The 72,089-nt window shown below is 42.8% G+C and overlaps 1 protein-coding gene across 9 annotated transcripts; it reads right to left on the bottom strand.

The window, feature by feature from the left end:
• Window positions 1–4,494: 4,494 nt before the first annotated feature.
• On the bottom strand, window positions 4,495–46,209 carry LOC111156630 (ectonucleoside triphosphate diphosphohydrolase 6 (putative)). 9 transcript variants are annotated; one of them, XM_022517630.1, is made up of 15 exons: window positions 42,946–43,000; window positions 33,264–33,351; window positions 32,132–32,455; window positions 30,438–30,514; window positions 28,082–28,225; window positions 25,759–25,834; window positions 25,060–25,095; window positions 24,051–24,139; window positions 23,264–23,343; window positions 22,573–22,637; window positions 11,416–11,517; window positions 8,789–8,929; window positions 7,052–7,108; window positions 5,780–5,892; window positions 4,495–5,667 (listed from the first exon to the last, which is right to left on the bottom strand). In XM_022517630.1, exons 3-15 carry the CDS (start codon window positions 32,421–32,423, stop codon window positions 5,569–5,571), a joined length of 1,371 nt encoding a protein of 456 aa, XP_022373338.1. In that variant the 5' UTR covers window positions 32,424–32,455; window positions 33,264–33,351; window positions 42,946–43,000; the 3' UTR covers window positions 4,495–5,568. The 9 variants fall into 9 exon arrangements, with proteins under 9 accessions (XP_022373338.1, XP_022373344.1, XP_022373342.1 ...); XM_022517636.1 differs by lacking the exons at window positions 33,264–33,351; window positions 42,946–43,000 and adding an exon at window positions 46,123–46,209; XM_022517634.1 differs by lacking the exon at window positions 33,264–33,351 and having other exon boundaries at window positions 8,789–8,926; window positions 42,946–43,008.
• Between the last annotated feature and the right edge of the window lie 25,880 nt (window positions 46,210–72,089).

Here is a 72,089-nt window from a genome sequence, read left to right on the forward strand (position 1 = left end):
TAAATATTACAAAACAAATTATTACCATGATAATTGATTCTTTAGCAGGGAGACCTGCTTTTGATAAACAGCTTTGTGCAAGGCCTGATGTGAGGAGGAAGAATTCCTCTTTTAACACCTTTGACTTTGCATGCAATATGGCACACTGGTTTGGAAGCCTCCAGATCTGGGTCTGAGTGGCGCCATTCACTCCTCACTAACCTTGAGCTCCTTGGGGCCCCCTGATCAGTACCTGCTCATGGGTGCCACAACGATGCAATCACTCATACCTGACACACAGTAAAGCACTCCACAACAAAGGCCACTGTCATTATCTCAATTCAAATTCAGGGACATTACATGCAAGTACGCTTACCTGGTCATGATGTTCAAGATCATTTTCTAGGCGAATCCAAAGATCTTGGGTATGAAGAGGCCTTGCTGGTGCCTGATTCCGACCTCTTATCTGGGCAGGAATCCCTTTTTGAGCACCCTTGTGTGCTGACAGGGCAGTGATGCACACGGCTAAGACCCTGTCTTTTAGGACATCTTTCCTTGTTAGACAGAAATCTGAAAACAGTTCCCTGTAACTTGTGCCCACGTGTCTGAGCTCTGGCCTCTGCAGCAACACAGGCAAGGCCAGGATCTCACAATCCTCATAGTAATGAAGATGCCGTCAGGGTCCCATCCACCCTAAAGCCTCTCTTTCCAGGACTGCACACGTGATTTGTAACAGGAAAACAGATTTGGCCTTCATTCCTGCTCCTAGCTCACAGCTCCCCAAACCCTTGGGGTTAAGCGTTAAGAGTAATGGGAGCATCTTTGTTGTAATACTTGGGTCTTTTGTCCCAGGTTCCATTCAACACAGCTCATTCAACCATATCTGAATTTATGTTAATGAGGTGATTTATGGAGAGCCTCTGGGGAACAAAGTGCCGGGGGACAGTTGCCAAGGGGAAGAAACCATGTAATCAGAAGGTTGGCACTTTCAGGGGCGCCTGGGTGTCTCAGTCAGCTGAGTGTCCAACTCTTGGTTTCAGCTCAGATCACGATCTCATGGGTTGTGAGATCAAGCCCAGTGTCCAGCTCCATGCTCAGTGGGGAGTCTGCCTCCCTCACGCCATACACACTCTCTCTCTAAAATAAATAAATATATCTTAACAACAACAACAACAAAAAGAAGGATGGAATTTTCAGCCTCTCCTATCCCTGACTTCTGGGAGGAAAGAAGGGCTGGAGATTGGCCTTATCACCAACAGCCAATTATTTAATCAAGCCCACATAATAAAACCTCTATAAAAATCCCAAGTAGGGGTTTGGAGAGCTTCTGGTTTTTGTTCTAAGATTTTAAGTAACCCCTACACCCAATGGGGGGCTGGAATTTACAACCCTGAGATTACTAGTTGCATGCTCTTCCAGCGGGGCAGGGCCTGCCAGGCTCCCTAATTCTGGTTTAATTAACACATATAGGTGCTAGGAGGGTGTCATGCCCAAAGAGGACATGGAAGCTCCAGACTCCTGCCTCCATGACCTGCCCTGTGTCTCTTCCAGTGAACTGTTCATTTGTATCCACTGTAGTGAATCAACAATAGTAAGTAAATTTTTCTTCTGAATTCTGTGAGCCTCTTTAGCAACTATGGAATCTGAGAAAGGGGTCATGGAAACCATGGACTTAGAGCCAGCTGGTCAGAAGCACAGGTGGCAAGCTGGATTTGTGCCTAGAGCCTGAAGTGGGGGTGGGGGTACCTGTGTGGTCTACACCAACTGCAGGTAGACAGGGTCAGGCCACCCAGTTGGTGTCACGGCCCTGCTGCGCCTGGGGTAGACCCTGAATAACTAGTGTCAGAGGGAGGTATGGAGCACACAGGACTGAGTGGGCAGCAGAGGAGGAGGGGGTTTTTCCTCCATGAGCATGAACTGACTGTCCCAGGGGCTTCAGTCATTCCTCATGCTTCATGCTCTCCAAACAAGTCATGAAAACAACCTTACTATGCTGCACGTGCAGTGTGGCTCCCTGGGGAGACTGTTCCTGACACTGCTAGGATTCCGCACACTTCTGAAAGAGCCTCAGTACTTTATATCCAGACTTGATTTTATCCAAAAATGGTATTATCCCAGTTTGAATATCACATTTGCTTTCCAGTGACCCTGAAATGGTTCTAAAAATCAAATCTACCTTGAAACAATGAGTTGCTGTGCCTGAGGGTGTTCATAAGCATGCACTGGAAGTTCTTAAGGTAATAAAAAAAACCCCACTACAACACTGTTTTGTTGACTTTTACAACTATCTCAGTGGAGAAGCCTTTCTAATTATGACACAAAACCTGGAAGTCATTGTAATAAAGTTGTATAAAAATATAAATACATAAAAATAGTAAAAATGTGCATTGAAGAAAACACCATATAGTAAAAAAATAATAACAAAATGAGGAAAAATTTGCAACACTTCTATCAGAATGGTTAATTTCCTTAATGTATAAAAATCTAAAACTAGTAAGAGAATGACCACAGTGTCTCAGAAAAATTGGTATGGGACAGTGGGACGGATGTTTCATTGAAAAGGAAATGCTCTTGGACATACAAACAAGATGAATTATGGGTGGCTCAGTCAGTTAAACATCTGCCTTCAGTTCAGGTCATGATCCCAGGGTGTTGGGATTGAGTCCCACATCAGGCTCCTTGTGCAGTGGGGAGCCTGCTTCTCCCTCTGCCTGCCTCTCTCTCTCTCTCTGCTCCCTTCTCTCTGACAAATAAGCAAAATCTTAGAAAAAATGAATTAGGTCAGTGCACAGTAAAATTACCAGTTATTTTCTACCCTCCAGTAAGGTAGAGTTAACAGTGTTGGCTGTAGCTTTATTGGTGAGGGCTCAGGAAGCTGGCACAGAAGCTGCCAGTGGAACTGAAGGGAAAACTGACAACACAGCCATAATTTAAAACACTTCAGCCCTTGGATCTGGCAATGTCAGAAGGGCTCATGCACAGGGATGTGGGACTGGAAACCACCTGATGCCATGGGGTCTTGTCAGCCAGATGTAGGACTGCCACTAACCACTGCAAGACAGAGGCAACTCAGTGTGCACTGATAATGCAGCTGTTCTGAGAACAGGAAGGTGCAGGACATGTGGGCAGGAGGTAGTGTGTGTGGTGTGCCAGGAAGATCTGAGCACACAGATGCACATGTTTTCTGTGAGGTGGGGCACAGCAGAGGTGATGACATGACATCCTTACTGTACCCCTAGTTTGCATGCTTTATATGCTCGGATATGCGTTATATAGCTACTTTTTAAAAAAAACAAGAGCCTACCTTATAATCACAAAAGACAGAGCAAAATGACTTGCATACTTTGCTGGGCCTAAAAATATTCCAGGACTTATTTGGTGATCTTTTGAGAGACTTCCAGTTGTTTCAATTTTTTCAGATGTGAGATCACTAACCTAGAAATGGACCAAATAAATTTTCACTTTTACCTTCATGCATATTTGATTCCCGGCCTCTGGAGTTCTTTAAATATTTAAAACTGTTAGATATTATGGAAGGAAAAGGCTGGGGAGACCCAGGCACGGGTGATGAGGTGCTGGAGGCTGGATTTTCCTGCCCTTGTCAAGGGAAGGATTTGTAGCCCAAAGGTGGCTTTTTATTTAGGGGAAGCACCTTTCCTGCTTTGTTTTCTTCTGCTCCTGTCACATGTACACCTCTGGACCTCTGCCCCAGGGTTTAAGTTTTGGGGAAACCACTGGGCAGAGGGTGGTTAGCCTTATTTTTTCAGTGGTTTTTGTCCAGGGTTGGGGGGGTGTTTCTCTCCAGTCTTCTGGAATTGGGGCAGTGATGATCAGACCACCAGATTAGGACCCTCAGAAAAGGGGAGAACTGCTCCCCTGGCATGTCCTGTGGGCACAGCACTTCCTCAACATCAAAGAAGGTTTTAGGCTTGGACTCCTCCCCGCCTCTGCCTGTGGGGACTGGGAACAAAGGGCTTTTAGAGGTGAGGAGTTAAACCAACCTTCTGCAGCATTCTGCAGAACCCTTTTCCCAACGAGCCTCCACTTGTGGGCTCATTCGGCAGTCACGTCCATCATGGTCCTGCTGTGGCCCTGGGTGGTCAAGGGGCCAGACCCTGTGCTCCTGCCCAGTCTTTTCCTGGCATGCGACCCCTTTCCAGCTGTCCCAGATTAGAGCCAGGTTTGCATTGAACACACCATGTAGCAGGTGCTGCAGGTCGCAGGCCCAGGGAGGAGGGGAGCTCTGTTGGGAAAACAAGCAGCTCCCCTGGAACAGCCTGGGCCTCCACAGAGCCTGCCACCACGGGGACACAGGAGTGCCTGAGAGTGGCCGCCATGTGTCTTGTGGTTGTCTCCTCAAAAGGCACACTGAGGAGACCTAATGTGCCACCTGTCACCCAGCCTGGGCAGTTCTTTGTTCCAGCTACAGTAAACAGGGACCTCAGGGGCTTTCCCATCAGTGCTGGGGTAGATGAACACTGCCGACACTCACTGAGAGGAGTCGCCAGGCCAGAAACCCTTGTAAACCCTTTATTTTGAGTGAAACACATAATGTTTAGCTTATTCCACATACCATACATGTACCACAGGAACGACTGTGATCCAGGGGACCAGATCTCACAGATCTTGCACCCCAATGTAGAGTCTGGGCCAGTGCCCTGTGGAGCTCCCAGTGTCCTGTGGATGGACATGGCCCCACACCCCAGCACAGCCAGAAGGCAGCTCCAGGAACGGCAGCTCCAGGGACTGCAGCCTGCCTGACCCACAGGGGACTGGTATGTGTCTTCAACACTGCTCAGCTGCAAATGGCTCACGGTAGCGATACATCCACTGGGGCTCAGAACACAACTGCTACACAAACACTCAGCACCACACGATGGAGACATCACTCACACAGCACAGCCATAGATATTGCAAGCAGTTCACGCTCACAATCAAACCTCCTCTGTAGGGCTGGGGTACACGAGAGTTATTTCCCCCAGCCCCTCTTCCCATTCACAGGGCCAACTCTTATCAGCTCCAAGCCATCCAAGAACCTGAAAAAACAGACCTCTGGATGACCTCACACATCTACATCCAAGGAGGAGGCAAACACATTCAAGTCTGACAGAACCCCTGTCCCAGAGGGCATGGTGGCTGCCACCCAGCCCTCCCTGAGAGCAGCCAGGCAGCCTGTACAAACTCCCCACCGAGTCTCTGGGGAGAAGGTGAAGGTCTGTCCTGGGCATGGGGGGAGGGACCAGACAGGGGCAGGGAGATAAAACAAGACTCTTATCACAGAAACACGTTACAACCACTCCATCCTGCAGAGAGGGACAGGTCGGGGATGGTGTGGCTGCATCACCCTGGCCTTGGCATGTGTCCTTTGCCCTATCTGGTTCACTGTCCACCTGGAGCCAAGGCAAGAGACATTGGGCCTGGGTCACACTACAGCCCTCTGCCCGTCCAGGGGCAACTCTGCAAGGCCAAAGGGAGAGTAGCAGCTTCTTCCCAACATGTCAAGGGGTTCCACAAAGGTCTATTCTCATGAAGGTCTGTTCTCATGGAGACGGAGCCACTTCTGTGAGGTTGGCCAGGGCGGCTTGGCTGCTATAAGGCTGGACTCTTCTGTCTGCTCAGGGAGTCGATGTAATGAAAAATGGCCCCCAGAGCCCAGCTGGTCTCAACATTGTTGATTTTCCGAGTCAGCTTGAAAACACAAAGGGAGGGGCAGAGTGGGCATGGTTGGGAGGCTGGAAGCAGTACCCCCAGCCCTTCAGGCCATAAAGGGCAAAAGGGGTAATCTAGAGACAGTCCTTACCTTCAGCACTTTGTTCTCTGGGAAGCCAAACTCTTGGAGCAGCAGGCTGATGTAGGTGAGGTCCATGCACAGAAAGGGGTTGCCCTGCAGCCGGGTCTCTGCCGTCCGGCACACTGGGGGTGAGAGAGCCCTTTCCCAGATTCCAGGTGGGGGCAGAGGGGGCAGGGCTTGGGCAGACTGGCTCTACACACTTCCAGGTGCCCACCCTATGCTAGGCTCTGTGCTGGCCCCAGGTCCTCACTGGTTTAGACAAGACTACAGCCTATAGCAAGAAGGTGATTCACCAAGAGTACACCAAAAGGTAGGATATCAAGGCGAACCAGCCTCCACTGGGCCTGGCCTCCAAGACCAAGAAGGACTTGTATGTCTTGTTTTAGCGTCAGGAGCTGAAGGCCACAGTCTCACAGGGCATAGCCCTGCGCCTGTGACTCTGGACACTTTTTCCAGGTGTGAATCTGGGCTTTCTGGGGAATGTAAACACAAACAAAACTGTCTCAGAACATTCTATTCTTATTCTTGAAGCCGATGAACAAACCCACCAACAGATTTCCCAAAATTCCACTCAGAACCTTTTCCTGTTGAAGAGTCATGGATACCAGGTGTCCATGGGATAAACCCATAAGTGATAAGAAAGCTTAAAAAAAAAGCCACTTGGGGGGAGTTGGGGAGAAAGGACTTTCTATAGAGAAACAAATGAAGTTTAACTCTTTTGATCTGTAATTGGGAACAGCACTGAAGAGCAGAATATTTATAGCCAGCCTTCATTTCATACCCCATCCGGCTGGATTGTGATGGACAAAGGAGAGGAAGGGGGTCAGCCACCTGTAAATTCAAGGGGAAGAGCTCTTCACCCCCCACAAGCTGAGTCTGCTGTGACAATTGTGAATTTGCTGGGACACTTTCAGGGGAGATCCCTGTGACAATCACCTGAGCTACAGTGAAGAGGTCAGAAAAAGTGAAATCCAGGGAGCCCATTCCTAACAACCCTAGAACTAGAACTATGCACTTTCAAAGTGAAGGACACTGAGGCTCCCCCTTCCTCTGCTGTGGTCACATAGGATGAGGCAGACCATGGTCTGGGCCCACAGGACAGTGACCCCCCCAAGTACCCTCTCATACCTCTGAACACACATTAGGCTGGCTCAATCGGGAACCAAACCTGGAACTTCCAGTACTGCCTCACAAGTACCAAGCTGCACCTGCCACATGGTGGGGCAGGGTTCCTGCCTCCCACCCTGGCCCTTCTCAGCCGGCAGGGAAACTGCTACTCACCATACTTGGCCGCGATATCAAAGTCTCCTACGACGAGGCTGCCACCCTTTTCTGCATCTGTTAGACAAGAACAAGCACCTGGTCTGCACCAGCATCCCTGAACCAGAGATGCCACCAAGGCCCTGAGGCTGGCACCCGTGAGAGGATGACATGGGGTGGAGAGTCCAGGCTGGCTGCAAGCCTGGGTATAAGCAGGGCAGCAGCCCCACAATGCACTGGTCATGTGTCTGAGGTGATGTGGCTGGGGGCTGGGCAACTGTTCCGTGCAAGACCACAAGGGGATGATTAGCAGTCACGGGTCTTCGAGGGTCCCTCACAGGAAGGTCACCAGGAGCCCTGGGCCCCACAGACTGAGAAATCTCTTCATTTTAAGTTAAAAAAACAAAAGCACAGAATCAGAGATGTTTCCATGAACTGTGGCCGTGAGTTCAGCAACGGTATTCTGGGTATCAATTTTCTGAATGTGGGGAAAAAAGTGCTATAAAAAAAAGCCAAGAAGTGGTTTGTCAGGTCTTAGATCAAATGGGCAGAGCCTTTACAGGGCTCTCAAGAAGAGAGTGGCCCTAGGCCTCTGTGACATTCCCAGGGAAGCAGGCATGAAAGCTGTGTCCCCCCAAATCTTACAAATGGCCACTGTTTCTTCAATGCACATGAAAACCTCTACATTTGATAGAGGGTTCTCGAGCTGTCCCACACATTTACGTTTTGTATGAGGCAACTTCTCAGTGAGCTGACTTTTCCTTGACTTTAGGCATTTCCTCAGTCAGCAAATATCATCACTGAAGATGGATTCCATTTCTTAAAACAGACCCAAGCAGCTCCTTCAGAGCCATGTGTGACCACAAAAGGGAGTTGGAAGAGCTTTCTGAACAGCCCAGTTCCTCCTGAGGTCACTCTGGGATAGTGTCAGTCCCTTAATGGAAGGGCAATCTAAAGGCAAGGTGAGGGGCCCCAAATTGATGAGGTGATACTGCAGAGGGGTCCTTTTGAGCTAGCCTGAAAGGGTGGAGCCCCAATACACTGCAGGCCAGGTTTGCATGTAGTAGACCCTGAGCATTGTGATGTCCATAGCTGGTGGCACAACCAGGAGAGTACAGATCAACGAACTGCTGCTCCAGTTATGGGAAGCCCACAGGGGCCCTCAGGCCCAAGAGACCAAGTAGCTACAGGACCAGCTACTGGGAGGCACCCCAGGGACCTTGCTCTGTGCCAGAGAGACCCGGGCCCAAGCAAGGCGTGACAAGGTCACCTTCTACCTGGACTACCCACTCCTGGCTGGATGCGTTGCACACTGGGCCCGAGCAGCAGGTGGCTCAGTGAGCCTTGAGATACCACAGGGCCCATAAGCTCCTAAGGGTGGTCTGTGGAATGCGCTGACCCCTCCCCATGCCAGCCTGGGTGCTATATGGAAAAGATGGCCATGTGACCATGTCACAAAGGGCTCCCTCAGCCAGAAACCTGGGGCCAGGCAGGAACGACAAGGGTCAGTTACATAAGTAGGTCAGTTCTGCCTTAGAACAGAACAACTTGACAGCAATTAACTGTTCCTGTACTGACAATGTAACTTTACTAAGTGGCTCAAAGACCTGATTTATTTATAAAATGGGAGCTTACTACTTCCTATATGGATGACAAGACACTCCTCTATTTCTCTTACTGTGAGAGTGACTGATAACATGATTACTCTTTGCTGTGGGCCCTCTATCCAGAGAATCTACACCTCAGCCCTACCCTTACCTATGAGGCCTACATTTGCAGCAAGGTCGTAATAGTAGGAAAAAGCATAAAAATCCACATCCTTCACTTCTTCCGTTCTGTGCACTTTGTTTCGAAGGATTTCCGATACTCTGCTGGCACATAGCTCATGGAGGTTCACTGCTGGGGCGAAAGAAAAGCACAAAGACAATGGTTAGGGGGCTCAGCGCCTGGGCCACACAACCCCCGAGGCCCTTCCCAATGACTTGAGACCTGGACCTGGAGGGTGAAGCGGGACAAGAAGCCTGCATGGCACCTGGGTCTGGGTGCTCATCAACACCACCCATGCCAACAGGAACCTTACAGGAGCCATGGCACTGCAGGCTCAGATCAAGGGAGAGAAACCCAAAGTATGAAGGTCGCTAGAGATAGCATGGCCCTCAAGCCTGGAGGACACCAGCCTCCAGCTGGGCACAGGTAGCTGTCCTGACATTAGCCCAGTGGGTTCAGGTTCACACCGTTTATTTTCCGCTGGCCCTTGCTGAGCTCTAAACATGCAGGGCCTTACTCTGTCCCATCAGTCACTTTGGAGGTGCGGCCTACAACCTCCTTATGTCAAAGATGAGGAAATCAGAGCCCTAACAGACAGCTTGTCAATCACATAGCTGAGATCATTGAACCCGATTGGAAGAAGGACAACAGAGAGCCCCAGAGGTAAACAGATGTCAGTATCCCACTACCCACCCCTAGAATCAGCTTCCCATCTCCACCAGCAGACCTGCCCAAAGCCTCAAGGCAGCTCCAGCCAGTTCTCCGCATGCCCTTGCCTGCTGGGCCTTATTTCTCTCCACTCTCCCGTATCAGGACAGCCATACAACCTCCCCCTTTCCTTAAATACAGCAGCCACTCCAGGGCCTTTGCACACGCTGCTCCTCTGGTCTGGAAAAGTACTGCTTTAGATCCATGTGGCCCATTCCCCAGCTCCTCATGTTTTGGCTCAAATACCACCCATGTAGCCTTCCCTGGTCATCATATTTAAAACTGCAATCTTCTCTTCAGCCCTCCTCCCTTTTTTCCTACAAGTTACTTCCTCACGTGTTTTAATAACTCCTCACACTGGAGTATCAGCTGGGTGCCAGGGGCTGCTGCAGGACCTGATGCTATCACGTGCATGAGTGGCTGGCTGAGTCAGAGTGAACTCCATGGTCACTAGATAATAAGAAACAAATATCTGGTCTTTGTTCCTGGTTCTGGATACAGAGCTTTCAAAACCCTTGGAATTTCCTGCGTGATGGGGATGAGATGAGCCTCTTCCATTATCCACTATGAACCTCTTTTTCAAGTATACCTGAGTTTATGTGAATGAGTGGACACTTGTTGGTGGGTCCCAGGTGGCTTCAGGATGGATGCTAGCTGTCAGAGGAACCAACCATGTGATTAGAAGGTTGGAACTTTCAGCCCCACCCCCAAAACCTCCAGGGAGGGTAGGGGGTTGGCAATTGAGGTAAACCAGCAGCCAGTGATTTAATTAACATCTGTGTAGTGAAGCTTCCCAGAACCCTAAAGGATGGGTTCCATGAGCCTCCTGGGTAGCGAACACATGGAGGAGCTGGGAAGTAGCGCTCCTAGAGAGCATGTGGAGGTTCCGCACCCCTTCCCCAACATCTTGCTCTATGCATCTCTTCCATTTGGATGTTCCAGAGTTGTATCTTTTATAATAAAATAGTGATAATAAGTAAAGTGCCTTCCTGAGTTCTGTGAGCTATTCTGGCAAATTATCTGGGGGGTTGTAGGAACCCCCAATTTGTAGTTGGCTGATCAGAAATACAGGAGGCCTAGGACTTGCGATTTGCATTTGAAGTGGAGGGTGCGTAGGGGGAGCCTTGGTGAGACTGAGCCCTTAACCTCTGTGGTCTGCATTAACTCCAGGGAAAGTGGGAATAGAATTATTCATGGATGGAGAATTGGCTGGTTTGGGGAAAACTCACACACATTTGGTGCCAGAAATGTGGGTGGAAATAGCTCTGTCACCAAAGGCAGACTAAATTCTTGCCCAATGTGTCCAGCTTGGAAACAGTATTTGAATGTTTCTATTAGCACCACTAAAGGAGCACAGGGCAACAAGGACCACCCACATGGGGCGAGAGGGGCCAAGCTGGTGGGACAGCACACCTACTGTCACAGGCCGTGGGCTACACAGCTTGGAGCAGCCTCTCCTATGCTCACCAGGCAGTCCGAGGTGACCGGTGATTTTGCTGAAGGAGAAGCTGTTTCTCCCTCAATTCAGAGATGAGCTCATGTTGCCACTGGGCCAACAGCCCCAACTTGACCATTTGTCTTAGAGCGGCAGAATGCTCAGGTCCTTCCTCACTGGAGGCTTGTTAGGAAATGCAGTCTTTTGAAAGAAAGCATGTGGCAACAGAGAAGGGAGCGTTGTGCAGAGAGACCCTTTGCCAGCGGTTTCCAGTGTGTTCTGGCAAGGGCCTCCTGCAACCCTGACGGTTCACAGAGCTACTTCCATTTCCTGGACAAGTATGGGCTTGTCTGTGAATGAGGTCATCTGACAACAGCCTCCCTGGTTCTCAGAGGTATCTGGAAGGTATGGGATAGAGGACAGTCTGTCATTCTTAACCCTTACACACCAATGACAAATGAGAACTCCACTTTACCTGCCTTCTGTCCTGAAATTCTGTATGTTATTTCAGCATGTTCCCACTCTCCTGTGAAACCTGGAGACAAACAAGGGCTGACCAATTCCTTTCCATCCTCAGCTGAAATAAACAGATAAAGAAGAAAGGCACATTACCACAGGAAGACTGGGATGTGGATTCTGCTGGAAGGAGGTCTATATTCTAGTGAAGGGGAGGTTTTTACTTCTCCCTTAACTACCTTAAAGAATTTAAGTAGGGGATCTGGCCCAGAAAGAGAAGTATTACTAGAGATAAATTTTTATCTAAATGACCACTGTATGGAAAGGCAAACATCTAATGACCAAATATCTGTTCTTCTTTTGTTCTGTGAATCACCCGCCTTCCTTTAAAGCCCCCGGCCCCTAGCCTACTCATTAGCTCCAGATGACCCACAGCTTCAATTGCCCAACTTGTCCTTGGGTGTCATTTTCTTCTGGGGCTCCCATACATATGTAAACTTGCTTTTCTCCTATTAATCTGCCTTATGTCAATTTAATTAATAGACTAGCCAAAAGAACTAGAAGGAGAAAAATCTTTCCTCCCCCGTAGTTGGTGAGCTAGCCAGGAGAAACTTCACTGGCTGCATATTGCCTATTCAAGGGCTGTGGCAGCAGGGAGAGCCTGGGACCTCTGACAGGTGCAGCAGAAGGTAAGAATTCTTATTACCACGTCAGGCTCCTGAATCTCTGCCTGCAGGATCTAGCTGAAGCAAGTGGTGAGAATCTTTTCCACCCAGTTTCTAAGTTTAGATTAGCAGGAGAAAATATCTTGGAACCAGTTCCTTGGTATAGTAACCAGTAAAGATTTATTATGAGTATTCTTAACGTTTTTTTCATGTGTTTCTTCCTGGAGATGGTAACTGCTTTTTTTTTTTTTTTTGCTCTTGTCTGTTGTGTCATTTGTCAGAATGAAAACCACGAGGTAAGATGCAGGCCTGGGCCCTATAAGCCTGCTGTACAGGCTGGACTCACAGACTGGTAACTTCACAGTTCTCACCAGGCCAGTATAGACAAATGTTGCTGTGGGTCAATGTGCACACAAGGTGAAGGCAGTTACTAACGAAGAGCTTGGAAACCAAAGTTGCAAAACTAGTGGGCATGGGTTGAGAACTTAAAAGCTGTTAGAGCACTCCCTGCCTAACCCAAAGACTCCTGTGTTAGGGTGAGTTAGTCACACTGCTGGCTAGGTTGATGCCAGTCAAACTCAAGAAAATTTCCATGCAAGGAACTCTGTAAAATACCTCACAATTTCCAACCCAGCAGCACATCCCTCTTTGGAACAATTTGGCTCTGAGACACCAAAGGTTCAGCTCAAGCTGTTAATGTGCCTATGAGGGGTTTTCCTTTCATCCTGTTCATGTCCTGAGAGCTTGTCCTTATGACCAGTGAGAATGTTCTCTCTGCATGTATCACATGCACCTTAGTGGCCAGTTGAGTAGCCTGGGGTTCTGCAACTTTAAGTCACAAGCAGTACTTTCTGTCAGACTGTGAGAGCTCTCAGGAGAGTTTGTTACAGGGGTCCTGGTCCATAAGGGGTTTCTGCCATCTCATTCTCACTGCTTTTTGTTAGTGCTGGAAAGGTCCCATTCTAGTAGTACCTGCCTGGTGTCACAGATTAACAGGTCTATGAGTAGAGGTGCCTCATGTTCTCACAGGAAACTGGAGACAGTGTTTTCACTACACCATTCTTACTGCCTGTAACAACAAAGGGCTTTACTATCTTAGACTCTTTCTGGGAGTAAACTTTCTGGATCTTATAAGGGCTGCATTTTTTGGTACCGTCTTTTGGGACACCTCTTATATTCATGGTTAAGCCATAAAAAGGCTTATTGGTTTGTGTCACTAGAGAATAATATAAGATCCTGCTTACCAATGGCAATGGCTAGACAATGGGTATTTTGAATTGACAATATTTGAGAGAAAGAAAAATACTTTTGAGAGCCCTTGTCCTAAATAATTATCTTATTGGTACCTATGGAAAAACCAAGTTAAAAAAAATAGACACAAAGAGATGTAATAGCTAAGCTTTAGGGACTCAATAAGATGGAGGAGGAGAGAAGAGAAATTAGACTTAGAACAAAAATTAAAGTCCCTGTCTAACATAAATTTCCCTTCTTAAAATCTGGCCCTGTCTCCTCAGCAAATTCTAACTCCCAAACTCTCCTACCTTCCCCAGAAAATCCCTTAAACACCCAGCTACTTATTTTAGCCTCCCTTTTCCTATAAGATGTACAGAGAGCATTCTGGCTTGATCTCTAAGCCCAGGGAATACAGGTAATTCATGTAAATACTAAAAGCCAGAGAACAAATTTAACAGAAGCACCCAAGGTAGATAATAGATAATAAGCTTTATACAGAAGGCTCATTTTGCAGGGCTCTATAGTCAGGCTCTGCCAGCTTCAAGCCTTCCGTGCAAGGTCCTTTGCAGCTATATCCCAGGCCCCCATCCAAATAATTCATGTCCCCAAGACAAAAGCATATTTTTAAAATTATAAAGCCCTTAAAAGCCTTGACTTTTAAGGACCCTACCAAATTAAATTTTAAGTTGAATTAAACTTAATTGATTGATTGATATCCATCACAACCCCACTCAAAGGGACCTTGTTTGGCTGCAAAGGGGTGTTCTTCCCACCCATGAGATTATGATTATATTGTAGTTATCAGACAAGCCGGATGGTCCCCTGGAACCAACACCACCTCCCTTGAGGAAACAGATGACTAGCATTTCTCCTTGGCCTTCCTACAAAGGATCAGCTGAAGGCTCATGTGAGGGGTTAATATAGAGGCTTTTCATTCTAAGGTAAAGGTCTAAGGTTGAAATGTGCACTCAGAAAGGAGGCCTTTGTTAAAATGCTTTATATGGACTTTACAAAGGCATACTCCATTAATCCCCGAAAACATCTGCTGTTTGTCCCAACTGAAAAATGACAAGATATTTGAAAGAGTTGTTTAAATAGCTCTGTGGTTGGAGATTGGCCAGACTAGAAGCTGATATTCAGAGCCTGATAAGATTTTTTAGGTCTCCCCTCCAAGCTAAAATGAAACTATGTACCCAGAAGGAAAGAAAAACCTCCTAAAGCCTCTGTAAAAAGATTTACTAAAACATTCCAAAGCTCTCTGATACAAAAAAAATACTGAGGACAATGTGGTTGGATGGGTAGATCAATCTGTGATGCCATTTAGGCTGCAACCCTATTCTTTATAGGAATTGAGAGCAATTGTGCTCATCTTACAAATCTCTGCAAAACTAAATATATAGCTCTAGAGGCAGCTCAAAGTTCACCTGTTCCAATACTCCCCCCGACCACGATTTATCTTAAAAAACCTGTAATGTGCATTTTTCCTTGTGCCTCTGAAACATAAAAGTTAAAGTACAAAATTCAGGGAGGTAATTTTTTTTTTTTTAATTAACATATAGGGCAGGTAATTCTTTTTTTTTTTTAAATTTTTATTTAATTTCTTTTCAGTGTTCCAGAATTCATTGTTTATGTACCACACCCAGTGTTCCATGCACTACATGCCTTCCATAATACCTACCACCAGGCTCGCCCAACCTCAAGGAGATAATTCTTACCAGCAGAAAAACAAAAGAGGGAATTATCATTTGGAACTTGGGCTCATGGGAAATTTTAAGTGTATGGAAGCTGTAAAGTCTCAGTTTGCATGTGTCTGTATGTTTATGTATTCTATACATACGTACTGAAGTTGGGTGTAATCTTCCATGTCAACAAAATTAATTCGTAAAAAAGCTCTACTTAATTGATTTGAAGAAATTAAGTGCCTTATATTAATTGAATTCTCAGGAATATAATAGAAACTAGGGACCTCTGGCAGGTTCACCTGGTAGAGCCTGTAACTCTTTTTTTTTTTTTTTAAAGATTTTATTTATTTATTTGACAGACAGAGATCACAAGTAGGCAGAGCGGCAGGCAGAGAGAGGGGGGGAAGCAGGCTCCCTGCTGAACAGAGAGCCTGATATGGGGCTCAATCCCAGGACCTTGGGATCATGACCCAAGCCAAAGGCACAGGCTTTAACCCACTGAGTCACCCAGGCGCCCCAAGAGCCTGTAACTCTTGATCTTGGGTTCATGGGTTCAAGTCCTATGTTGGACGTAGAGTTTACTTAAAAAATAAATAAATAAAATAAATAAATAAAAATGTGATCTTTAAAAAAGAAAACTAACCCAAATGTTTTTCAAATTCATGTTATCTAGTATTAACCTTTAGTAAATAAAAACTAGTTTAAGTTGGTTGATTAAAAAAGGAATGTCTTCAGAAGTTAATCAGTATGGAATATAATACTTTTATTCTAGCTTGGTTTACTAAAGTAAACGTGGTTTATTATGAGTTCATGCTATCTCTTACAAAAATTTGTCAGCAAAGGGCACCTGGGTGGCTCAGTGAGTTAAAGCCTCTGCCTTCGGCTTAGGTCATGATCCCAGGGTCGAGCCCCACATCGGGCTCTCTGCTCAGCAGGGAGCCTGCTCTCCACCCCCCCCCCACCCCGCCTGCTTCTCTGCTTACTTGTGATCTCTGTCAAATAAATAAATAAAATCTTTAAAAAAAATTTGTCAGCAAGAAACATAGCTTGGGCTGATGGCTTACTTTGTGTCTCATGAAGCAGTCTAAACAGTTGTTAAGAACAAGTAAATATATATAAGCAGTATAAAAGGTTTTTAGGTGAACTTTTTAGCAATAATTATCTTTTATGGTGTGTGTACTTAAAGATAGTTTCCCCAAAACTTTCAGGTAAGCTGAAGCTTTAAACTTTTGCGAAATGATAAATTAAATTAACTGAATATCCATACCATTTCTAAATAAAGCACCAAACATAGATTTACACACTTTTAACTGCTGAACAAAGATTTATACAGTATTCTTTTAGAGAAGAACTAAAAGGTATTTGGGTCATGAGTTAACATACATCTCCAGAAATTATTAAATGTATTCGTAAGTTTGCCATTGTAAATAATGCTGGTGTGACAGTTCACTACTGCTTACTTCTTAGTCAAGGTTTCTAAGGGTTAATTCTAATTAATATATGTAACTAAAATTACTAGAAATAATATAAGAGAAACAACTCTGTATGCAAGGAAAGTAAGATGTGTTTTTGGTAAGAAGAGATATGAGGTATGAAGACGCATTTTTTGTTAAGGGAAAATAAGGGAAAGTAAATTTGTCCCAGGTAAAACTAGTTATTTCCAGATGGGAAACAGGAAAATAAAGACAGATTAAATGGAAAGCTAGAAAGAGAGGGAAAATGCTACCTTGTGTGGTTCAGGTGGTTAAAATTGAATGAATTTATTTTAACGGTTATAAAATGAAGCTTTAAAATCAGTAGTGTACTTATACGAGACCAAAACTAAATGTTCTTTCACCTGCTGAAAGAACAGTTTTCTGGGACTACTGGCCTGCTAAGATTGTGAAAGGCTTTTTGTCACCTTCTAAGTAACCAGTCTTCAAAAAGCAAATTATATTTTATCAAAATAATTTTCCCTGTTTTATCAAGTCTTTGATCAGTTTTGCTCACAACTACGTAATGTTCTGTATTTGCCTTTAAAATCCTTTGTCACTTTGGTTAAACAGATAAGTAATGCTTCATAAGGATCTGTTAACCTATTTAGTCAAGTATCCAAATCTTGTGGTATATTTGACAAATTTCCAACATCATTCTAAATGAAGTCTTTTATGGCCTTAACCTCAGTTTGAGATTTTCAAGAGGGCCCCTAGAACATACCAAAAATCGTGGTTTTGATTTGAATTTCCCTGATGGCTAACGATGATGAACGTTTTTTCATGTGTCTGTTAGCCATTTGTATGTCTTCTTTGGAGAAATGTCTACTCATGTCTTCTGCCCATTTTTTGATGTGATTATCTGTTTTTTGGGTGTTAAGTTTGAGATCTTTATAGATCTTGGATATCACACCAAACTGTGGAGAGAGCCAAGATGCCCGTCAACAGACAAATGGATAAAGAAGATATGATCCATATATACAATGGAATATTATGCCTCCATCAGAAAGGATGAATACCCAACTTTTGTATCAACGTGGGTGGGACTGGAGGAGATTATGCTGAGTGAAGTAAGTCAAGCAGAGAAAGTCAATTATCATATGATTTAACTTACCTGTGGAGCATAAGGAATATAATGGAGGACATTAGAAGGAAAGGAAAAGTGAATCGGGGGAAATTGGAGGAGGGAGACGAACCATGAGAGACTGTGGACTCTGAGAAACAAACTGAGGGTTTTGGAAGGGAGGGGGTGGGGTGTTGGGTGAGCCTGGTGGTGGGTATTAAGGAGGGCACGTGTTGCATGGAGCACTGGGTGTTACACCTAAAAAATGGGTCTTGGAACACTACATCCAAAACTAAAGATGTACTGTATGGTGACCAACATAACATAATAATAATAAAAAAATATGTGCTCTCTGTTTACAAAAAGAGATGTTACACTGAGTTTATCTGGTATGTTGAATTACCTGGTAGGCATGTCAAATAAGTGATGGTAAGCCTTCTTAGGTGATAATATACAGGTAAGGGGCACCTGGGTGGCTCAGTGGGTTAAGCCTCTGCCTTTGGCCCAGGTCATGATCTCACATGATCTCAGGGTCCTGGGATCAAGCCCCACATTGGGCTCTCTGCTCAGCAGGGAGCCTGCTTCCCCCTCTCTCTCTGCCAGCTGCTCTGCCTACTTGTGATCTGTCAAATAAATAAATAAAATCCTTAAAAAAAATAATGTACAGGTAAATGTTATTAACATAAGAATTATAGAAATTTTATGAAATTCCTAAAATTCTGATATGCCCTGGTATAATGTTATCAGTCATAATTCTAGCTATTACCTTAAAATACTGCACACCACAGAAATAACCAGACTTGTCAATTCTGCTACAATGGACTCTCATTATATCTTTAATAATGGGCATCTTAAGTCTTTTGTCAATTACAGTTACTGTATCGCTATGATTCTGGGTAAAAGTGTTCCTGCAAAAGCACTTCCCTTCAAGGAGAATTAAGAAAAGGACTTTTGACAAGTGAACTTGTCAAAAACTTGTCAGAAACCTCCAGGTTTCTTATAACCTTAAAGGCCATAAAACTGGGCCGGGTAAGAATTTCCAGAACTAAAGGGAAAACTGGATTTAAGGAGAACAACCACTACTCATATGGAACTGAATAAATGGAGGAGGAGGATTATAATGTTTATGAGTTTTTGTTTGAAACACTGCCTGTTCTGTTTCATTTTTCCAGATTGAAGGAAACCTTTTACTCTTTTCCTAAGCTATCAACAATTTGGTAAGATATACCTTTGTGAACAAAGATGAAACAATTGCTTTTTCTCTCTACCTGACCCTTCCACAATTTGGAAACAGTGAATATTCTTATTTTCATGGCAATATAGTTATATACATAACTTCAGGAGGAATCTATTCTCCTTGTGTCTCCAGGACACAACTGCAAATGCCGGTTATATTACCAAGGCTTTGACTGGAATGTCATATTTGAGAAGGATGTGTGAAATTCAGATATGACCAGACAGCTTTAAGGAACTAAGGGTGACTTTATGAAACCAATGAAGCCCCTGGAAAAATTAGCCTGGTACCTTGCTCGCAGGATTCACAGCATTTTTACCAGGTGAGTAAACAAGGTCCTTTCCTGGCAGGCACAGAAGCCCATGATATTTTCGGGATCTCCAGAAGAAAGGAATTCACCCAAATCTAAAGGTATGGCAGTTTAAGTCTGATGGCCAAGGATTGCCTTTCTGGCTTTAAGAAGTTTTTAAGAACTTCAATCTGAGACTCCTTATGAAAAGTTCCAGCAAAGAGAATTTAAAAAGCCTAAATGGAAAAAAAAAAAAAAAAAAAAAGCCTAAATGGCCAGTCCCTATTCTTACTGCACTTATACAAGTAATCAAACCAAATTTATTGACACTAGACTTAATCTGCAAACAAATTAGTCTTACTGTTGTTATCTTCAGTAGACTGTAGAAAGAAAAATTATGTTTCAGTAGAAACCACAGTATACACTTGTGGGTATTAGATTCTACTCCTGCTGTCTTTGAGGTTTTCTTTTCTGCCTATTAATTGGACTGGATCCTCCTTATTCTACCTTCTTCCAATATTTGGCTGTAACTCTCCAAAATAATATTTCCAGTTTATCTCTCACCCCTCTGACTTGGAATCACTGAGAACTAAAACTGCCCTTTTTTCAAAGTCATGCAACCTAGGCTAGATGCTCTGATAACAACTTCAGAAAAATCACCACAGCAGCTCAAGTAGAGATAATCTTCATGCCTCCTGCTATGTTGACCACTCCGAAAGATTACCAAAGACACTGAAACTGCAACAGTAAAACCTATCAGTTTGCTGCTGCCTGCCCTCACTCTGTCTGAAGGTGCTTCAAGCCAGAGATCTAGAAATCTTTGTCAACTGGATGCCTTCAGAATGCAAAAACTGGGATTATAATCTGTTCCAATCATTAACCATGATTTATTTCCATAGAAATGCCTTTTATTAAATACCTGATTTCTTGTACCACAAGCCTAACTTGGGAGCCCACCTGCATCACTGCCTCCTGAAATGAGACACAACTGTCTAACTGAACCCATTTATTATTGGGACTAAGAGCCTGGTTCAGTGAGATGGAGCAATCTAGCAGCTTGACTTCTGGACTGTGAAACTTCCTAGGGAAATTTCAAAGACAGGACCGAGAGGAAGTAAAATACATTACCCCAAACTATGCCACTTTGTCATGTGGACTATTCTGAGCTAAAGACAATCTAGACCCAGCAGATTCAAGAAAAACTTTTACCCTTCTCTTAACTATCTAAAAGAATTCAGATGCGGGGTCTGGCCCAGAAAGAGAGCTGTTAACATAAGGTTTTAAGAATGACTTCTGTATGCAAGGGTAAACATCTAATGACCAAACGTCCACTCTTTTCATTGTCCTGTGAATTATCCTCCTCCCCTTTAAAGCTCCAGAACCCTATCCTATTCCCTAGTTCAGGATGGCACATAAGCCTCAATTGCCTGACCTGTCCTTGGATGTCATATTCTTATAGGGCTCTTGTATAGACATAATTAAAATTTTCTCCCATTAATCCATCTCATGTGAATTTAATTGGTAGACAGGCCAAAAGAATCTTGAAAGGCAGAAGAAAAATTCTTCCTCCCCAATACTAGTAATGAAGGCACTTTCTTCCTTTTTGCCAGATGAGACCTGACCTGTGTAAGCATTCTAGGTCAACTAGGAGATGCAAGGCTTTCTCTATCACAGAAGCTGCGGCAAAGCCTCATCAGTTCTAGACATAGCCTCTCCTAGCTTACATGCTCTGAGGCACTTCAGGGTTCCAGGCACTGGGCCAAGTGCCGTTCAGTCAACCGCCAAAACCACCCTAATAGAAGGGAAACAAACACTACCTGATTTTATAGATGAATGAGGCTGTTAGAAACCTGGCAGGGCCAGGACAATGCCACCATGCCATGTATCTGTGCTGCCCCACAACACAACATCTGCGGCCCCACAAGTAACAAAGGGCATATGGTGGTTAGCCTCTAAGGTTGGCCTCATGACGCCACCCCTCAAGGATGTGCAGGCTAAGTGAGTTCCTATGCCTGCCCTTGATTCTGGCTGGGGCCTGCTTTCACTAGCAGAATGTGTAAGATATGATGGCATATGATTTCAGGCCAGTCTTCCTTCCTGAGCTGCCAGAGAAGTGCAGGCTGTTCTGCTGGGGGACGCCATGTGGGGGAACACTGAGGTGTAAGACATTCATGCAGCCACCCCAGCTGTCACCATACAAGACTCTAGGGATCCCAGGAGAGGCACTTCCCAGCTCAAGCCTGTGCAATCACAAGATACTGTAATAAAATGATCACTATTTGCTAGTTTTGACCACTCATTTTAGTGTGTACTTGTGCAACAACAGATAATACAATAGGGAGATGCTTCCTCTGGGGCAAGGAGCTGTCCACACCTTTCTTGGCAGGTGTCACAGCCCTATGTGTCCCAGGTAGGCACTTCATGTAGTTGATGGGTTTAAGGTTAGCCCTCAACAAGCAAATGGGTAACTGCCTTCTTCCTGCCGGCTAAATAGGTGTTATCTGGCCACAAAATGAAAGTTACAAGTGTTTCTGAGACATGGAAATGTTTTTGGTTTGCAATAGAGGAATACCATAATGAGGTTAAACACCAAGATTTGAAATAAGATGTATGTGAAAAACAAAAATTCCAATCAGAACAACCAGGCCCTTGGAAGAAGTGCAGAGAAGTGGTAGGCCTGTGGAGGGGAGCAGGTGTGGGGCAAGGAGAGGCATGTGGCTGGAGCATATGTATGGGCCCATAGGCACACATCTGGACCAGAGGCATGTGTCAAGGCCTTCAGGCCCTGATCGATGTCGTCAGGAAAGACAGGCCATATCACCCTTGGAGCAACGTTCCCCTATTCCCAAACTGGGACACAGTGATCCCCTAAGACCTCCTTAGAGTTCATGTACCTGTTGGCCAGCACCAGGTTTCTCCTCAGCCAGGCCAGTCAGGAATGATCACAGAAGGCCTGGGAGGAAACATCCTGACCTGACATAGACTCCATCTCCAGTTCAATGCCATGTCCGTAGGAAGGGCCAAGTTCATGTTTAATGATCCTTCACAGAGCAAGAGAAGATGGAGAGACATCCTCATAACACTAGAATCTCTGTGAATGAGGGGAAAAGTCTCCCCAGCTCCACAGCAGCAGCCCCAGAATCATCTGCTCATGGTCCCTGCTGTACTGTCATAAAGAATAAATTCCCTTCAGATGCTTAAAAACCAGTCCACTCCAAACACAGGGGATGACTAAACAGTTACTTGGTGGCTAAATGCCCACAGCTCAGTGTTTGAGAAATGAATTCTCCAGCATCTCTTCCTTTTAAAAAATAACAGCATACATACACAAGTAAAACACATAACCATTTGTCACTCTCATAGTGCCCAATGACACGATGTGGGGTGCATTCTTCCCCACACATCCCTCCTGGGCTCCCTTAGTCCTGCGGAGCAGGGTCTAGTGGGCTGCTGTGATGATGGAGGGCAGGGGCACATTTCCTGAAGGGTTCCTCAAGCCTGCTGAGCAAGGAAGACTCTCAACTCTCATTCCACTCACCAGGTTTCCCCTCTATGCCACCCAGAATCGCCAGCCGTGCCGACATCAAACCGAGCCCCAGGTAGCTGTGGAAAGAAAATTCTGGGTGAGGGGCTGGCCTGCCACAGCAACCGCTGGGTAACATCTTCATTCCTGCTTCCAGTTCACCTGTCCTAAATCCAAAACAAGTGGGAAAGGGAGGAAACCTGTGGCGAGGCAGCAGACTTTCCACTTCTAGAAGCCTTTCTTTATGGAGGTTAGGGCATTCAGCTCAACAAATGAAAGCCTGTTACTTAACAGGAGCTTGCCAAGGAGCCTCAGATGCCAGTGAATGACACATGGCACAAATGTGTCCTGATCTTTATGGAGTGCATATGCTTTACACCAAGAATCGACTGAAGGTGCCATGTGGTAAACAAATGGCCAAGAAAATTCCTGCACAATCCATGGGCTCGTCCCCACCTTTAGAAACCTCCTCCAAAGCAGAACAAAATAAAAACACAAAAAAAGAAATGGGATTTTACTGTAGGCAAACTAAAAAATGAAGTGGGGAGAAGGCAGGAGGAGAAAGGAACAGCAAGGGAGGAGGAAGTGCTAGAGGGAGAGCCTCCAGCAGTGGGGTTTCCAGGTGCTCTGGGTCACAGCACAGGGCTGGCTGAGCAACAATCCTGGATGGGCAGCCTCTCCCTCTTCCCCCAACTCCCAAACAAACCTGTAAGAATAGAGCTTGTAGGTCCGATTAAACATCTGGAGTGACGTCAGGTAGCCAGGCGGGGAGGTCTGGAGGGTGTCCTGAAGAACATGAAGGTTATTATCCTTCCTGCTGGTCTTTCTTTTGAAAATACCAGGGTATTCATAGAGGTATTCAATTAAATTAGTTTTTCATTAAGTCACATGTTGTGAAAGAATTTGAGCAAGCAATGAAAAATAAAATGACCAAAATGAAAAAATGTTTTTCTTCCTCCTAACTACATTTACCATTCTGACAAATATGGCCCAACCAAGACAACTGTGAATAAATTTAAGTACGCTTCCACTGTAAACTAAAAATAATAATAAGAAAGTGGTGGGTGAGGAATGCACTGTGGTTAGAGCAGCAGACGGTCCAGACTAGAAGCATTTTCATCTCCTTTACAATATCTCATCCCACAGGGCTTGAGGCTCTCTCCCCTTCTAGGAGTAGACTAAGTAATGGCCCCCTCTCTGGCTTGTCCTGGGGGAAAAGGGGACATCGCACATCCTGTGGCTGGCCCTGAGGGTTCTAGGTAGTACCTAATTTATCATCGCACTGAAGATCAACTTTCCATTTCTCCCCCCAGGCAGAATTAAAATCAAGTGAAGGAGCATTAATTGTGAATGAATCTGGCCTTCAGGACAGAAACTGAATGCACAGGCCCAGAGGCACCAGGTTAACGGGCCTTCCCTGAGGGACTGCAACTCCTGGTGGCAGGTGGCTTTTGGAGGGTGGGGGCCACAGTGGAGCAGCAAGGGCTGGTTACCTCAACTCTCGGAAGGAAGGTGATCTGAGTGGATCCTCCGCCTAAATCCAGCATGCCCACACTGCTCCTTCCTGGGGTTTTCAAACTGCCTGGAGCAGAGAGAGTAGAAACCAACACAGCACTGTCACATAGTAAATAGATGAGAACAGGTGAAAATGTACAGCTAGTTTGAGAGCCAAGCCCCACAGTGGAAAGAAAAATAGACAAGCAACTGTGGGTATTTAACAATCTCCATGGAAGGATGCACATGTTGAAGGGACGGACATGAATGTGGCTCTGCCAGCTGTGGCTTTAATTTCAACAATGTAAAACAATACTGACCTTCAGCAGAGAATCAATCAGTGCCTGCCTTATCTACTGCTCACCCCCAGGGACACTGACTTTCATCACGTCCCTTCATGCCCAGAGGCATGCCTTCCCCCAGCACTGTGCTCCTAATGTGTCCCTTAACATGGCTTTCCATCCCCAAGGGGCAGATTCTGTTACAAAGCTTCTTTCTTTTTCATACATGCATCTCACACACACTGGTCTTTGCCATAATTACAACAAAGGTACAAAAGCAACCTATACTGAGAATAATCTAAGAAAAATGATTCCTTGTCATCTTGTTCCAAGAACAGATGTTTCTGTTCCCTCTTCTACCTAGAGAAGAGGAATTCAATTTTAAGGTGAAGAGCATTCCCACCACATTGAATAACTGAAAGTATGACAGGTTTTCTTCATGACTTCCCTTAGAAATGAGAGGACAGGGCCCCTGGCTGAAGTGGATACAGGAAGCAGGAGCTATGCTGTAGAAATCCAGGCCAACAAAGAAGCTCCTTTCCCCAGCATTTTTATCTGGAAGCTTGATATTCGCCCTGATGAGCCCTCACCCAACCTAATGCCCTACTTTGAGCCAGTACCACTTCAGAAACCCAAGGGGTTATTTGAAAGAGTAGAAATAAGACCTCTGCCATCAAGAATGGCATCTGTGGACTGTCTGCTTCAGGGAGAGGGAGGAAGAATGTACCTGTTAGGAAGTTGACAGTGATCCACGCTGAAACGCCTACAAGAGAGGGTCATAGACAGCATGTGAATTACCTGAGATGGCTGTAAACAACACATGCACTCAAATGACCACTTTGAGATTCCAGGAGCTCAAAGTGAGCGTCCCTCCCTCCTCAGGCTCCAGATCAGCTACAGGAAGAGGCAGTGGTCATCAAGTCACCCAGCAGCTTCTGGCAGACTATTCCAGAAGATGCCATACTACAACACTACAATACTCGGCCAAATGTCACATGTCTCCCTCCTATTCTTTATCATGAACTTCCTCTTTTTTGGAAAGAGAATTTTGCTCTCCCTCTCCCCTGGTCATATTTTAAAATCAGGAGCTGGTGAAGAACCTGATGGTCTCTATCTCAGCATTAACAATACAACAGCAAACTTCTAAAATCTGGGGATTCTCTCTAAATGCTCTTAAAGCTGAAAGATGATTTGTTTTCAGAAACTTCATCTGTGCCAGGTTTGGAGCTCGTTGAGATGAGAATCTGTCTCTAATACTGGCCCCCCAGAGATCCTCTGAAGACAGTGACACTGTGAATATAATGGGACTGTCACTTTGGTTCTTGCTTGCCCATGTCTGACTGAGGAGAAAGCTCCCACAGCAGCCCTGCACACAGCCTGTCTCCCAGGACAGCCTCGTTGCACAGAGAGCTTCTGGAGACCCTACCTTCATCCGTTCCGTTCATGATGGAAACACAGTCATCTCCTACAAGGAAGGGCGATGCCTTAAACACTTCTTTCACCTGAATGTAAAGGGAGACACGCTGTTATCCTTTACAGTCAAAACTCAAAGTTCCCCAATTACACTGTGCTTTCAGCAGGTCATGATAAAACAGCAGAGGGTGTCAGCTGGTGCTGTGAAGTAATAAAATTCATGTTTTATTTTAAATTTCTCGAATCCTCTGCAAGTGATATCCTTATCTACTGCCTGGACTGGTGGAGGCAGATGCTACCCTGAAGAAAGCCTTCTTTTTAAAATTTTTTATTGTGTTATGTTAGTCACCATATATCATTAGCAGTGTTCCAAGATTCATTGTTTATGCACCACACCCAGTGCTCCATGCAATATGTGCCCTCCAAAATACCCACCATCAGGCTCACCCAAACCCCCCCCGCTTCCCTCTAAAACTCTGTTTCTCAGAGTCCATAGTCTCTCGTGGTTCATCTCCCCCTCCGATTTTCCCCCTTCACTTTTCCTCTCCTTCTCCTAATGTCCTCCATGTTACTCCTTATGCTCTATAAGTAAGTGAAACCATATGATAAGTGACTCTCTCTGCTTGACTTATTTCACTCAGCATAATCTCCCCCAGTCCCGTCCATGTTGATACAAAAGTTAGGTATTGGGGCGCCTGGGTGGCTCAGTGGGTTAAGCCTCTGCCTTCGGCTCGGGTCATGATCTCAGGGTCCTGGGATCAAGCCCCACATTGGGCTCTCTGTTCAGCAGGGAGCCTGCTTCTCCCTCTCTCTCTGCCTACTTGTGATCTCTCTCTCTGTCAAATAAGTAAATAAAATCTTAAAAAAAAAAAAAGTTAGGTATTCACCCTTTCTGATGGCTGAGTAATATTCCATTGTATATATGGACCAGAGCTTCTTTATCCATCGTCTGTTGAAGGGCATCTCAGTTCTTTCCACAGTTTGGCTATTGTGGACATGGTTGCTATGAACATTGGGGTGCATATGGCCCTTCTTTTCACTACATCTATATCTTTGGGGTAAATACCCAGTAGTGCAAGTGCCAGGTCATAGGATAACTCTATTTTTTTTTTTTTTAAGATTTTATTTATTTATTTGACAGACAAAGATCACGAGTAAGCAGAGAGGCAGGCAGAGAAAAAGGAGGAAGCAGGCTCCCTGCCAAGCAGAGAGCCCGATGCGGGGCTCGATCTCATGACTCTGGGACCATGACCTGAGCTGAAGGCAGAGGCTTAAACCCACTGAGCCACCCAGGCGTCCCGGATAACTCTATTTTTAATATTTTGAGGAATCTCCACAGTTTTCCAAAGTGGCTGCACCAACTTTCATTCCCACCAAAAGTGTAAGGGGTTCCCCTTTCTCCACATCCTCTCCAATGTGTGTTTGAAGAACCGTGTTTTAAAGCCACTCTGGGCTAGAAGAGCTCAGGGGCACCTTGAGCCTGCTAGGCCCCCAAACAGTGCCCTGCTTTAGACTGGAGATGAGACTCCAGAAGCTCCTCAAAGCAGAGCTCAGCCTGGGACCCAGGAGATGGCCCTGTAGCCAGGAGGTAAAGGCAGTGAGCAGCAGCATTTGGGTGCCCTTCCTTCCCCATTTTTTAGCAAGTACTGAAACACAGAAACTTCAGTACATCTGCACATCCCAACTACACCTGTGACCTACAATCAGACTTGAGCATGTAAAGGTAACTTTTACAAGGGACCTTGACCAATGTACAATATTTCATCATTTAGCAGCTGCATAGTTTAGAAACAGTACTAATGATGAAAAGCAGTTTCCCTAATGGGCCTGACAACAAGAACTATCCAGGCACTTGTAAGAAACAGGGTTCATAGTTTTTTTGCAGGGCTGCTGCTAGGCTTGGTGGCAATCTGGGCCATGTGAGAGTCAGATCCTGGCAGGGGAAGGGTAAAGGCCTCCTCAGCAGTTACATCTGTGGATCAGACCAAGAGAAGAATTGGCAGTTACCATGAGAACATGCAGCCTGGAAATGAAGCGTCAGGAACTCAGGCTTCTATAGCCCTCTACAAGGATCTAGTCTCTGCATAGGGGGAAGCCCTTCAAAAGGCCTCAACACATACTTAAAGTTACTGTTATTACATAACAAGGTTCATTATAGAAAACAGGAACAGCTAAAGGTGATGCTGTTAACATTTTGATGTGTTTTCCTCTTCAGGAAGCTTCTACATAGCCCATTTGACTGCTCAGACACTGGCTGAGTATCTGGTGTTTTCAGTTATCCTAAGCTATCCACCACCACCCCGCCCCCCCCGCCCAGGGGAAATGGGTAAAATCACCTTTTGCAGTAACTTTTGAGCCTTTTCTCCTGGTAACAGACGTAAACCAGCTGTGGCCTTGAGGACCAAGGGGGTGGCCTTCCAGAAGTCAAAAGGAACATCCTGTTTAGCAACATCCAGTAATTCCTGAATTCCTGAAGTGCTCTGTGAATGTGGTGAAAGTAGGGTCTGTCAAAGCTCAGCATACAGGGTCACAGATGCTCCCCAACCCTTTTGGCTTTATTAACTTACAAACACATCCTCTTCTAACTTTCCAAATTGGCAGAAAACGACTCAAGTGGTGCTCGTGAGTGTGAGGGGTATAGGGACCAGGCAAGTACAGAGCAACACTCCTGGCAGTGGTGCATGATGGGGTGAAGACACATAAGAGGGTTCTGCTATTCTAAACTCTGGCAACCAAAACCCTGCCTAGCCCCATTACCAACCCTCATCAGACAATCTCAGATGAGCTGTGTCTCCTCTGGACATCATGAATGAATCCTGGGGTTCCTCATGGTGCTGAAAACCCCAAAGGAATCATCTATACCTGCCAGAATGCTTGAGATCCAAAATTGACTAAGGCCCTGTGTCAGTGCAAAGGTGGGAAAACAACTTTGGTAAAGTACTTCTGGATATTACCAACAGCTACAAAGCTGAGGGAACAATTTGGCAATGCCTGCCCAAGGAGAAAACGTACATTCCTCTTACTCAGAAATCTCATTCTATGAATTCATCTGAGATGGATGCCCTTATATATGTGGGTAATGAAGTTCAATAAGATGACAAACTGTAGCCTTTCTCAGACATTACCTGAATGTCCTTCAGGGGAGGACTGGTTCCCATAAATTCAATGTGCCCGTACACACTGCAATATCATTGCCAGAAAAATAAAGGAAGCTATTCTCATTCTGATAGTGAATACTCTCTATGTTATACTGTTGAGTGACACAAGTAAGTACGTGACAACATGAATGCCATTCTATTGTTTATGTGAAATAAACAGGGGAAGGGGAAGAATACAGATGAATTTGCTCATAGGTATGTCAACAAGCCCTTGAAAGACATAAGAAACCAGGGGGCACCTGGGTGGCTCAGTGGGTTAAGCCTCTGTTTTCAGCTCAGGTCATGATCTCAGGGTCCTGGAATCGAGTCCCGCATCGGGCTCTCTGCTCAGCAGGGAGCCTTCCCGCTCTCTCTCTGCCTGCGTCTCTGCCTACTTGTGATCGCTCTTCTCTGTCAAATAAATAAATAAAATCTTTAAAAAAAAAAAAAGAAACCAGGATCAACAGCCCTCCTAGGGAAGACTGGAGCAGAAGGAGCACTCTCACCACCTGCCCTGTGAAGCTGTGAAATATGTCCCACTTGAATATGCATCGGCTAAAACTACTAAGGTTTTAAAAATCTTATGAGTTTATTCTAAAGCTACCTAATTTACTCATGTGTAATATTATAGTTACTCTAACATCACTCATTTTGATTTTTGTTTTCAACTTGTTTTTTAACCAAGCCACAGGAAAGCAGGCCTATGAATTTACAGTCTAAGATCAAGATGGACCTGTGCGCAAGAATGTGTATTACCTTTTTTTTTTAAGATTTTATTTATTTATTTGAAAAAGAGACAGAGTACAAGCAGGGGTAGAGGCAGAGGGAGAAGTAGGCTCCCCACTGAGTGGGGAGCCTGACATGAGGCTCGAACCCAGGACCCCAGGATCATGCCTTGAATTGAGCCACTCAGGCGCCCTGATGTATTAGCTTTGAAGACATACTTGACTCAAAAGGAACTTGTAGCTATGTTACTACCCAGTCCATTTCATCAGCGCCTTAGCAGAAATACAGGTGTCCTGTATTAGTGCAGCTGTAAGCTTTAAGGAGTTGAGAAGTATAAAAGTTACAAATTTACAAAAATCATTATTGGACAGTTTAAGTAAATCACTTTTATTTGGTTTTGTGGATTTTTGCAAAACACATTTTAAGTTCAATTTTTTTGTCAACTTTTGTCATCTTCAGTTGAAGGAACTGGAACAAAAACAATTAAACCCTCAAACACTGCTTTTTTGTCAGTTTGTAGCCTTTGTGTTTTTGAACTGCACCAAGACTTCTGGGTGGCATGCCTGGTGGTTGGGGGAAGGGCCCGGGAAGCTGGAGTGTGGGGGAAGGTGGTGGGGTAGGGAGAGTGGTCCTCCTTTGGCCCCATGCACTGTACCAGTTTCCCCCATCTGACTATCCTAAATAGCATGAAATGTTTCAGGGCAGCACCATCAGAGATGCTTTCCTCTGCAAAGATCAACGCACTCAAGAGAAAGGGAGTTGGCTTTAACAAACTGCCGAGTTGGAAAACAAATTTGAAGAACAAATAGACCTGAGAGAAAATCATTACCTTTTCAACATCATCAGCATAAGCAGAAAGACCTGGCTTCAGTGCTTTGAATGTCTCATGGGTCAAAGTGGGAGTTTCTAAGAGGAAAACATGTTTAAAAAAAAAAGTACAAGTGTGAACATATATATGAATATATGAATATATACAATTATGGCTAGCCACCCTTTTTAAAGGCAAATGTCTGAAATCAGACCAATTCCAAAGTGACCGGAACTCTGCCTCTTTAGCCCAGATAAACAAAATAAGCATTCTACCTGATGCTTTGGTCAGAACTTTAAAAAAAAAAAACAACTTTACTGAGGTATGATTTACATATAAAACTATATCCACCTAAACTGCTGAATTTTAATATGGTTAATTCTTGTTACATTGACTGAGGAGCAGGGCAGATGATTCTAAACTGCAAATATAAAATTTATTTTTCTATCCTGGGATGGGTATAGTAGGTTCTAAAGAACATTTTTTTTTTCTCTTTGTTTAAAAAAACAGTTGTCCTAAATTATGAAGGCCCTGGATTCATGGGCATACAGCAGGGGACTGTTTAGAGGCACATTGGTGGCCAAGGGATGTTGGCCTGAATTTGGACATGAAGACCCAGGAGGAAAAATCAGGGACAGAACTTTTTGAAAGGAGGTCTCTTTAGAGATAAACACTGGACTATGGCTATTAAATGATTACATGCTGACAAGTTGTCTTAAAAGCTTAAAAACCATTTTTGGAGGTAGGTAGGTCTGGCAGATAAAAACTGAACTACTGAACTGAGTTAAAAGATAAAGCAGATGAAAAGTAAAACATGACAGCTCTGGAGAGAGCTACTAACAGTGTCTGTTGCCACCAGCTCTGTTAAATGCCCAGAACAGTGTCTACTCAAAAGGTATTGAGGGTCAGCAAAGAATCAGCTGTGGCCGATGGACCTACTGAGCAGTCAGGGGGAAAACACTCACAGGCTAGAAGCTGGAGGGTGACTCTCAGAGCAGGAGGGTACAAGAGGTGACAGGAAAGGAGATCAAAGGGAGAAAGGACAGAGTACAGAGCTGCGCAGTGGACTGGATCTCCCCACAGAAGCAGCTACGGGGAGAACACACATAAACTCCCTCCACCCTAGTGCTGGAAGCCTGTGGACCCCCATCCGCAGTTTATAACTCAGGTTATAACGAGGCTCAGGCTCCAGCTCCCTTCTCACTGCTGAGGCCACTCTCATCTGTCACTCTGACTGGACCCACTGGGCTGCACTGTGTCAGTCTAGGTCCCAGGTCCTTGGCTAGTTCATGACTTTCCCAGACTCTGCCTCATACTAGCCCAAGTCAGGGGCAACTTCCTGCCTTAAACTCTCTCAATGCAGCTTCTGGCCTAAGTCACAATCCTGGCCACCTGACCTGCTGCTGAATGCTGGGATTAGACAGCCTTAGATTAGCCACCTAACACCCTCAGGGATCTCAGATGCCTTCAGGTGGTCACCAGAAGCTACTGTGAGTAAGGACAGTCAAGGAGTCCTGGGAAACTTAGATTCCTGGGCCCCAACCCACACCTGAACCAGCCTCTCTGGGAACCTATATTTTTGACAAGCTTCCAGGTGAGTCCGAGGCAGGGCATCCAGCCTAACCACTGTGTTGTAAGTGAAAGAGATCCCAAGAGCTCTGCTGTGAGTGAAGAGATCCTAGCAGTGAGAAGCCAAGGCACTCTACCCAGCATACCTCCAGGCTGCCGGCTGAACTGGAAGATGTGGACGCGGGTTCCAGTGCTTCCTGCATCAAACATGATGCCGTAGAAAACTTCATGACCATGTGCAGCTGTCCCTGGGGCACTGTGAGCCTGGTGGCCCCTCCGGGCCCCTGATGCCACCTCAGTGATGCTGAAGAAGGCCTGGGTGGCAGAGGCCCAGTGCCACTTGATGTAGGCGACATAGATGAACAGGCATATGAACAGCCCCAGGGGGTACGCCACTTTTGTCATCTTCAGGTTCCCATTATTTGGTATTTTTCTCATTTCTCTGTCTGCTGAGGACTGTGCTGCAGCTGCTGAAGGGAAGGCAGGAAAGACATGTTAGGATACAAGCTTCTGGGGCAAGTCAGAAGTCCCTGTGCTTAGGGACAAGACGTTCAGCCAGAAACTGAATCAGAAGTTTCATTCAGTTCTCAAAGTGCTTCCAGAGGTATGAGCCCAATTTACAGAAGAGAACAGAAACTGGAGTTTACAAAGACTAGAAAACCTGTTCGAGGCAGCAGGTCCTGGAGGGTCTGACTTGGGGCACAGACCCACAACTGCTGGCTCTAAGGCCTGAGCCTGGTCCCCAGCAACTAATGTTCTAGACTAGTGGTTTTTGGACTTGTCGCCACTTTAAAAAGCCACATGTAAATGGCTTTTCAAGGTACACACACAAACTTTTCAAGGTACACAAACACATGTCCAATCAATTTTTTCAATTCTCACTTCCTCTTCTATAGATATTCAATTCTTAGAAGGCTTAAAGTTTCATCCCTTGGGAACTACAGAGAGCCCCAGCCACATGAGAAACGCAGCTCATTTTCCTGTAAGTTTCACAGATGTCTCTTTTCACTCAGGTACTATACTCCCAAGGAGGAAATAATGCCTGTGTGCTTTCCAAGGTTATGAAAATCCTACCTGAATATCAAAAGAACTAACTCAGCACCACTGTCTTTGTTCAATGCCCCCTGTGCCCCCAAATGAATGCATTTGTTTGGGCTTTCTTAGCAGCTTCTGATGTAAGACACCATGCTTCAAAGTTTGGAGAGAAAACAGTGGAATATGGCTATTAAGGATTACATGCTGACAACCCGAGGCTTCAAAGGACAAGAAGTGGGGTACCTGATTCTCAGGGATCCCCTACCCTTGGGGAATGTCCACCTGTGTCCATCCCTGACTCTGTTAGTTGCGGCAAATGGAGTGGACACTCCTAGAGGTAAGGAGACAGGAAAGTGCCATGTTGAAAGAAAGGCACATAACAGACCAACACCCCTGACAAACATGGATGCAAAAATTCTCACCAAAATACTAGGCAATAGGATCCAACAATACATTAAGATCCAATAATACAGGGAGAGAGTGGTGGGTGGGGTTATAGACATTGGGGAGGGTATGTGCTATGGTGAGTGCTATGAAGTGTGTAAACCTGGCGATTCACAGACCTGCACCCCTGGGGCTAATAATACATTATATGTTTATAAAAAAAATAATAAAAATTATTTAAAAAAAGATCTAACAATACATTAAGAAAACGCTTCACAAAAAAAAAAAAAAAAAGAAAGAAAGAAAGAAAAAGACTGTTCACCACAACCAAGTAGGATTTATTCTTGGGCTGCAAGGTGGTTCAACATCTGCAAATCAATCAAGATACATCACAATAAAAGAAAGGATAAGACCCATACAATCCTCTCAATTGATGCAGAAAAAGCATTTGATAAAATACAGCATCCTGGGGCACCTGGGTGGCTCAGTGGGTTAAAGCCTCTGCCTTCGGCTCAGGTCATGATTCCAGGGTCCTGGGAAAGAGCCCCGCATCGGGCTCCATGCTCAGCAGGGAGCCTGCTCCCCTTCCTCTCTCTCTGACTGCTGCTCTGCCTACTTGTGATCTCTGTCTGTCAAATAAATAAATAAGATCTTTAAAAAACAAAAAACAAAACAAAATACAGCATCCTTTCTTAAAACTCTCCACAGTGATAAAGGGAATATACCTCAATATCATAAAAGCCACTTATGAAAAGCCCACAGAGATTATTATTCTCAATGGGGAAAAACTGAGAGCTTTTCCCCTGAAGTCAGGAACACGACAGTGATGCCCACTCTCAATTACTGTTGTTCAACATAGTGCTAGAAGTCCTAGCCTCAGCAATCATAAATAAAAAGAAATAAAAGACATCCAAATTGGCAAAGAAGTCAAACTCTCACTCTTTGCAGATGACATGATATTCTATGTGGAAAACCCAAAAAACTCTAATCAAGAATTGCTATAACTCATACAGGAATTCAGCAAATCAGCTGCATTTCTATAGACTAACTATGAGTCAGAACAAAGAGAAATTAAGGACTTGATCCAAATTCTAATTGCACCAAAAACTGTAAGATACTTGGGAATAAACCTAACCAAAGAAGAAAGGACTTATACTCTGAAAACTATAGAACACTTACGGAAGAAATTGAGGAGGACACAAAGAAATGGAAAAACATTCCATGCTCATTGCACTACTGGGTATATACCCCAAAGATACAGATGTAGTGAAAAGAAGGGCCATCTGTACCCCAATGACAGGCTACAGAACATGTCTCAATATATATTTTTAATTAACATATAATGTATTATTTGCTCCAGGGGTACAGGTCTGTGAATCATCAGGCTTACACATTTCATAGCACTCACCATAGCACATGCCCTCCCCAATGTCAATAACCCAGCCACCCTATCCCTACCTCTCCACTCCCCAGCAACTGTTTGTTTCATGAGATTAAGAGTCCCTTATGGTTTGTCTCCCTCTCATCTTGTTTCATTTTTTCCTTCCCTACCCCCAACAGCCCCCTGCCCTGCCTCTCAAATTCCTTACATTGGAGATCATATGATAACTGTCCTCCTCTGATTGACTTATTTCACTCAGCACAATACCCTCTAGTTCCATCCATGTTGTTGCAAATGACAAAATTTCATTTTTTTTTTAAAGATTTTATTTATTTATTTGACAGACAGAGATCACAAGTAGGCAGAGAGGCAGGCAGAGAGAGAGAGGAAGGGAAGCAGGATCCCTGCTGAGCAGAGAGGCTGATGCAGGGCTCAATCCTAGGACCCTGGGATCGTGACCTGAGCTGAAGGCAGAGGCTTTAACCCACTGAGCCACCCAGGAGCCCCAAGATTTCATTTCTTTTTATGGCTACATAGTATTCCATGGTATATATATATATCACATATTCTTTATCCATTTATCTGTTGTTGAACACCTAGGCTCTTTCCACAGTTTGGAGATTGTGGACATTGCTCCTATAAACATTTGGGTGCACATGTCCCTTCGGATCACTACATTTGTGTATTTAGGTTAAATACCCAGTAGTGCCATTGCTGGGTCATTGGGTAGCTCTATTTTCAACTTTTTGAGGAACCTCCATGCTGTTTTCCAGAGTGGCTGCTCCAGCTTGCATTTCACCAACAGTGTAGGAGGGTTCCCCTTTCTCCACATCCTCGCCAGCATCTGTCATTTCCTGACTTGTTAATTTTAGCCATTCTGACTGGTGTGAGGTGGTATCTCATTGTGGTTTTGATTTGTATTTCCCTGATACTGAGTGATGTGGAGCACTTTTTCATGTGTCTGTTGGCCACTTGGATGTCTTCTTTGCAGAAATGTCTATTCATATTTTCTGCCCATTTCTTGATTGGATTATTTGTTCTTTGGGTGTTGAGTTTGATAAGTTCTTTATAGATTTTGGATACTAGCCCTTTATCTGATATGTCATTTGTGAGTATCTTCTCCCATTCTGTCAGTTGTCTTTTGGTTTTTTTGACTCTTTCCTTTGCTGTGCAAAAGGTTTTGATCTTGATGAAGTCCTAACAGTTCATTTTTGCTCTTGCTTCCCTTGCCTTTGGCGATGTTTCTAGGAAGAAGTTGCTGTAGCTGGGGTCGAAGAGATTGCTGGCTGTGTTCTCCTCAAGGATTTTGATGAATTCCTGTCTCACAATGAGGTCTTTCATCCATTTTGAATCTATTTTTGAGTATGGTGTAAGGAAATGGTCCAGTTTCATTCTTCTGCATGTGACTGTCCAATTTTCCCAACACCATTTGTTGAAGAGACTGTCTTTTTTCCATTGGGCATTCTTTCCTGCTTTGTCGAAGATTAGTTGACCATAGAGTTGAGGGTCTATTTCTGGTCTCTCTATTCTGCTCCATTGATCTATGTGTCTATTTTTGTGCCAGTACCATACTGTCTTGATTACAGCTTTGTAATAGGGCTTGAAGACTGGAATTGTGATACCACCAACTTGTTTTTCTTTTTCAACATTCCTCTGGCTATTTGGGGTCTTTTCTGGTTCCATATAAATTTTAGCATTATTTGCTCCATTTCTTTGAAAAAAAAAATTGATGGTATTTTGATAGGGATTGTGTTAAATGTGTAGATTGCTTTAGGTAGCATAGACATTTTCACAATATTTGTTCTTCCAATCTGTGATCATGGAACATTTTTCCATTTCTTTGTGTCTTCCTCAATTTCTTTCATGCGTACTTGACAGTTTCCTGAGTATAGATTCTTTGCCTCTTTGGTTAGGTTTATTCCTAGGTGTCTTAAGGTTTTGGGTGCATTTGTAAATGGGATCGACTCCTTACTTTCCTTCTTCTGTCTTGTTGGTGTATAGAAATGCAACTGAGTTCTGTGCATTGATTTTATATCCTGACACTTTACTGAATTCCTGTATGCGTTCTAGCAGTTTTGGAGTGGAGTCTTTTGGGTTTTATGTAGAATAAAGTATCAAATCATCTGCAAAGAGTGAAAGTTTGACTTCTTTGCTGATTCAGATGTCTTTAATTTCTTTTTGTCGTCTGATTACTGAGGCTAGGACTTCTAGTACTATGTTGAATAGCAGTGGTGATAGTGGATATCCCTGCTATGATCCTGACCTTAGGGGAAAAGCTCTCAGTTTTTCCCCATTGAGAATAATATTCACTGTGGGTTTTTCATAGATGGCTTTTATGATATTGAGGTATGTATCCTCTATCCCTACAGTTTGAAGAGCTTTGATCATGAAAGGATGCTGTACTTTGTCAAATGCTTTTCAGCATCTATTGAGAGTATCATATGGTACTTGTTCTTTATTAATGTATTGTATCACATTGATTGATTTGTGGATATTGAACCAACCTTGCAGCCCAGGAATAAATCTCTCTTAGTTGTGGTGAATAATCCTTTTAATGTACTGTTGGACCCTATTGGCTAGTATTTTGGTGAGAATTTTTGCATCCTTGTTCATCAAGGATATATATTTTAAAAGATCACAAAGGATATATTCTGATCACAATGGAATGAAACTAGAAGTTAACAGGAAAAGGAAAACTAGAAAATTCCCAAATACCTGGAAACTAAACACCACACTTTAAAAAAAAAACATTTTATTTATTTGCGATAGAACAAGAGTGAAAGGATCTATGTGAGATAGAACAAGAGAGAAAGCATGGGGCAAAGAGAGAAACAGACTCCCCTGTTGAGCAGGGAGCCCAATGTAGGGCTTAATCCCAGGACTCTGAGATCATGACCTGAGCCAAAGGCAGACTTAACCAACTAAGCCACCCAGGTGCCCCTAAATACCACACTCTTAAAACAACCAATGGGTCATAAAAGAAATCAAAAGGGAAATCAGAAAGTATCTTGTGACAAATGAAAATGAAAACACAACATATCAAAACTTATGGAATGCAGTTAAAGCAGTACTAATAGGGAAAATTATACCTGTAAATGCTTACGTTAAAAGAGAAGATTTCAAGCCAACGACCTAACTGTATACCTTAAGAAACTAGAAAAAGAACAACTTATTTATTTTTAAACATTTTTTAAAAATGTAAATTAAATTAGCCAACATATAGTACATCATTAGCTTCAAATGTAGTGTTCAGTAATTTATCAGTTGCATATAACATCCCATGCTCATCACATCAGGGGCCCTCCTTAATGCCCATTACTAAGTTACCTCATCCCCCCCACCCACATACTTATTTTTAAACATTTTTAATTTTTATTTATTTATTTTTTAAGTAGCCTCCACATCCAGCATGGAGCCCAATACAGGGCTTGAACTTAGGACCCTCAGATGAAGACTTCAGTAGAAATCAAGAGTTGGATACTTAATCTCAGTTAAGCTCAGTTGGATGCTGAGCCACACAGGTGCCCCCCAAAGAATTAATTAAACACAAAGCTAGAAGAAAAGAAACAATAAAAATTAAAGCAGGATAAATAGAGGATAGAAAAACAACAGAGATATATCCATGAAACCAAGAGTTTGGTTCTTTGAAAAGATCACCATAACTAAATCCTTCAGCTATCTTGACTAAGGAATAAAGAGAGAAGACTCAAATTATAACTAAAATCAGAAATGAAAGAGAAAACATTACTCCTGATTTTATAGAATTAAAATGCTTATGAGAGTATTATGAACCGTTGTACACTAATAAATTGGATAACCTACATGAAATAAACAAATTCCTAGAAACATATAATCTACCAAGATGAATTATGAAGAAATAAAAATCTAAAGACACATAACCAGTAAGGCGACCAAATCAGTATTCAAAAATCTCCCAACAAAGAAAAGCCCTGGCCCAAATGAATACTGATTTGTTGGTCACCTCTGATTTTACCAAACATTTCAAGAAGAATTCCAAAATCTTCCCAAAAAATGAAGAGAAGGGACCACTTCTTAACTCATTCTATGAGGCCAGCATTACCCTAACACCAAAGCCAGACAAAGACACTACAAAAAGATACAGACCATCATTCTTTATGAATAGTGATGTAAAAATCCTCAAAAAAAAAAAAAAAAAAAAAAAAAAAAAAAAAAAAAAAAAAAAAGAAAAATCAAAATAATAAAATTAAAAAAAGCAGAAAAAAAAAAAAATAAAAAAAAAAAAAAAAAAAAAGCAGCAAACTGAATTCAGCCACAGAGCAAAGGGACCAAGTGGGATTTATTCCTAGAATACAAGGATGGTTCAAGATTTGAAAATCCATCAAGGCAAATATATCACATTAACAGAATAAAGTGGGGAGGGCGCCTCAGTGGCTCAGTCGGTTAAGTATCCAACTTTTGATTTCAGCTCAGGTCATGATCTTGCGGTCATGAGATCTGGCCCACTGGACCCTGTGCTGAGCACAGAATCTGCCTGTCTGTCTCCCTCTGCTTCTTCTCCAGCTCTCTCTCTCTCTCTCTCTCTCTCTTTCTCTCTCTCTCTCTCACACACACACACACACTCTCTCTCTCTCAAATAAATAAATAAAAATAAAATCTTAAAAAAAACACCCAGAATAAAGGGGAAAATCAATATGATCATCTCAATTGATGCAGAAAAAGCATTTAATAAAACCTGATCCCTTTCCATAATGAACACAACCAATAAACAGGAATAGAAGGAAACTACCTGAACATAAAAAAGGCCATATATGAAAATCCAACAGCTAACATCATACTCAGTGGTGAAAGACTGAAAACTCTTTTACTTTAAAATCAGGACCAAGAAAGACTGTTTTCAATGTTTCCATTCAACATAGTACTGGAAGTTCTAGCCAGATCAATTAGGAAAGAAAAAGAAATAAAAGCCATCCAAATTGGGAAGGAAGAAGTAAAACTATCTGTTCATAGATTACATGATCTTATATGTAGAAAGCCCTAAAGATTCCACAGGGAAGGAAAATAACTGTTAGAACTAATAATTTCAACAGTACATAATATCAACACACAAAAATCAGTTGTTTCTATTCATCACAATGAACAATTTGAAAAGGAAGAAAACAATTCTATTTACAATAGCATCAAAAAGAATAAAATACTTAAATAAAATACTTAAAAATAAAGTTAACCAAGGAAGTGAAAGCCTTGTACCCTGAACACTACAAAACATAGCTGAAAGAAAATTAAGAGTCAAATAAATAGATCCTGTGTTCATGGATGGGAAGACTTAATAAAGATATCAATACTAGCTATAGTAGTCCACAGATTCAATTCAATCCCTATAAAAATCCAAATGACTTTTTTTTTTTTTTTGTAGAGACAGGGAAAATAATCCTAAAATTCATAGGAGATACAAGGAATCTCAAGGGACCCCAAATTACAAAACAATCCTGAAAAAGAACAAAGTTGGAAGCCTCATACTTCCTGATTTCAAAACATACTATAAAGCCACACTAATAAACAACTTGTGGTAGTGGTATAAAGACAGACACACAAAAAAATGGAACAGAACAGAAACCCCAGAAATAAACCTTCACATACATGATAAAATGATCTTTGACAAGGGTATCAAGACCATTAATAGGGGAAAGGACAGTCTCCTTAACAAATAGTACTGACAAAACTGGATATCCACCTAAAAAGGACTGAAGTTGGATCCTTACCTTACAGCATATGCAGAAACTAACCCAAAATGGATTGAAGACCTAAGTATAAAACCTAAAACTATATAAACTCCTAGAAGAAAATATAGTAGAAAAGCTTTGTAGAATTGAATTTGGCGATGATTTCTTGGATAAGTACCAGAAGCAAAAACAGGACAGCAAAAGCAAAAAGACAAATGTGACAATTAAAAAAACTATGCATCAATGGACACTAACCACAGAGAGAAAAGGCAACCCACAGGATAGGAGGACATATTTGCAAATCATATCTGCTCAGAGATTAATATCTGGAATATAGAGAACTAAAACTCGACAACAAAAAAACTGAACTTAATTCATAGCATGAATGCATGCAAAGCATCTGGATACACACCTCTTTAAAGATACATAAATGACCGGGGCGCCTGGGTGGCTCAGTGGGTTAAAGCCTCTGCCTTTGGCTCGGGTCATGATCCCAGGGTCCTGGGATTGAGCCCCATATCGGGCTCTCTGCTCAGTGGGGAGCCTGCTTCCCCTTTTCTCTCTCTGCCTGCCTCTCTGCCTACTTGTGATCTCTCTCTGTCAAATAAATAAATAAATAAAATCTTTAAAAAAAAAAAAAGAAAAAAGATACATAAATGACGAACAGGCATATGAAAAGATGCTCAACAGCACTAATCATTAGATGTGCAAAACCACAATGACGTATCATCTCACACCCATTAGGATAGCCACTAAAGTGTTGGAAAAGGGATGGAGAAATCAGAACCTCTGTGGGATTATATATATTTTTTAAAGATTTTATTTATTTGACAGAGAGTGTGTGCATGTAAGCAGTGAGAAAAGGGGAGTGGCAGGCAGAGGGAGAGGGAGAAACAGGCTTCCTGCTGAGCAAGGAGCCCAATGCCAGGCTCGATCCCAGGACTCTGGGATCATGATCTGAGCCCATGGCAGATGCTTAACTGACTGAGACACCTAGATGTCCCCCTCTGTGGGATTATAAAATGGTTGAACCACTATGGAGACTAGTACAGATGTTCCTCAAAAACTAAATAGAATCACCATATAGATCCAACAATCTTATTTCTGAGTATATATCAGAAAGAGAATTGAAAGCAGGGTCTTGAAGAGATAATTTGCATACCCATGTTCACTGCCACATTATTCACAATAGCGAAGAGATGGAAACAGCCCCAAAATCCACTGATAGATGAATGGATAAAGAAAATGTAGTGTACATACAAAATGGATTATTATTCAGCCTTAAAAAGGAAGGAAACTGACACATGCTACAACATGGATGAACCTTGAAGACACAATGCTAAATGAAATAAGTCAGTCACAACTGAACTCATAGTCCATTTACATCAATTATCTAGAGTAGTCAAATTCAAAGACAGAGTGCAGAATAGTGGTTCCAGGGGTTGGGGTAGGGCAGGGAATGTTTAATGAGTGCATAGACTCAGTTTGAAATGATGAAAAAGTTCTGGAGATGAATAGCTATGATGGGCACAACAATGTGAATGTAATGAATGCCACTAACTGTAAACTTAAAATCGCTGTAAGGGTAAATTTTATGTTATATATATTTTCACAAGAAAAAAAATCCTTTAATGGCTCTGAGGCCAGACAGGTAACAAAAATGAGTTCTGTGGGCACAGGACTAAAGGCAGTGGTGGGGGGAGAAGGAAGAGGGCTGGGCCTGCTTATTGCATCAAACGTTTAAAGTTTCAATCCTGCCTCACCTCACTCTCTCAACAACAGCAGCAGGTCATGTCCTAATGTGATTCTTTCCACCTTAAGCATTTTTTTTTTTTTTTTTAAAGATCTTGTTTCTTTGGTCCTTTCTCCATACTCCTACAAAATCTACCCAAGATGCTTACTGCCACTCTGAACCTTGGCAGCTAGAGGCTTCTCTCTTGGGCTTTTCAGTGTCCCTGAGTAAACAGTATGTGGAGTTGTTCCTTTCGCCTTTCTTTCCCCTGGTTTGAGTGCCTCTCTAGAAACAGGGACCAGCCCATTGTCCTGGGTCTTCCAACCCCAAAACAAGGTCAGAGCCTAGTAGCCATTCGGTCAATACTTGCTGGTAAAGAAGGCTATCTGAGAGTCTAGCTGATGGAGCCATCAACAATGCTTCAGGACCCAGATGATGGCCACCAACAGAAGCAGGCCATTTAGGAAGGGGCTATTTGGGCAGGAGACGATTGTGACCAGGTTTTCAATATGTTAAATCTGAAATGACAGCAGGACATTGGTCAGAAATGGAACTGACCCTTGTGAGACAGCAGGTTTGGGGTTGGGACCTAGGGAATGATCTGCATCAAGAGGATGTTAGCTAAGATCAGGAGTGAAGATATCAATGAGAAAAAGAAGACCCAGGAACGAGCAGAGGCTGAAATGTGACCTGGGGAATGCCTGTTCCCAGGCAGCCAGCACTCACCACACAGCTAAACTTCTCACAGGCCTCCTTTCATTAGGTTACTGTAATCCAGCGTTTTCCATTGCTAAGAGATCATTAAACAGAAAGTATTTATAGACAATGTTCTAAAGCAGCTATTCCTAAGGATGAACAATAAGGACACAAAAGTAATACTAACATCTTATAATCTGACACGGTTTTAAAAGATCCTTCTTCTTCTTCTTTTTTTTTTTTCTTTTTTCTTCTTTTTTTTTTTTTTTTTCCTTGCTCTCCTGTTCCTCTCTGCCGGTGGGCCAGTGCAGCACCGGTATAAGACCCTTTTACATAACCAACTTTTATTATGTCCTATGTTAGTCTAAGAACCATGACCTACATGATCAGATTAATCTGATCATGGTGGTAGAACAAATTTTGAGGCAAAGGTTGCTCTTTATTGAACTTGTCTACCCACGGGCGCCTGGGTGCTCAGTTGGTTAAGCAACTGGGCTCAGGTCATGATCCCAGAGTCCTGGGATTGCGCCCCGCATCGGGCTCCCAGCTCCACGGGGAGTCTGTTTCTCCCTCTGACCTTTTCCCCCTCTCATGCTCTGTCTCTAATAATTAAACAAAAAAATAAAATCTTTTAAAATAAATAAATAAACTTGTCTACCCACTAAAAAAATACCCTTTACATATGCTATATCCTGTTGCCAGAGACCCACAAAGCCAGCACTTACACCACACAACAGACAACAACTTATTTCCATATAACAGTGCCAAGACCCAGGGAGTATCCGTAAACAGACTTGCCTGGAATCATGTGGTGAGGCACAGACAAGACTTTGTGGCTTCTGTCTCCAAATCAAATGTGCTCCATCATTTCACTTTCCCTATTAACATTAAGACTCTACTTTAGACAACCAAAAAATACTCACATGAAATTACATGCATATAATCATTACAGTTACACACCAACAAGATCAGCCCGACATAAACAGAGGCCAAACAGAAAACATTTAAGGGAGCACAGAGCTTGGAACAGCCTGGCCCACAGGCACCTCCATGTCCTGGAGGTGCAAACCTAAAAGCCAGCTTCACTCCATTGGGTTAAGGTGTTCAGTAATACTAAGCACTGTAAGACAATTTCCAGAGGAGCAAACTGCATTTCCATGGGCACCACTAACACCATAGTGTAAATGTGTCAATTAGGTCCTTCCTAGAGGTCCGCTCAAGAAAACGACTCAGCTTTAGTTTTGTCCTTTATAAGTGAGAGAGAGTCTAGAACAAGGCCATAAGGAAGGGTAAGCCAGGTGGGGAATAAGGAGTAGGCTGGGAGTAGGGTGGGGCATGATGAAAGGTGCACAAAGGCAAACAGAGGTTTGGCTCAGCAAACCTGTACTCATCTGGCTCCTGTCGGGGGCTACCCTCTGTCAGATGGAGGTCAGGGTCAGAGAGAATTTGGGTGTGGAACAGTGGTGCCGGAGGCAGGTGCCTGCCCCATCCCTCAGCTAGCTTTCTAGGAGCTGGGGAAGGCAGGTGAGCTCTTGGAAATATAATCTTTATCTGATATGGATCAGTGGCCACACAAACTGTTAGCCAGTTTCTTCAAGGTTTTCCTTTAAAGTATACAAAAGAGCCATGTGTGCAAATGACTTCCACATATGCTAAAAACCTATCCAAAATTTAACGACATTAACAAACCACTACTTGTTCTCCTGGAGGTTTAAACTGACTTCTCTCTCCTTTTCTGAAAAAAAGTATACATACATGAGTCAGCCCTTTTAACACCACCGGTTGTTTCCTTTCCACAAGACACAGTGGGCCGGGAAGCTCTTCCAGATCTCTTTACATGGTTGTCCACCTCTCTGATTTTTCATATTAGGTTCCACAAGGGAGAGAGACACACATCATATTAGCCAATTGATGCTTACGAGGGAAGGAATGGGGGGGGTAAAGAAAACAATTTCTGGATTTATACTACTATGCCCCCCACTACCCCACCCCCCACGAACCTTGTTATCCTATTGGTAACACCAACAGGAGAACCTCCCCCAGACAAAACCGAATTCCCCACCCATCATGGCTCTTGCACAGTGGGTCAGAAAGCCCTTGTAATCACAGCTGCCATCTATCCCCAAGAACCTCCCTTCTAGAGTTTCAGATTCCCTCACTGGGGGGGTGGAGGACTATGGGCTAGGACCACCAAAGGATCTTGAAGGATGTACAATGTATGGCTTGGTATGCATGATCTTGGAATGCACGTGTCTGGAGGGACAACTGGAGCTACCCAGACACTTCTGGGTGGCTGATTCTGTTGGATGGACGCCTGGGATATGGAGCGCTGTGCTCATCATAATCAACAAAAACAAGTCAGGCTTTCCCCTAACCCTTAAAACCATTCTATGGCTCCGAGCTGAACTTAAGATAACAACCACCCTTCCTTCCTCCATGGTCCCCTGTCCATCTCTCCCTCCTCTTTCATTTTCCTGACTCAAGGATTTCCACTGAAGGGAGTAGAGCCTGGTGTCCAGCTCCATCCACCTCAGGGTGTCTTTCTCCTTCTCTCTCTTTCTGGTAGCCTGGAGCACTGTTCACTCATGCCTCAGCTCAGGCAGAACCGCCTTGAGCTCTTCTGGTCACCACAGCAATGTCAGAATTTACTGTCCTCCCATCTGCAGTAGTGTCAGAATGGCATGGTCTTGCCTGTTACCTGGGCTTTCCAACTGGGCTGTGAGGCCCAGGAAAGAAGGGGGCCTCGCCAGTCCTTCCCCTGTTGGATCTCCTGCAGCTGGCGCAGAGCTGGGAAGCGGGTCAGCAAACGCTGAATGAATGAATGCAGCAGCTCCAGGTTTCCTCAGGGTAGAGACCCTTGCTGTCTGGCCCACCCAGTAACCAGAACGCGGATCGCTTCCCTCACAGGTCAGCCGAACCCAGAGTTCTGGAAGGACTAATGGAGCCAGGACAGGAAGGCCAGCAAGAGGGAAGACCCGCGTGCGAATGACCCAGAGTCCGCCTGCTGGAGCCGCTGCTAGAGACCAAGGAGCTGACAGGTGTGTGGGTCTAGATCCCCAAGACCCCGACCCTCTTCCACTCCGGCCCCCTCCTGCAGCGCGCAGTACGCCGGGCTGCCCACGTGAAGCTGCTCGGGCCCTGCGGACTCCGCCAGCCCCACACGCACCCCCGGACCGCCCCTACCCGGCAGGGTCCCCTCTGCCTTACCACCGAGGGAGGTTCTGTTTCCCGGGAGCGCGCGGGCGCCAGAGTAAGCTTCCACAGCTCTCGCTCCCAGCCGGCGTTACCGGGGCCTCCGCCCACAAGCCGCGATCCGGCGGATCCCGGGAGCAGGAGTCCCGCCCACGTGCGCCTCGCGTCACCGGCCGGGCGGAACGGGCCGTTGGGGGCGCAGCGCGCAGGCGCGGCGGACCGGCGGGGCGGGGTGGGCCTCGCTGCGCAGACGCGGGCGTGTGTTCCGGCCGGTAGGTGTTGCGGTTCCCTTCGGAATAGGTTTGCCTACTGTCAGGCCTGGCCAGGATCTTGGCCCGTCTAGCCTCCAGAGCGCCAGTCCGGCCCTCGCCGGCCGGATTCGGCTGCTTTCCCAGCTCGCAGGGGTTCCTCTGGGCGGCAGGGCAGGCTGTGGTGCTGGCCAAGGAGTTACCGCCCTAACTTCACAACCTTGACCTTGACTAGCCTGAGGAAGTTTTGAATTTTCCTTGGGTCCCTCCACACCTAAAGCCAGCCCCCCACCCCGGCCTTCTCTTTTGAAGGTCATACAAGACAGAAAATGCAACTACAACAGGACAGGCAGTGCGATGAATCTCTCTTGTTCTTGACCCCCATTTTCCTAACTTCCCAGGTGCTGCCAAGGTTGTCTGGAGCTCCTGAGTTCGGTTAGGCATCCACGCAGGCTCCCGGTTTATTTAAGGATCATGGTGGAAGGGTCAGCCAGATGTCTGCTCAGTCAGTCCCCTTTTTGCTCAGCCCAGTGCTGGAGCTGCCTTCCTAGCTTCCCTGGCGGCTGGGCTGCCCATGTGACAGCATCTGGCCAACGAGCCGAGTGTGTGCCTCCTCTGGAGCTGGTTCGGAACCCCCCCCCCCCACCTTGAGGTGGTGTAGGGCAGGGGAAGGGGGAGACCCTGGGAGGGTCCTTAGTGGATTCCAGAAGCACACGGTGCTCTTAGGTCTGTGGTTGAGATGGTGGCACTTTTGAAAGTGAGTCAGTGCTAACCAGACAGCACATAGGGACAACATACATAGACCAGGAGTTGGCACGGGGCATGTCATCACCATGAGCACCTACTTGGGCTCTGCCCTTCTTCACCAGGTCAAACTGCTGAGACTTGGTTGTTTATACAGCAGTTAGCACATATGGTCCCTTGTTCCAGGTGCTTGCTGTCATGAATAATGCTACAAGGATCCTAGAGGACTATTTTTGTGTGCACATGTGGGTATATCTATAGGAAAAATTCTTAGAATTGCTATGGTAAAGACTATGTCCTCCTTCCCCTTTTTCTTTTAAATATTAAGATACATGTGGCTAAATTGCTTCTTAGACATTGTACTTACATACCCACAATAATATATGGGAGTGTGGGTTTCCCCACTTTCCCCAGTAGAATCATTACAAACCTTTGTATCTGTGCCAACCCACTGTTTGAAAAATTCTATCTCACATACAGTTTAAATTTACATTTATTCTAATATTTTGAAATTTCTTTTCATGAAACCGTGATGACCTTGGTTCTGTCCACCTCACCCGTAACATCACCTTCACCATATTTCACTCCTAGAGTTTCTAGAATTTGTCAATTTCACTGACATGGGCTTTTGTATATGCCATTCACTGCTTGGAAAGCTCTTACCCCAGGTCTTTGCTTAGTAAACTGCTATGGTATGAATATTTGTATTCTCCCCAAATTTATATGTTCATATCATAAACCTTGAAGGTGATAGTATTAGGGCCTTTGGGAGATGAATGTGATTAATGTCTTTATAAAAGAGACTCCAGAGAGTTCCCTTGCCCCTTCTGTAATGTGCAGTTACAGCCAGAAGGCAGCCCTCTGAGGAAGCCAGCCCTTAGAAACCAGATCTGCCAGTGCCTTTATCTTAGCTTTCCAAGCCCCCAGAACAGTGGGAAATACATGTTTGCTATTTATAAACCACTCAGTGTATGATATTTTTGTCATATAGGAGTCCCAATGGACTGAGACATAGATTCTTTCTCCTCCTTTAAGACTCAACTCAAATGTCATCAAAACATTTTATCTAGAGTGGTTCTTTCCCCCTCCCCCAATAATCTTTTTCTTAAATTTACTTAATAGTACTTTTCAAACCCATCATTATTTGCTCATTTGTACATTGGTATATTCCTTATACCTTACTGAAAGGTGAATTCCATGGAAATGAGGAAGTGGTTTGTCCTGATGGTTGTTGCATGGGTAGCACCTAGCACTCTGCCTGGCATGTGGTAGGTACCTGTAGCGGACACTGTTTTTATCTTATTCCCTCAGTCCACTTCTGACTTCAACTCCAGTGGTGGAGGAGAGTTCTCATGAATGCTGCCACCTCAAGTAACTCTTTGCTGTCTGCTGTAGAGCTTACCTTAGAACTTTCTCTGGTAGCCCTGGGAGCAGGAATAATCTGGAAGTTCAGGGAAGTTAACCCTTAACTAATTGGGGTTGAATGCTTCAGCCTTCCATGCTTCATGAGAGTTGGATTGAGCCTGAGTTTCCCACAATGGTAACCAGCTCAGTCATGTCCAGCCCACTGGGTTGACTTTTTCTTCTTCCTTGACCCCCTGTCCCAAATAAACTACTTAGATCTAAGCTCTTGTCCAGAGTGCTTTTGGGGAAACCCAAACCAAGGCAATGCTCAATAAGTACTTGTTGAAGGAATGCGTAGATTAATTGTAGTGCTTTGGCAGTTTTCAGCCAAGAAGCCAAGTTGGCAGCCAAGAAGCAGCAGCTCAGTCCTTCAGGTGAAAGATGATGGAAGCCAAGTGGCACCTGTTCTGGACATACAGGAAATGGGACAGATACCAACGATATGGGATGGCAGAAAATGTGTGCAAGTGCTCTGACAGGAGGGAGGCATGACTGGCCCTACCTTTGGGAGGTAAGGAAGTTTTAGAAGAGGTAAATGAGTTACTAAATTGCCTCAGTTTACCCAGTGTGACTAAGGACAGAGTGGCAGAAGCCCATTATTTTGTGCAGATGCTTGCTCAGATTTATCTACCTACTCACATCAATCCAGGGGTACATCTGCAGATCTGTTACATGAAACAGAAAAACATGGACTCCACACTGCCCTGGTAGCAGAATGTACCAGCACCCTCCCTGCCCCATATCCTTCCCACTTCAATCACCAATGATTCTCCCCATAACAGCTTTCTTTTGGCCCAAGCATGCCCGACAACTGGAAGCGCCAGGGAGCTAATGCTTCCCCTTAGCCAATGACAGGTGTGCATACCCTGGATCATTCACCTCTCCCTCCCTTGAACCTCAAGTAGAACAACACTCTGGCAAGTTGTACAGTGTAATTGAGCCCCAGTTGCCCAGAGCAATGACCCATACTGGCTTACTCCCTGTCCCTGTCTTTCCCACTCTACTAGTGTTTCCTGGGGTCACACACTCCTTTTTTATTTAAGATTTTATTTTATTAGAAACAGAGGGAAAGTGAGATAGAGAGCATGAGTGGCAGAGAGCCAGAGGGGGAAGCAGACTCCCCACTGAGCAGGGAGCCCAACAAGGGGCTCCATCCCAGAATCCTGAGATCATGACCTGAACTAAAGGCACATGCTTAACTGACTGAGCCATCTAGGCTCCCCAACTACTTACACTCCTTTTTCAGCATTTGTTTTGGGGAGATTTTTTTCTAAGACACCCATTGCTCACAGGTCATTTTGATAACAAAATATCTTAGTCACTTCTGATTCTCTGGAGAGTATAACCACAAATTGCTGCTTTCCCATTCAAATTTTTCTTTCTTAACTCTCCAGAAAAGTCACATCCTCTGCATTCATGGCTAGCCCTCCATTTTCCAAAAGTACACACATGAAAAATGTGAGGGAAAACTTCCTCTTGCCCAGAGGAGGTTGGCTTTTATTATTTCTGCCTGCCACATTGGCCATTACAAGGTCTCCTTTGACTTCCTGATATATGGTCAACAGAGGCCACCTGCACCATAGTGATAATCTAGTTGGGACCCCAAGAAATGTGGCTATAACAAGAGTAAGTAGTGTTCTGGGTGATTGGGTTAACTATCAGATGGACTAATGTGGAAGATTGTTCTGTTTACGGCACCTGGGTGGATCAGTGGGTTAAGCCTCTGCCTTCGGCTCAGGTCATGATCTCGAGGTCCTGGGATTGAGTCCCGCATCGGGCTGTCTGCTCGGCAGGGAGCCTGCTTCCCCTTCTCTCTCTCTGCCTGCCTCTCTGCCTACTTGTAATCTCTGTCTGTCAAATAAACAAATAAAAAAAAAACTTAAAAAAAAAAAAAAGATTGTTCTGTTTAACTCCTTGAGCAGCTGCGTATTTGCTGTTCTCCCTTCCATGGAGTCCCTTAACTTTTTAATCATTAAATATTAATGTACCCCTCATCTGATTAAGAAAACTTTCTTTTAAGAGCTTTTAATCCAGTTTAATAGTTTTAAAAAAATCATTAGAGGATGTTGAATTTTATTTTGTATATTTTATTAATCTATTAAGGCAATCATCTGAGTTTCTCCATTATTTTGTGAATGTGGGAAGTTGAATTTTGATGTTGAATCACTCCTGATTCCCAATAGAAAACACATTTTAAAAACTAGTTTCACAAGTAGAATTTTTTTTAAAGATTTTATTTATTTATTTGAGAGAGAGCGAGCAAGCGAGTTTGCTTGAGTGCGCTAGCCTCGGTGGGGGTTGAGGGACAAGCAGATTCCCTGCTGAGTGGAGATCCTTTTTCCAAATGGCAGGATCTCCTTTCTCATGGCATTGTATCCATTGTATCCATTCATCCATTGATGGACTCTTAGGTTGTTTCCATGTTTGTTACTGAGAATAACGTTGTAATGAACATGGGAGTATAGATATCTCTTCAAGATACTAATTTTGTTTCCTTTGTTTTCTTTTTTTTATTAAGTTATGTTAGTCACCATATAGCACATCGTTACTTTTTGATATAGTGTTCCATGATTCATTGTTTTTGTTCTCCACTCAGTTCTCCATGCAATATGTGCCCTCCTTAATACCCATCACCAGGCTCCCCCCACCTTCTTCCATCTAAAACCCTCAGTTTGTTTCTTGAAGCCATGAGTCTCTCATGGTTCATCTCCCCCTCTGATTCTCCTCCTTGATTTTTCCCTTCCTTCACCCAATGTCCTCCATGCCATTCCTTATGTTCCCCCAATAAGTGAAACCATCTGATAATTAACTAGTCCCATCCATGCTGATGCAAAAGTTGGGTATTCATCCTTTCTGATGGCTGAGTAATATTTCATTATATAGATGGACCACATCTTGTTTATCCCTCCATCTGTTGAAGGGCATCTCAGCTCTTTCCACAGTTTGTTGACTGTAGCCATTGCTGCTATGAACATTGGGGTACAGATGGCCCTTCTTTTCACTACATCTGTATCTTTGGGGTAAATACCTAGTAGTGCAATTGCAGGGTCATAGGGAAGCTCTATTTTTAATTTCTTAAGGAATCTCCACACTGTTTTCCAAAGCGGCTACACCAACTTGCATTCTCCCCAACAGTGTAAGAGGGTTCCCCTTTCTTCACATCCTCCCCAACATTTGTTGTTTACTGTCTTGTTAATTTTGGCCATTCTAACTGGTGTAAGGTGGTATCTAAATGTGGTTTTGATTTGAATCTCCCTGATGGCTAATGATGATGAACATTTTTTCATGTGTTTGTTAGCCATTTGTATGTCCTCTTTGGAGAAGTGTCTGTTCATGTCTTCTGCCCATTTTTTTGACGTGATTATCTGTTTTTTGAGTGTTAAATTTGAGGAGTTCTTTTTTTTTTTAATAAAGATTTTATTTATTTATTTGACACAGAAAGAGATCAGAAGTAGGCAGAGAGGCAGGCAGAGAGAGAGGAGGAAGCAGGTTCCCTGCTGAGCAGAGAGCCTGATGCGGGGCTCGATCCCAGGACCCTGGGATCATGACCTGAGCCGAAGGCAGAGGCTTTAACCCACTGAGCCACCCAGGCGCCCCAAATTTGAGGAGTTCTTTATAGATCTTGGATATCAGCCCTTTGTCTGTAATGTCATTTGCTAATATCTTCTCCTGTTCCGTGGGTTGCCTCTTTGTTTTCTTAACTGTTTCCTTTGCTGTGCAGAAGCTTTTGATCTTAATGAAATCTGAAAAGTTCATTTTCACTTTTGTTTCCTTTGCCTTTGGAGACATATCTTGAAAGAAGTTGCTGTGGGCAATGTGGAAGATGTTACTCCCTATGTTTTCCTGTAGGATTTAGATAGATTCCTGCCTCACATTGAGGTCTTTTGTCCATTTTGAGTTTATCTTTGTGTATGGTGTAAGACAATGGTCAAGTTTCATTGTTTTATACATAGCTGTCCAATTTTCCCAACACCATTTATTGAAGAGACTACCTTAAAAAATTTTTTTAACAAATAATGTATTATTAGCTCCAGGGGTACAGGTCTGTGAATCGTCAGGCTTACACACTTCACAGCACTCACCATAGCATATACCCTACCCAATGTCCATAATGCAACCACCCTCTCCCTGTCCCCTTCCCCCCAGCAACCCTCAGTTTGTTTTCTGAGATTAAGAGGAGAGACTGTCTTTTTTCCACTGGAAATTTTTTCCTGCGTTGTCAAAGATTATTTGACCATAGAGTTGCAGCTCCATATCTGGGCTCTCTACTCTGCCACTGGTCTATGTGTCTGTTTTTGTGCCAGTACCATGCTGTCTTGGTGATCACAGCTTTGCAGTAAAGCTTGAAATCAGGCAATGTGATGCCCCCAGTTTTGTTTTTCTTTTTCAACATTTCCTTAGCAATTCGGGGTCCCTTCTGGTTCCATACAAATTTTAGGATTGTTTGTTCCAGACTTATGAAAAATTCTGGTGAAATTTTGACCAGGATGGCTTCGAAAGTATAGATTGCTCTAGGCAGTATAGACATTTTATCAATGTTTATTCTTCCGATCCAAGAGCATGGAATGCTTTTCCATCTTTTTGTGTCTTCTTCAATTTCTTTCATGAGTGTTCTGTAGTTCCTCGAGTACAGATCCTTTACCTCTTTGGTTAGGTTTATTCCAAGGTATCTTGTGGTTCTTGGTGCTAGAGTAAATGGGATCAATTCTCTAATTTCCCTTTCTATATTTTCATTGTTAGCGTGTAAGAAAGCAACTGATTTCTGAGCATTGATTTTGTATCCTGCCACATTACTGAGTTCTGGTATGAGTTCTAGTAGTTTGGGGGTGGAGTCTTTTGGGTCTTCCATATAAAATATCATGTCATCTGTGAAGAGAGAGCGTTTGACTTCTTCATTGCCCATTTGAATACCTTTTAATTTCTTTTTGTTGTCTGATTGCCGTTGCTAGGACTTCTAGTCCTATGTTGAACAACAGTGGCAAGAGTGGGCACCCTTGTCGTGTTCCTGATCTCAAAGGGAAGGCTGTCAGCTTTTCCCCATTGAGGATGATATTCGCTGTGTGTTTTTCATAGATAGATTTTATGAAGTTGAGGAATGTTCCCTCTATCCCTATACTTTGAGGAGTTTTAATCAGGAATGGATGCTGTATCTTGTCAAATGCTCTTTCTGCATCAACTGAGAGGACCATATGGTTCTTCTCTCTTGTCTTATTGATTTGCTCTATCACATTGATTGACTGGCGAATGTTGAACCACTCTTGCACCCCAGGGATAAATCCCACCTGGTCATGATGGATAATCTTTTTAATGTACTGTTGGATCCTATTAACTAGGATCTTGTTGAGAATCTTGGCATCCATATTCATCAGAGATATTTGTCTGAAATTCTCCTTTTTGATGGGGTCTTTTACCGCCATCAAATCCGCCTGGTTTGCGGATCAGCGTAGTGCTGGCTTCATGGAAAGAGTCTGGGAGTTTTCCTTCTGTTTCTATTTTTTGAAACAGCTTCCAGAGAATAGGTATTATTTCTTCTTTGAATGTTTGGTAGAATTCCCCAGGGAATCCATCAGGTCCTGGGCTCTTGTTTTTGGGGAGGCTTTTGATCACTGCTTCAATCTCATTACTAGATATTGGTCTATTTGGGTTGCCAATTTCTTCCTGATTCAGTCTTAGAAGCTTATAGGTTTCCAGAAATGCAACTATTTCTTCTAGGTTGCTTAACTTATTGACATATAACTGTTGATAATAATTTCTGATGTTTGTTTCTATTTCCTTGGTGTTAGTCATGATCTCTCCCCTTTCATTCATAATTTCATTAATTTAGGTCCTCTCTTTCTTCTTTTGGATTAGTTTGGCCAGTGGTTTATCGATCTTATTGATTCTTTCCAAGAACCAGCTTCTAGTTTTGTTGATGTGTTCTACTGTATCTCTCATTTTTATCTCATTGATCTCTGCTCTAATCTTGATTATTTCCCTTCGTGTGCATGCGTTAGGCTTAATTTTTTGTTCATTCTCCAGTTCTTTAAAGTGTACAGATAGTTTTTGTACCCAGGATTTTTCTGTTAAAAAAATAGAGTGAAGCTTGGATGGCTATGTATTTCTACCTTAGGACTGCCTTTGTCATACCCCATAGGTTTTGGATGGATGTGTTTTCATTCTCATTCTTTTTCATGAATTGTTTAAGTTCTTCTTTGATTTCCTGGTTGATCTAAACATTCTTGTACAGGATTATCTTGGATTTCAAGTGTTTCAATTCCTTCCAAACTTTTTCTTGTGGTTGAATTCCAGTTTCAAAGCATTGTGGTCTGAGAATATGCAGATAATAATCTAAATCTTTTGGTACTGGTGGAGACCTGATTTGTGACCCAGTATGTCAATTATTCTGGAGAAAGTTTCATGTGCACTCGAGAAGAATGAGTATTCTGTTGTTTTAGGGTGGAATGTTCTGAATATATCTATGAGGTCCGTCTGGTCCAGTGTGTCATTCAATGCTCTTGTTTCTTTATTGATTTTCTGCTTTGATGATCTATTTCTGAGAGAGGCGTGTTAAGATTTCCTACTATTAATGTATTCATATCAATATGACTCTTTATCTTGATTAATAGTCTTCTTATGTAATTGGCTGCTCCCATATTGGGGGCATAGATATTTACAATTGTTAGATTATCTTGGTGTATAGTCCCTTTAAGAATGATGTAGTGTCCTTCTGTATCTCTGACTACAGCCTTTAGTTTAAAATCTAATTTATCTGATATGAGAATTGCTACCCCGGCCTTCTTTTGAAGCCCATTTACATGAAAAATGCTTCTCCATCCCTTCACTTTCAGTCTGGGTGTATCCTTAGGTTCGAAATGGGTCTCTTGTAGACAACATATGGATGGGTCCTGTCGTTTTATCCAACCTGCAACCCTGTGTCATTTTATGGCCGCATTTAGGCCATTCACTTTAAGAGTGATTATTGATGGATACGATTTTAGTGACATCGTGTTTCCTTTGAAGTCTTTCTTGTCTCAATACTCTTTTAAGCCTTGCTGGTCTTGGAAAGTATTATTGGAAGTATTATTCTTTTTTTTTTTTTAAGATTTTATTTATTCACGTCACAGATGGAGATCACAAGCAGGCAGAGAGGCAGGCAGAGAGAGAGGAAGGGAAGCAGGCTCCCCGAGCAGAGAGCCTGATGCAGGGCTCGATCCCAGGACCCCGAGATCATGACCCGAGCTGAAGTCAGAGGCTTTAACCCACTGAGCCACCCAGGCTCCCCTGGAATGTTCTTTTTATATATATATGAGGTCCATCTGTTCCAATGTGTCATTCAAAGCTCTTGTTTCTTTGTTGATTTTCTGCTTAATTGATCTCTCTATTGCTGAGAGTGGAGTGATATGGTCTCCTGCAATTAACATATTATCAATATGTCTCTTTATTTTGGTTAAAGGTTTGCTTATGTATTTGGCTGCTCCCATGTTGGGGATATAGATATTTACAGTTGTTAGATCTTCTTGTTGGATAGACCCTTTAAGAATGATATAGTGTCCTTTTACAACTACAGTCTTTAGCTTAAAGTCTAATTTGTCTGTTATGAGAATTGCTATCCCAGCTTTCTTTTGGGGTCTGTTGGTATGAAAGATGGTTCTCTATACCTTCACTTTCAGTCTGGGCGAATCTTTAGGTTCAAAATGAGTCTCCTGTAGACAGCATATGGATGAGTCCTGTCTTTTTATCCAGTCTGCAACCCTGTGTCATTTCATGGGAGCATTTAGACTGTTCACATTGAGAGTGATTATTGAAGAATATGATTTTATTGTCATCATGTTGCCTGTGAAGACTTTTATCTATAGATTGTCTCTGTAAATTTCTGTTCTATATCACTTTTGGGGTCTTTCTCCTTTTGTGGTCACATATTCTTTCAGTTTCTGCCAGTCCTGGATGCTCTTTATCTTTCCATTTGTTCTGAATTATAGCCTTGCTGGGTAAAGTATTCTTGGCTGCATGTTCTTCTCATTTAGTACCCTGAATATATCTTGCCAGCACTTTCTGGCTTGACAGTTCTCTGTGGACAGGTCTGATGTTATTCTGATGTTCCTCCCTCTGTATATAAGGAATCTCTTCCCCCTAACGGCCCTTAAGGTGGTTTCATTGGTTCTAAGATTTGCAAGTTTTACTATTACATGCTGGAGCATTGGTTTATTCTCCTTGATCTTGGGAATGGTCCTCTCTGCCTCTAGGACACAAATGCTTGTTTCATTCCCCAGATTAGGGAAACTCTTAGCTATTATTTGCTCAAATATATCTTCTAGTCCTCTCTCTCTTTCCACCCCTTCAGGGATCTCAATAATTCTGACAGTAGAACATTTCATGGTGTCATTTATTTTTCTCTAATTCTGTTTTCATGGATTTTAAACTGTTTGTTCCAGACCTCCTCCTCTTCCTTCTTTTCTATCAGTTTGTCTTCTAAGTCACTAATTAGTTCTTCTGTCTCATTTACTCTAGCTGTTAGAGTATATTAGATTGGATCTCATTGATAGCATTTTTAAGTTCTGCTAGATTAGCTGTCACTTCTGCCCTTAGAGAATCTATGTAGCCATTGATGGTTTTCTCCATTCTAGCTATTGTCTTCATAACTGTTACTCTGAAGTCTATTTCCAACATCTTGCTTATATCTATATCCATTAGTTCTGTGGCAGAGGTCACAGTCTCTGACTCTTTCCTATGTTAGAGATTCCTCCTCTTAGTCATTATGTTGATGGGTGGTTGAGGGAGTGTACAGAATCCAAATTATTGACCACAACCCAAGCAAGATGCACCTGTTTTATAGGGACCTTAGGGTTGTCGGCCTCTTTTCTTCCAGCCTGTCTTCTGTGGGAACGATCTGCCATCCTGTTACTCAGGCAACTCTGGAGAGAGTAGCCCTGCCCCTGTGTGTATGTGTGTGTGTGTGTGTTGGGGGGGGGGCTCTGTGAAAACTAGTTTTGGGGGGCTTTTTTTCTCTGGTGTCTTTCCCTGGTGACTTTCAGTGTCTCTTCTTAAAGTCAGAGCAGAAGTAACTGTATCCAAACTTCTGTCTCAGAACCGAGAGATAGCAGTCTGCTCTCCACTGAGCTCTCCAGGCCACATTATCTCTGTTTCTTTCTGTGCTGCAAACTGCAGCAACCTGGGTTGTGTGCCCCATAGCAACACTCCCAGCCCTTGCTTCCAGGTCCAGACACATCTCTGCCCTTTGTGTTTCTAAAACTGCCAGCCACCCTCAGTTTGCACGTGTACCCCTGCAGCTCCAGGTTTCAGTCTGGGGGCTGCCCTAAAGTCCTTTCCCTGCCACTACTGCTACAGGTCTGTGAGTCTGTGCCTGGTCCCCAGGGCAGGAGGCTTTTGTGCTATGGTGGCACAGGATCACAGAGCCTCCCTCCCCCTTCCGTGTATCTTCTGATATCTTCCTGACCACCCACCAGAGACATTCTGTTTGTAGAGATCCAGATATATCTTCTTACATCTCAGCTGATTTCGTGGGTGTTCAGAATAGTCTTGTAGATATCCAGTTCAATTCAGGGGACTGGTTGAAATAGGGTTCCCTACTTTTCCACCATCTTTTCCTGTTTCCCAGAGGTAGAATTTTGTGATTCATCAGTTGCATATAACACCCAGTGTTCATTACATCAAGTGCCCTCCTTAATACCATCACCCAATTACCCTATCCCCACACCCACCTCCCTCCTGCAACCCTCAGTTTGTTTTCTAGAGTTCAGCACCTCTTATGGTTTGTCACCCTCTCAATTTTCATCTTGTTTTATTTCTCCTTCCCTTACATTCATTTGTCTTGTTTCTTAAATTCCACATATGAGTGAAATAATAGGGTATTTTTCTTTCTCTGACTGACTTATTTCACTTAGCATAATTCCTCCAGTTCCATCCAGGATGTTGCAAATGGCAAGATTTCATTCTTTTTGATGGCTGAGTAATAGTCCATGGTGTATGTATACCACATCTTTATCCATTCATCTGGATAATGAGACATCTTGGCTCTTTCCATATTTTGTCTATTGTGGTCATTGCTGCTATAAACATTGAGATGCACGTGCCCCTTTGAATCACTATATTTATAACCTTTGGATAAGTATCTAGTAGTACAATCACTGGGTAATAAGATAGCTCTATTTTCAACTATTTAAGGAAATTCCATAGTGTTTTCCAGAGCAGCTACACCAGTTTGCATTCCCACCAACAGTGTAAGAGGGTTCCCCAGAAAGCACATTTTTTATACATTGCTGGATTTGATTTGCTAACATGGTGTTTAGGTTGTTTTTGTGTTCATGAGAGAGCTTAGGTTTTAATTTTGTTTCTTATATTGTACTTATTTGGATAACTTTCATAGTTATATTAGCCTTACCAAGGGAGTTGGAAATTAAAAAAAAAAACAACTAAGAGTTTGTGTATGGTTTGAATTTTCTATTCCTTGCATATCTGAGAGAATATGCCTATTTTCTATGTGGGCTATTTTAAATTGCTAATTCCATTTCTAATCATTCAAGTATTCTATTTCTTTTTCAGGCAGTTTTGGTGTATTTCTAGTGAGAGCTTTGTCCATTTCACCTATGTTTTGAACTTAATTGGCATAACATTGTTCATATCTTATCACACTAGCATTTGTAGTTATAGTCTCTCTCTTACTTATAATATTACTTATTTGTGCCCTCTCTCTTTTTTTTCTTGATCAAGATTCCTAGAAATTTAAAAATTTTGTTGCTTTTTCCCTACAAGAACTAACTTTTGGCTTCGTTAAATACCTCTGTTGTGTCTGTTTAATATTTTAAAAATTATCCCATCTTATTTCTTTTGTCCTACTTTCTTTGAGTGTTTTCTGTTTTTTTCTTTTTCTAATTAATCATCTCATTAATATTCAACCTTCTTCCCTAATATATGCATTTAAAAGTTTAAATTTTCAAGTATCATACTAGCGTGTCCTACAAATTTTGCATATTGTCTTTTTATAATTGTCAGCTTGAAATTTTTTTCTGATTTCCACTATAATAACTCTCTGTCCTGTGAGTTATTTAGAAACATGTTTTTAAATTTTTGAATTAATTTTTAAAATTAATCTTTTACTTAGTAAATTCGCACTTGATTAAATTGTAGTCTGAGAATGTAATCTCTGTAATACCTATTCTTTGAAATTTTTTGAGACTAGCTTTGCAGCTACTATTTGTAAATTGACCATGGGTATTTGAGAAGAATGTGTGTGTCTAAGTTTTAGAGTGAATAAAATACCCATTAGATCACCCTTGTGATATTAATAAGCTAAAGTGCTGAAAGGAGACCCCACCATAGGTCTAAAGCAAATAGAAGATGATTGTTTGTAATTTCAGTGATGCAGAATGGGGAGCTCAGCTCCCCATGGTCCATTATCCTAAGACCCAGATTCACTGGGCTCTGTTAACTATCAAATGTGCTGTCTAAGACCATCCTCTCAGTAGAGTCTACACTCTGGGAGGGCAGGAATGTGTCTGTTTTCTTTGCCTTTGTTCCTTCAGACAGTGCCCAGCACATAGTAAGCTTTCACTAAGTATTTGTTAAGTACATGAATCAATGAAGAAAGAATGGTCCCTTAATTAACATACCAACAAAATTTAATATATTTTTTTTCTTTTTAAAGTTTGCTTATTTTTTCAATTAACAATACATAATTGTGGCTTAAATTTTAAAAAGATATAAAATTGTATACAGTGATGGTTTTCCTAGCTACCCAATTCCCCTTCCTGGTAACAGCTTGTTTATATTCCCCAGAGGTATTTTATACATACACAAGCAACCATGCATATGTATAGGTTTTTTTTTTTTGAAAGAGAGAAAGAGAGAGAAAGAAAGTGAGAGAGCATGCACGCACTTGTGTGTGTGTGTGTGTGTGTGTGTGTGTGTGTGTGTGTGTGTGTGAGGGGCAGAAGGAGAGAGAAAGAATCCCAAGCAGGCTCCACACCCAGTGTGGAGCCCTACATGGGCACCATCTCAGGTCTTCGAGATCATGATATGAGCTAAAATTAAAAGTCAGTTGCTTAACAGACTGAGTCACCCAGGTGCCTCTGTATAGAATAATTTCTGACGTATTCTCAATCATAATAAAATGCCTTATTCTTCCCCTTAGGTATTCCATTATTTCTGAATTCACATTTCTGGGAAAGTGTTTGGTGTCAGTCTGTTGAAGGGACACTAGATGGCAGCATACAACCAGAAGCTGGAGGCCAGCTGGGGCTGGGAATAGGCGTGGGTTGTGTGTCGGGGGTTTAAATAGGGGTTTCACATGGTTGTCCTCTGCACAGCAGGTCTCCTGAGCCACCCTGGCCATGTTTGTCTGTGTTGGTGTGTGGGTAAATGTCTATCCAATTTTAATAAATGAGTTCTTGTTTGAGTTTTAAATCTGTTACAAATTGAGCTATAGAACCTGACACGGAACTTATTTGTTGAAAATAACAAAATTTTAAAGCCACTCCCAATCCAAACTCCCCAGTACACCCTCCAGGATCATACATATGCCTAGTCTCATCCCTCAGAATTGTTAGCCTAAAATGATTTAAACCCACACGACATACATAATCTGAGGTGTTAAAGTAACAATGGAAGCACCCTTACTTTCTCCATGCTTTAAGTTTTCCCTTGCTTTAAGATTTTCCTTTCCTTGACCATTTTTCTCACATGATTACTTTTCTCACCAAACCCACGGCCACCCCTTCTCTTCTGTCCTGGTGACTGCCTCCCTCATTTCTCCTACTCTTTTCTAATGAAGTTTGAGGAAACATAAGGATCAAAGTGTGTGTATTTCCGTTATGGAACCCCCTCACCCATCACAGATTGCATTCTATATTTTGTTGTGTATACTTTTTTATTTAACATATACCCTGGATAATTACTCATGAATATACAAAGAGAATAATTTTTTAAAGCTTTAAAAAATTGTGCTATAACTTACATACAGTAAAGTGCATTCTTATGTGTGGTGCTTGATGCTTTTTTTGCAGGGGTTCACACCTGTGTCACTACCAACCCCTCATGACATAGAACATGTCCCAGCTCCCAGCCTGCCCCTCCTGCCCCCTTCTAGTTGCAACTTCCTCCAAGTTACGACAATTGTGACTTACAGGGAGGAAATCAACTGTTTTAATGGCTGCATGGTAATCTCATGTATGGATGTGACTTTAGCCATGAGTTTCCAATCTTTTGCTATTATAAATGAGGATACTTGGACTATCCTTGAACACAAGCCACCTCTTGTCTTTTTACCTTTATAGGCAAGCCCAAACTCACTTTATAGAAAACACATATAAGGTAATTTTAAACAGAGTCTGGTCTTGCTATGTGTTCCTTTCATTTCTATCTTTTTTCTATACAGATTCCTTTCCCTCCTTTGAATTCCTATTGTTCTTCTTGTCTCACCAATCAATACCCTGCATCCTCTTGCTCTTGCCTTTAAGGCAATCTTCAGCCTCTCTCACTAGAACAGACACACCCTAAGGGCCTGGACCTGGGACTCATCTCTTTGCATTCCTATGCTTGGCCCAGTGGTTGGCAAAACCAGATCAAATTCAGTGTCAGCTTGGTAAACACATTTGTATGCCAATATATTAGATTTTAGGATTGTTAAAAATGTGTAACACTCCCAAGGGTCAAACATCTGTCTGCTAAACAGATAAACAACAAAATCATACATAATAGACTATGGAGCAGATTAATTGCTTAATTTAATAGCTATAATTAGTTCTTCTTACTAAGGCTTTTACTATAACACTCTCCTACATAGGCAATGCACTCACCAAAATTAGAAACTTAACACTAATGCAATACTACCAGGAATCCACACACCGAGTTTCACCAATTGCACCAATAGAGTCTGTTATAGCAAAAGAAAACAGAACAAAAATTCTTTCCTTCACCTTTCTTCCTTTCTGGTCCAGGGTACAATCCTGGATCATGTACTGAATTTAGTTGTCTCTGCCTATCTTTTTCTTTTCTTTTTAAATTTAAATTCAATTAGCCAACATATAGTGCATCATTAGTTTTTGATGTAGTTTTCGATGATTCATTAGTTGCATATAACATCTATATAACATCTAGTTGCATATAACATCCATCACATCAAATGCCTTCCTTAATGCCCATCACCCGGTTACCCCATCCCCCACCTACCTCCTTTTCCACAACCCTCAGTGTGTTTCCTGGAGTCAAGAGTCTCTCATGGTTTGTCTCCCTCTCTGGTTTCTTCCCATTCAGTTTTTCCTCCCTTCCCTTATGATCCTCTGTGCCATTTCTTATATTCCACATATGAGTGAAACTATATGATAATTGTCTTTCTCTGATCAACTTACTTAACTTAGCATAATACTCTCCAATTCCATCCATGTCAATGAAAATGGTATATATTCATCCCTTCTTGATGGCTGAGTAATATTCCATTGTATATATGAACCACATCTTCTTTATCCATTCATCTGTTGAAGGGCATCTCGGCTTCTTCCACAGTTTGGCTGTTGTGGACATTGGTGCTGTGAACATTGGGGTGCATGTGGCCCTTCTTTTCATTGCATCTGTATCTTTGGGATAAATACCCAGTAGTGCAATTGCTGGGTAGTAAGATAGCTCTATTTTTAACTTCCTGAGGAACCTCTCTACTGTTTTCCAGAGTGGCTGTACCAGTTTGCATTCCCACCAACAGTGTAAAAGGGTTCCCCTTTCTCCACATCCTTGCCAATATTTGTTTTTCCTTGTCTTGTTAATTTTAGCCTAACTGGTGTAAGGTGGTATCTTATTGTGGTTTTGATTTATATTTCCCTGATGACAAGTGATGTGGAGCATTTTCTCATGTGTCTGTTCTGCCGGTCTTTTTCAATCTATAATAGTCCTTCAGCCTTTCTTTATATTTTGTAACATTGTCATTTTTAAAATCCCATTCCATTTTATTTTTGTTTATTGATTTTTGTTAAGTTCAGTTAGCCAACATATTGTACATCATTAGTTTTTTATGTAGTTTTCAGTGATTCAGTAGTGTGTATAAGACACAATGAGATGGAAAACATTCCATGCTCATGGATTGGAAGAATAAACATTGTTAAAATGTCTATGCTGCCCAGAGGAATCTACATTTTCAATGCCATTCCTATTAAAATACCATTGACATTTTTTTTTACAGAGCTGGAACACATAATCCGAAAATTTGTATGGAACCAGAAAAGACCCCAAATTACCAGAGGAATGCTGAAAAATAAAAACAAAGCTGAAGCTGGGGGCATTGCATTACCTGATGTCAAGCTATATTACAAAACTGTGATCATCAAAACAGTATGGTATTGGCACAAAAACAGACACATAGATTAGTGAAAACAGAATGGAGACTCCAGAAATGGACCCTCAACTTTATGGTCAACTAAACTTCGAAAAGGCAGGGAAAAGTATCCAATGGAAAAAAGACAGTTTCTTCAATAAATGGTGCTGGGAAAATTGGACAGCCACATGCAGAAGAATGAAACTGGACTATTCTCTTATACAACACACAAAGATAAGTGCCATTTTTTTTTCTTTCTTTCTTTATTTTTTTTTTTAAAGATTTTATTTATTTATTTGACAGAGAGAGATCACAAGTAGACAGAGAGGCAGGCAGAGAGAGAGAGAGAGGGAAGCAGGCTCCCTGCTGAGCAGAGAGCCTGATGCAGGACTCGATCCCAGGACCCTGAGATCATGACCTGAGCCGAAGGCAGCGGCTTAACCCACTGAGCCACCCAGGCGCCCCGATAAGTGCCATTTTTGAAGAGTATGTGCCAGTTACTTTGTAGAGTATCTCTCAATGTGGGTTTGTCTGATGTATCTTCGTGATTCAATTCAGGTTGTATATTTTGGGCAATACCACAGAAGTGATGTTGTGCACTTCTCAGTGCATTGTGTTAGGAGCTTGTGATGGTTCATTATTGGTGATGTTAACTTAAATCACTTGGTTGAGATAGTATCTGCTAGGTTTCTTCACTTTGTTACACACACTGTTTAAATTAATTCCTCAGAAAATTATTATAATCTTCCTTCTACAAATGAGCACACTGAGGCACAAAGATGTAGATAACTTGCCCAAAGTCATACTCATAAGCCAGAATCTCAACCCAGCCCTTTTGCCTCCAAAGCAAACACTCTTACCTGCCAAACTAAAGGGAGACTTTGGGGGCTGGAAGACGATGTTCTTGGCCTGTGGAGAACTGTTGGAGGGCAGGGAATATGTGGATGGACAGAAACATGAAATGTGGGGCGCCTGGGTGGCTCAGTGGGTTAAGGCCTCTGCCTTCGGCTCAGGTCATGATCCCAGAGTCCTGGGATCGAGTCCCACATCGGGCTCTCTGCTCAGCAGGGAGCCTGCTTCCTCCTCTCTCTCTCTCTCTCTGCCTGCCTCTCTGCCTACTTGTGATCTCTGTCTGTCGAATAAATAAATAAAATCTTAAAAAAAAAAACTTTCTAAAAAAAAAAAAAGAAACATGAAATGTAATGGGCTAAGCCTCTTTATTAGTATGTCTGGCTTGGGGCTTGGTGTATTACTCCAAATATGTGATTTGTATGGGCCTGGGCCTTCTCTGGAATGGCAGGGCTGGACTGCTTGAGAATGCCACTACTCCAAATCCCCATTCTAGGGGTAAGTTCCTTGTAGTTGTTCAGAGGTCATGATGTGCCCCCAATCTTGGTTTCTTGGCTACATCCATGATTTGTGTTATAGAAGTATAGTGAAAAAGTTGTCATAATTGAGTCATGAACAAAAAGAGTTGATCTATATTTTGGAATTCTGTGTGGACAAGAGATACAGACCTGTTTCACAGATAACTCCCTGTCTGTTTGTGTCCAAGCTCACTGAGGGCTAGACGCTCCCAAGCACCAAGGCTTTGAGCAGACCTGTTCCTGATCCTTTGTTCTTTTCCTCCAGTTCTTTTGACCTGGCTTCTCCTAAGCCCTTCCTGACCCTTGAAAAGCTCTTGGTCATCTGCTCACTCCCTTGCTTCCCCAACTGCTGACTCACTATGTGCTCACAAGATACACTTTACCATGCACTCCTTCTCCACATCTGGCACAGCTCCAGCTTTCACTCAGTCAAGTTTCTTCTGCTTCACAGCAGTATTTCCAGATTCTCAGTCTTAGTTTGGACCCCCTGGAAGGAAAGTCTGGGGAAGGAGGGAACTAGAGTAGTTATACATCAGCTCCTGTCAGTCATTTGTTAAGCTTTAATTTTCCTGCATATCTGGCCTGCTGTACATGCATGCTCTGAAAGAGCCCTTAGGCACAGAGATCAGATAAGGCAGATGGGACTGACTCTAGTTGATACTGGAAAAGTAAGGGTCTGAAGGCTACTAATGAGAACAGTGGCAACCTGGTTCATAAGCTCTTAGGATTTTAGAGCAGAAAAGGAGTTTAGAGACCATCTAGTCCACTTTCTCCCTCTCCCCCAATGGAATCACAGATAAACCTTGCATTTATAAAGAGGAAACTCAGATGGGAAAATTTCCTGAATTTTCTGGATTTCTCCAAACTTCACTTTTTTTTTTTAATTTTATTTTAAAATTTGTTTTTATTTTTAAAAAATTTTAATTCCCATGTAGATAACACAGTGTCATATTAGTTTCAGGTATACAATATAGTGATTTGACAGTTCCATATATTACTCAGTGCTCATCAAGATAAGTGTACTCTTAATCCCATTCACCTGTTTCACCTGTCCCTCCACCCACCTCCCCTATGGTAACCATCTGTTTGTTCTTTGTAGTTAAGAATCTGTTTTTTGGTTGGTTTCTCTTTTTTTCTTTTGTTCATTTGTTTTGTTTCTTAAAGTCCACATATGAATGAAATCATATAGTATTTATCTTTCCGCCTGGCTTATTTCACTTAGCATTATACTCTCTAGATCCATTCATGTTGTTGAAAATGGCAAGATTTCATCTTTTTTTTAATGGCCAAATAATATTTCATTGTGTGTGTGTGTGTGTGTGTGTGTGTGTGTGTGTGTGTTTATGTGTGTGATGGGTACTTGGGCTGCTTCCATAATTTAGGTTGTAGGTAATGCTGCTATAAACATCAGGGTGTATGTATCCCTTTGAATTAGTGTTTTTGTGTTTTGGGGAGGTTAAATATCCAGTAGTGTATTTACTGGGTCATAGGGTAGCTCTATTTTTAACTTTTTGAGGAAACTTCATACTGGATTCCTGAGTGGCTGCATCAGTTTACATTCCTGTCAACAGTGCACAAGGGTTCTTTTCCATCTACATCCTCACCAACACCTATTGTTCGTTGTGTTGTTGACTTTAGTCATTCTGACAGGTATGATGTGAGGTGATATCTCATTGTGGTTTTGATTTGTATTTCCCTGATCATAAGTGAGATTAAACATCTTGTCATGTGTCTGTTGGCCATTTGTATGTCTTCTTTAGAGAAATTTCTGTTCATTTCTTCTGCCCATTTTTAAATTGGATTGTTTGGGAGTTTTGAGTGTGTGTTGAGATGTGTAAGTTCTTTATATGTTTTTTGGATGCTAATCTTTTTTAAAAAAATTTTTATCACCTTACACCAGTGAGAATGGCCAAAATTAGTAAGACAGGAAACAACATGTGTTGGAGGGGATGTGGAGAAAGGGGAACCCTCTTACACTGTTGGTGAGAATGCAAACTTGTGCAGCCACTCTGGAAAACAGTATGGAGGTTCCTCAGGAAGTTAAAAATAGAACTATCCTATGACCCAGGAATTATACTACTAGGTATTATCTTCAAAGATTCAAATGCAGTGACCCAAAGGGGCAGCTGCTCCCCAGTGTTCATAACAGCAATGTCCACAAGAAGGAAACTCGGGAAAGAGCTGAGATGTCCATCAACAGATGAATGGATAAAGAAGATGAGGTATACACACACACACACACGCATGCACGCACACAAACACTGGGATATTACTCACCCATCAGAAAGGATGAATACTTCACATTTACATCGATGTGGATAGAACTGGAGGGTATTATGCTGAGTGAAATAAGTCAATCAGAGGAAGATAATTATCGTAAGGTTTCACTTATATGTGGAATATAAGAAACAGTGCAGAGGATCATAGGGGAAGGGAGGGAAGCTGAATGTAAGTCATCAGAGAGGGAGAAAAACCATGAGAATCTATTAATGATAGGAAACAAACTGAGGGCTACTGGAAGGGAGGTTGGTGGTGGGATGGAGTAACTGGGTGATGGTTATTAAGGAGGGCACATGATGTGATGAACACTGGGTGTTATATGTAACTGATGAATTATTGAACTCTACATCTGAAACTATTGATGTACTCTATGTTGGATTATTGAATTTAAATAAAAAGAAAAAAAAACCCTTATGAGGTATTGCTTCGCTTCCACTAGGATGGCAACAATAAAAAAGAGAAGAAATATTGATGAGGATATGGAGAAATAGAACCCTTGAACATTGTTGTTTTGAATGTAAAATGATGTAGCTGCTGTGGAAGACAGACTGGTAGCTCCTCTAAAATTTAAAAATATATCTTCAATATGATCTAAGAATTCCACTTCTGGGTAGAAATCCCAAAGAACTGAAAACACATGCTTAAAACAATTATTTGTGAATGTTCATAGCAACAGTATTCACAATAGCCGAAAGGTGAATGTCCACCAATTGATAAATGTATCCATTTATAATGTGACATATTACCCAGCCCTAAAGAGGAATGAAGTGCTGGTACATGATGTGACATGGATAAATCTTGAACACATTGTGATAAGTGAAAGAAGACACAAAAGTCTACACATTGTATCAGAAGTTTCCAATTTTATGGAATGTGCAGAATAGGCAAAGTCACGTAGACACAAGTAGATTAATGATTGCAGAGGCTGGTGTGAGGGAGGAATGGGGTGTGATTGCTAATGCCTTTCTTTTTGGAGTAATGTAAATGTTCTAAAACTAGATAACAATAATGGTTTCAAGGCTCTCTGAATATACTAGAAATCACAGAACTGTACACTTCAATAGGGAGAATTGTGTGGTTTGTGAATTACCGCTCAATAAACCTTTTATAGAATAGCAAGTATCTTCTCTGTTATAACCACAGTGCAATAATTAAAATGAGAAAGTTAACACACTAATGTAATACTGTAATATAATTCATATATCTTAGTTTGAATTTATCATTTGTTCTATTAATGCCCCTTATAGCAAAAGACAGTCTTTGATCTTGTGTTGTAATTAGTTTTCATGTCTCATCTCATTTAATCTGGAAGAGTTTCTCAGTTTCCCTGCCCTTCCCATCCCCTGACAACTTTAAAAATTTTTTTTATTTATTTTTGTCAGAGAGAAAGAAAGCACAAGCAGGGAGAGCAGCAGTCTCCCTGCTGAGCAAGGAGCCTGATGTGGGACTCAATCCCAGGACCCTGGGATCACGACCTGAGCTGAAGGCAGGAGTTTAACCCACTGAGCCACCTAGGCATCCCTTGACCATTTTTAAGAGTAAATTATTTTGTACAATGCTTCTCACTTTGCTTCTTCTGATATTTTCTTATCAGAAGATAAGACCCTTGGGGCACCTGGGTGGCTCAGTGGGTTAAAGCCTCTGCCTTCGGCTCAGGTCATGATCTCAGGGTCCTGGGATGGAGCCCCGCATGGGGCTTTCTGCTCAGCAGGGAGCCTGCTTCCCCCTCTCTCTCTGCCTACCTCTCTGCCTACTTGTGATCTCTGTCTGTCAAATAAATAAATAAAATCTTAAAAAAAAAAAAAAAGAAGATAAGACCCTTGACCATTTTTAAGAGTAAATTATTTTGTACAATGCTTCTCACTTTGCTTCTTCTGATATTTTCTTATGATTAGTTTCAGATTATGCATTTTTGTCAGGAATACCACAGAAGTGATAATGTGCCTTTTCTTTGCTGTGTATCCTAGCAAAGGGCAAGTGGAGGTTGGTTATCCTGTCACTGATGATGTAAGGCGGTGTCTGCTTGGTTTTTCCATTGTCAAGGTGTTATATTTTCTTGTGAAATTAATATGTACCTTGTGGAAAAATACATGTATGACTATGTAAATATCCTCAAATTTTCATCCCTTTGAGTGGAGTTGAAGATTTTTGCCTGAAAAATTCAGACTCATATCAGTTCCTATTTTTGTTTTGGTGGGTTTTATTTTGATTTAAAAGACTCAAAGAGCTTTGAGTTTTTTAAAAGATGTATAGTCAAGCATTGGCCTGCCTATTTTTTTTAAGATTTTATTTATTTATTTGACAGATAGAGATCACAGGTAGGCAGAGAGGCAGGCAGAGAGAGAGGAAGGGAAGCAGGCTCTCCGCCAAGCAGAGACTCCGATGCGGGGCTCGATCCCACGAACGTGGGACCATGACCCGAGCCGAAGGCAGAGGATTTAACCCATTGAGCCACCCAGGCGCCCCTGGCTTGCCTATTTTGAAGGGAACGTAGAAATAGCCAAATTATCCAGGTTTAATCATCCCTATTTGCAGAGAAGATGATGACATCTTGACTCAGGGGCTTAACACCAGCTAATTTTTGGGAGTTTGCCCTCTGCCTTCTTAGACTTGTAGGGGTGTTTTGATGATTTGGTAATTATTGTAAATAACACTAAGGTAGTGTTATTTATATCATTGATAGCATTTTAAACTTCTGCCAGGTGGGCTTTCACTTCTGTCCTTAGAGATTCTATGTTGTCACTAATGGTTTTCTCTAACCTAGCCATTGCCTGGATAATTTTTACCCTGAATTCCCTTTCTGACATACTGTTTATGTCCATATCCAATAGTTCTGATGGAGAGGGCACAGTCTCTGAATTTTTCCTCTGTTGGGTGTTCTTCCTCCTAGTCATTTTGGTGAGAGGTGGTTGAGGGTATATATAGCTGAATATATCAACCACTATCCAGGCAAGGTGCACCCTGGAATGTTTTTATACTTCACAGAGGTTGAGAGGGTCCTGGACAACTTTTATTTGTTGAGATTTCAGGAATATTAAAACATAAGTAACAAAAGTGGGTTGTGACTCTGGTAGAAAAAAGATCAATAGTTACTACCTGTGGGGGTGAGGGTGAGCTGGGGTTGCCTGGAAAAAGCCAGAGAACTTTTTAAGGTAATGGAATTTTGTGTATCTTAAATGGAATGATACACCATGGCGTCAAGTGTTACATTATAATATGTTTTACCTAAAAATCCCCACCAACACATACTGAGCTCTGGTTAATGATGCACATGCTGAGACATTTAGGGAAGGGCAATGATGTCAGCTTAACTTAGATGCTGACGTCATTGGATGGATAGGTAAACAGAGGGATAAATTTGTGATAAGACAGGCGTCCAAAACTTTAACAATTGTAGAATGTAAGTGGGGGCTAAATGAGTTTTCACTTTCAACTTTTCTGTATATTTGAAAATTTTCATAATAAAATGTTGAAGGAAGGGGGAGGAGCAAGATGGCAGAGGAGTAGGAGACCTAAATTTCCTCTGGTCCATGAATCCAGATAGTTTTCAAACCATTCTGAACACCTACAAACTCAACAGGAGATTGAAGAAAAGAATAGCAGTAATTCTATGAACAGAAATGCAACCACTTTCTGGAAGGTAGGACATATGAAGAAGTGAATCCAAGGTGACATTTGGTATTAGGCAGCAGAGGGGGTGGGGGAAGGAGCCTCCATCAGCCAGTACCAGCAAGTGATAGAACAGAGGAGCACAAAATCAGAACTTTTAGAGGTCTGCTCTGCTGAGAGACGTTGCTCCATTGGCTAAGCAGGGGGTGGAACACTTGCTGACACGGTATGGTCTCAGGACCCTCAGGGTCACAGAAAGACCAGGGGTACCTGAGTGTGGCAAAACTCTCAGGTATCAGAGAGAGGAATCTGGCTGCAAAGACAGAGCTGACAGAGCTCTCAGCTTGGAGTTTACATAAACCATGATCCATGGCACAGTTGGACCACTACTCTTTGAGCAGGGACCCCAGGAGTGGTAGATCCAAGGAACTCCCCTTCCTCCTCCCAGCAGGAGCAGCACAGGAGCACACCACAGGATTCTGCGGGGTTTTGAAACTCCAAACGGGGTCATGTGCTAGAGATAGAAACACTTGGTCACAGGCTGGGTGAGAATGGAGCATGGCTAGAGACCAGGGGGACAAGAGAGATTGACTGCTTTTCTCTGAGGGTGCACTGAAGAGTGAGGCCCTGAGCTCTTGGCTCCTCTGGGTCTGAGATTGGGAGGCCACCATTTTTCATTATTGTTCTTCAAACCTGTACAGAAAGCTTTCAGGGAACAAAAGCTACTGAGACCAAACCCAAGCAGATTACTTAGCCTGGTCCCTGGAAGTGGTGGTGCAATTCCACCTCAGGCAAAGGCATTTGAGAATCACTACAGCAGGCCCTTCCCCCAGAAGATCAGCAAGAACATCCAGCCAAGACCCAGTCTACCAGTCAATGAACTGAAAAACTCCAGTGCTAGGGGAATACAGCACATAGAATTTATGGGTTTTCCCCCATGATTCTTTAGTCTTTCAAAGTTAATTTTTAAAATTTTAAAATTTTCTTAATTTTTCTTTTTCTATTTTTTTTGAAATTTTCTTCTTTCCTTTTTCA

This window comes from Enhydra lutris, unplaced genomic scaffold (genome assembly GCF_002288905.1).
Source record: "Enhydra lutris kenyoni isolate GAN:26980312 unplaced genomic scaffold, ASM228890v2 scaffoldscaffold47, whole genome shotgun sequence".
Classification (NCBI taxonomy): Eukaryota; Metazoa; Chordata; class Mammalia; order Carnivora; family Mustelidae; genus Enhydra; species Enhydra lutris.

Bases quoted from the DNA above. Each gene is read 5' to 3' on its own strand.
- LOC111156630 (XM_022517636.1), bottom strand. From the start codon at position 32,423: ATGAGAAAAATACCAAATAATGGGAACCTGAAGATGACAAAAGTGGCG. The intron at 30,515-32,131 runs GTATGCTGGGTA...TTTTCCTCTTAG, and splicing joins GTTCAGCCGGCAGCCTGGAG to AAACTCCCACTTTGACCCAT. The intron at 22,638-23,263 runs GTTTGTTTGGGA...TTCTTTCCACAG, and splicing joins TACAAGCTCTATTCTTACAG to CTACCTGGGGCTCGGTTTGA.